Genomic DNA, 69,087 nt, shown 5'->3' with positions numbered 1-69,087 from the left:
ATGCCATTAGGGAAGGACCCCGCGAAACGAATGAGCCATTAGGGACCCCGCGAAACGAAAGGGCCATTAGGGACCCCGCGATATGTGAGCCAAGTTGTGTGATGTTTGTCGAGGGCCGCCATACAACGATTTCGTACGATTTACGAAACAATTATTTTATAGGACCAGTAATTATCCAGCCGAATTTTGTATTTTGAGCGAGCAGCGAACCAGATGAAAGTCGAAAATTTTGACTTTTTACGATTTGTGGATACAAGTCTGCTCCTATCAAAATATCTACTGGACGAGATTCGAGGAAGTCAGGATCTGCCAAAACTATATTTGACAAATCCGATTTAAGGTCCGAAGTAACCGAAGATGTTGGAAGATTTCCCGATATGGAATCTACAACCAGTGCTGACGTTTCCAAACTGTGTGACCTATTAGAACGACTGCCAAGTTTCAACGAGCACATTTTTCGACATGTAGTAGCGACAGTACAATTTACTCCGCGAATTGTCGAAATTGTGGATTTGACCGGTAGGTTCAATTTCTTCTGAAGTCGTTCGGAAATTAAAGACGACTCAGAAGCCGGATCTATTAGCGCTCGAGCAGGATAACAAGCACCATGTTTAACAATATTGACCATGGCTGTCCCCAATAGAACTGCTTTGTTCTGCGTGGTGTGAAAGGTCTGTCGGATAGCAGTGCCGACCGATGCGGGTGGATTAATCACAGTGGAACAAGGCGAACGATTATTATTAAGATTTAAATTGCGTGATCGAAAAGGTGGTGCCGAAGACGATAAATTAGAATTTATAGGAGTCACCATCTGACTCGGAGTGCTCACTATAGAGCTATCTCTGTGCAATAGAGTATGATGTCTCTGATTGCACTTTCGACAAGTACGACTATTACAATTTTTGACTTCGTGTCCCCTCCGAAGACAATTTACACACAAACGATGCTTTTTGACCAATTTACAATTTAAAAATCGATAGCAATAATGTAGTGTGTGTTGCTCTGAACAAAGAACACAACAATAATCAGGCGACGAACGAGATGTAGATGATGCACATTTAGACGAAACGGAATTGATTTTATTATTCGATTTTGACACAGTGTTAACATTTCTCATTTCATGCAAACACAGAAGAGTACGAATTCTCTCTGTCAAGAATGCATCTAACTCTTTCCAAGATGAAAGAGACGATTTGGATTTAACACTTTGCTCCCATAAAGCGTGTGTCAATTTGGGCAATTTTTGCAAACAAATAAATACCACAATCGGATCCCAATTATCCGTAGGTATATCATAAATTGCCATTGCGGAAAGACAACTATTAATTCCGCGTTGAAGTGACTTAAGTCCTGAACTACTTTCCTGATCCAGCACAGGAAGACCAAACAAAGTTTTCAAATGGCTATGGACAATAAGCCGTGGATTATCATACGTGGAATTCAATGCATTCCACGCTGGTTCAAAACTCCGATGAGTCAAAGGAAATTTCGAGACGATTTCTCGAGCCTCACCACTAGTTTTACTCACCAGATGACATAAACGCTCAATATCTGTCAATCGGGAGTTATTAATATATACCGCACTAAACAAATCTCTGAAAGTGGGCCAATGAAGTATATTTCCACTGAAAATATCAATATTGCAAGGAGGAATCGCAAGATTGTGAAAGTTATCTACATTAGGAGAATCAACAACAAAGCTTTGACCTATTCTAGTATTCCCAATATTCAATATTTCGGAACTAGATGTCTGTGTTCCAGCATCACAAGAAGTGTGGGACGACGAGCTCACGTTTTTAACGGTGGCATCAACTGAGAGAGTTCCCGGAAGAATATTGTCGGGATGCTCCGTTACCGACACTACTGAATTGTTTGTAGAAGAATTCAGAGATGATCTATTAGAACTTCTAATGTTGGATAACAATCTTTTTATAGTGATGAACAAACCATATATTCTTTAGACGAAACCTCATACTTGCTATACCATGAATCGAGATCTTCAGGATTTTCTACGTGGGAGAGATAATTATTAAAAGTTTCCTCGACCGATTTCCACAATTTTTTAATTTCCTCACTCCTAACTTCAAGATCATAAATATCTAATTCGTCTTCCTTCAATGCACCGAAGTGTGCAGCGAATCTCACCATAGAGTTGGAAGCACGAATAAATAAATTCATAGGAGTGAAAGCCATTTTACCAAAATAACCAAAAATATTAAATAATTCTATAATTTAAAAAGACAGTGAAAACGCAAAGGAAATACAAGAAATCAAATTAAATTTGAACGAAAATATATAAAAACAGTCATAAAAAATTATTATAAAAGGAACGAAAATTTCCAAAAAAAATTAAGATTTTAAGAACCATAAGATTTTAAGAGCCAAATAGCCGAGTAGATTGCCAAATTTAAATCTAAATTTATCAAAAATCTAAATATAATCGATTAAAAAATCAATAAAAATCTAATTAGATATTGATTTCAATAAAATTTAGAAAATTCGAAATAAAAAAGATTAAAATAAAAAGGCAAGTACCAATTGCGACAGATTTAAATAAACATTACCGATTGTACAAAAGGGTTAAATCGAACAAACCAGCTACCGATTGTATTAAAATGTTCAACAAATATTAAATATTAAAAAATCAATAAATGTTTTAATATGCAACTATATGCAAAATACAATTTACAAGTATATAAAATTTAAAAATAGCCATCACACAAAATAAATTGATTAATTTGCAACAATAATCACAGTAAAACGCAAATAAATATTTTAAATCCAATAAATTATTTATATGCAACGATATGCTTAATATGTACCCTACACTACACAAAAGTCCAATTGACCGATTGTAGGGTGCACTGGATTTTAAAATGTCCAAAATTATGTAAATATTATTCCCTGACACAAATATTATATTTACCATAAAATATAATATTATGTGTCACTGTCCTAATATACCAGCCGGGGACTGTGTAATAATACACTGGCCGGAGACCGTGCAATAAAACGGACACAACAGAAAAGGGAATTAGCGAAAATGCAGTATGTATGCTTACATGCGTGTGTGTATTTATTCGCATGCAAGCGACTGGCTGACCAACTAGCCAGAACAACAAAGCGACGATGCTGGAGTATGTAACAATACGTACGTATGTAAATTAAGAAATAGGTAGCCACGAATAGGCTGTAAACGTACGTATGTCACACGCGTATATATGAATATATTATTGTGTATTTTTGTAAACGAAAATATTCAAAGCAATATGATCGAGATGTAACAATAGAAAATAAGTTCTTCCACTAATTTTACAACAACAAATTATGGAATGTGAACGATAATTTCTCTACGAATTTAGAGAAAAACAAAAAGTAACCAAATATAAAGAAGAAGAATTATTACTTTTTGTTTTGTTTTTAATATTCCCGTATGGTTGTCCGCGAATGGACTTTGACCGATCGTCAACAAAAGGAGGGAATCCGTGACGCGTTGTAATGACGGCCACACAAACAAACGAAACACTTTATTTTTATTGTTTTTGCTCACTTGCACTATACGTACCAATATTAATATAATTTAGCTGTGGACTGTAATTGCAGCAATTCCAATGGCTTATCCAAAAGAAGCCAATCCGTATCGCGGCTCGAAGTGACCAAATGTTAAGTCCGCACTATAGGGACTTGGGTGGTTGGCAGGTACAGTGCAATAGATTCTCCCAATAGAGTCAGTACGCCCAATGCGTACTCGTGAGCAAAAAAGAAATAGAAATAAAACACAATATGTTTATTAAAAGGTTGTCGACCAATGCCGATATTTATTTGTTGGTAAACGATATTACCTTATTAGCACAACTATATGTGCGTAGCTTACAATTTAAGCGCTAGTGATCACAACAATATGTGTGGCCAGTAGGTTACAACGAAAGTTCAAGTTAATAATAATGTTGTTTGTTGACACATAGATGCCTAAAGGTGGCGCAATAGCAAAATGTAAACAAAAGTCCGTTGAAATCTGTCAGCCTCATACTATTACAAGGATGTAATAATGAGGAGTAGACAGATTTCAACGGCTACGACCTTTCAAATTAAAGGCAAACTATTTAACTATTTTACACATCGATTCTTGCTTAAACAGAGTTCTTAAAGGATACCGAAGCCCAGCGGGACTTCTTATAGAAGACCAGAGGGTATTATTATAGAAGACCAACGACTTATAGAAGACCAACGACTTATAGAAGACCAACAATACTTCTTACAGTAGTGGTTTTCTTATAGAAGTCGAAGATGCCTTTATTTAGAATAACATGAGGTTCTTGTTTTAGAAGAATAATGTATCTTTTTATAAAAAAATCGATATGTATTTTTACCTAAAAAATGTATTCGTATGGAAGTTAGAAGGGCATCTAATATCAAAAGTTGTACCCATTGTATACCAAAACCATTTCTTATAGAAGATCCTGTAGAATACCGATTGTTATTCACATTGAAGGCGAAAAGTTCCTTCAATCAACCCTCAAATTAAACACCATCTAATACTGTTAAAATTCATTAAATTCAGCATTGGAACACTTAAGCATTGAATCTACCATTATCTGATTAGAAATGCATTGTTTATCCACTTCAGAGTTGTGACTCACTTCGATGGTTAAATAACTAATAACAATTGTGTTTATAAAAATGCACGTGATATGATCGATTAATGTATAAATGAAACTGTGTCGGTATGTTTGTAATATTGTACTTACAGAAATCAGCCTCTAATACTAGTTTGTAAATTTAAAATTTGTGCGGAATATATTTACAGCAGAATGCAGTTTTATTTTCTTGCTGTTTGGTGGACTTTTTGTTTTGTTTATTGCCGTTCATCAGCTGTGTTTTTTATTTGTAGTCAGCTGTTTTATTTGCTTGATTATTTAAACGTAACCGTGAAGTATTTGCACGGTAATTTGTAATTGGCAAAATTATTAAAATCGATCGAATAATTTTTGCATCGTGAGACCATAGTAGCATCAGTTGGCCAACACTATCCTTCTCCGAATTTCAAAACTGATGTCAATAGTTTTATTTATGGCAGTACCAAGGTATATAAAATCTTTGACTACCTCGAAGCTGTAGTTCTCAAATTCCACAGTTTGTCCGAGTCTACTGGACGTCTTGCGCGTTGATACCATCAGCTTGGTCTTCTCGCCGTTTACTTCAGCTTTGCAGCTTTATTATTCTTCAACCGATTGATTGGTATTCTGACGTCATTTTGGCTATGTGGTTTACACTCTATACCACAATCTCTTATTGGTTCTGGGGTATCTTCTTCAACGCTACTCTGTATCTGTCACCAGGTTTCTTTCTTCATCTTTACAGGAGGATGTGCTTGCACCAAATCCTTGGGTCTGGTGTTTTGACTCGTTGGTAAAAGTTCCGGACGATTGGCTCAAGCTCATGTTTTTCTCGTTCTTTCTTCTTCTTTCTGAAAATACGTTTCTCCTCTCTTCTCCTTTTCTCTCGATAATTCTCCATCACATTACGTGTTGCTACTGTCTGCAGGGTTGTCCTATACGCTGTATTTTTCACATCAGTAGCATTACGACACTCCCGATCTTCTCGCCGTTTACTTCAGCTTTGCAGCTTTATTATTCTTCAACCGATTGATTGGTATTCTGACGTCATTTTGGCTATGTCGTTTACACTCTATACCACAATCTCTTATTGGTTCTGGGGTATCTTCTTCAACGCTACTCTGTATCTGTCACCAGGTTTCTTTCTTCATCTTTACAGGAGGATGTGCTTGCACCAAATCCTTGGGTCTGGTGTTTTGACTCGTTGGTAAAAGTTCCGGACGATTGGCTCAAGCTCATGTTTTTCTCGTTCTTTCTTCTTCTTTCTGAAAATACGTTTCTCCTCTCTTCTCCTTTTCTCTCGATAATTCTCCATCACATTACGTGTTGCTACTGTCTGCAGGGTTGTCCTATACGCTGTATTTTTCACATCAGTAGCATTACGACACTCCCGATTATACCACGGGTTTCTTGATTGGTAACCAAGTGCTAGTGCTGCTAACTACCAGGCTTTTTGCTGCCGCTAAGTCAATCATCCTCATACCGATGTCGGATGTTTCTTCATGGAGGCTGAATTTTCCGACGGTGGGACCAAAAATATATCTCCTAGCAGAATTTTAATGTCATGACCAGGGCAGCGGTCATATGCAGTTTATAGACGCTCATAAAAAATGTATTTGGTTTGTCTTCCGTCGTAAATAAGACTGATGTAAAGAACTTCGCTTTTATACGGATTATAAGAACTCGCTCATCTACTGGAGTGAATATGGAGACGAGGTCTTTTATTCTCCTATTAACCATAAATCCGCAGCCAAATTCACGTCTCGTTTCATAGCAGCGTAATCATCTGATTTACGTACGCCAGTCCCTTTCCATTGCATTTCCTGTAAGGCAATAATATCGGCTTTGTACTTCTTCAGTACATCCGCCAGGGCGAAAACTGCGCCTGTTCTGTACAACGTGCGCACATTCCAAGTAAAATATGTCCAAAATACTTAATATTTTGGACAATGGTATTAGGGGTATACTAAAATGTGAATCGATATATTCAAAGCTGTATTTTAAATATTGAGACTATGATTCCTTCGATACCGAATTTGTGGGACCTGTGGTGATTATATCGATGTGTTGTACACTGAATGACAAATTTAATATACACTTCTCCTTATGGTGGATAGAGAATAATGGAATTTTTAAATCTGCGACGATTCTCGTCGACTTCGGTCAATTTCCATTACAATTCGATTACAAATGTCCCGAGTGCTTTGATTCAAAAATACGGATCGTGATTAAAAAATATGGCCCTATGTTATGATGTGCAAAGTTTTGACCAAATAAATTATTCCATTCACCAATCTGACTGCCATGTAGACGGCCAATGTGTAATTCTACATAAAATTCGTATTTTGTTCAAAAATGGTGTCGTACCGATGTAGAAAATAAAAAATATTGCATTTATTTTTATTAAGAACATTTTATAAATATATTTATTTAATTATAACATTATGTTTATTTTGTGTTACAAATATTTCCCTAAATTGGTCAGTGTTTAAATGCAAGCTGCATATGGTACATACAAATATACTTAACATACATACATGCTGATTGATGGTGGTGTATATATCTTATAGAAAGAATAATATTTTTTATATTCGGCAATAATATCAATATAAAGGCTTTATAAATAACTTATAATTAATTATTATGATAATCGATATAATAGAGATAATATATTGTATAGAGTAAGATTTTTTTGGGGCACAGTTCCAAAATAAAATCGAACCCAACAAGTGATTGCTTATAAATTTACTCTGCAATTAGATTTTAATGAGATTCGAATAAATCATCATACCTTAGTTAAATTTTTTCATTAGAAGAAATTTGAAGAAATGTATTTTCTTATTTCAATTATTAATTCGCGCTTAATTATCGGACAAAGCTATTGACATTTGTATTCTCATCGAATACAACTATGTATATAAGGCTTTGTATTTATTAGGTATATGGATTGAAATGTTTGAATAAAGGTTTAAAAATTCTCAAAACTTCTCTTCTCGAGTCATATTAGAAATGTACAATTGGTCTCATTTAGGTATAAGAGGGGCCATTTCAATCTCATTTTGGAACCTTCCCTTTAAATCTTTCTATTAAGTAATTTTTGTTGCAGATATTTTTACGAGATTATTTGTAAAGTTTCTTAAATTATATAAAATAAAATATATTAAATTAAATGTACATATATCATTATAGAGTGGTATAATAATAAACATATAAAATATTACAACAACATGTTTGTTTTTTAATTATCTTTATAATTATATTAAGTGGGGTTTTTTTGTATTCATTCATTATCTTTAAGATAAATAAACATTTATAATGAATATTATATATGTAAGTAGGCAGGGGTCAATGCACACTAATATTAAAGTAAATATTGGAGTTTTTTTGGGGAGAGGTCTTACTTAAAATATTTTGGAATACAAACGAAAAAATGGGGAGAAGGGCGAAAAAAAAACATACATGGGGCCAAAATTGAGTTTTATATAGAAATATATATTAATGGGAATTGGAATATGGACTGGATTCAAGAATGTAGAGTTACAATGTAAACTCAAAAAACGAATTTTTATTATAAGGTCCATTTTTGCATGATTCAAAAACAATTTTATTATTTGGATAATTGTTGTAGCTCAATTTTCATGAATTCCATTCCATGTTTATATTCCAATAGAAATGGATGTTTTGTAAAATGAATACTAATATTGATTCATAGTATTTGATAGAAAATTAACATAGTTTTACTTCCTAATATCTAAAATGGTTTTCTATTTTTCACAAGCACAGATATCATCATTATAATCCTTATTTGAAGGATTAACAATAAATACATACATATATTTAAAATAAGTATTTTTCTTCTTTTTAGTTTACTGCATTCCAATTTTGAATTCCAACTACTCCCAAAAAATTATTTTGTAACACTTTCACTACCCTCGATAATGGTAGTATTGAATATAGCACGACACAATCGTACAATGCCATGTGAAAAACGTCCATAGCATTTGGGTTTATCCTTCCAGGCAATACACACATAATAGAATGGTACACCGGCAAGGGTTATGGCCAAACCCATCAGGAGATTCATTGGCTGTGTAAAACTGGGCATCAACACCAAAACAATACAGCATATGATGAAAATAATCGGCAGAGCTGTATGTACTCGAATCGGACGTGGTATATCGGGTCTGAAAAAAAGGTAAGCAAAAAATTAATATGAGAAAATAAGGAACGAAAAATAAGGAAAAAATTTTGCACTGGCCTAATTAGATAGGGACCATTAGGTCTCCTTATAGATGATTATAAAGTTTTATCATAAAAAACCGACCTGTTAGTTTTTATACAAGACCAAGAAGTATTCTCATAGAATACTAGGAAGACTTCTCTTTGAAGATCAACAGAACATCAGGACTTCTGATAGAAGACCATTAGATATTTTGTTAGAAGAAAAATAGGTCTTTTGATAGCAGTAAATTGTGCCTTCCTCTACAAGAAGACAACTAGGTCCTTTCCTAGAATACAACTAGCTCTTCTTCTAGAAGGCAATTAGCCCATCTTCTAGAAGGCAACTAGTTTCTCTCCTAGAAGACTACTAGGTATTCTCCTAAAACACCATTAGGCCTTTTTATGTCTTTTGTCTTTTGATGGTGCCTTGAAAAAGTCTTTAAAAAATCCACGCCTTTTGATGGTGCCTTGAAAAAGTCTTTAAAAAATCCACGCCTTTTGATGGTGCCTTGAAAAAGTCTTTAAAAAATCCACGCCTTTTGATGGTGCCTTGAAAAAGTCTTTAAAAAATCCACGCCTTTTGATGGTGCCTTGAAAAATTCTCTAAAAAATCCACGCCTTTTGATGGTGCCTTGAAAAAGTCTTTAAAAAATCCACGCCTTTTGATGGTGCCTTGAAAAAGTCTTTAAAAAATCCACGCCTTTTTCATTGTTGGTCCTTTGAAAAAGTCTTTAAAAAATCCACGCCTTTTTCATTGTTGGTCCTTTGAAAAAGTCTTTAAAAAATCCACGCCTTTTTCATTGTTGGTCCTTTGAAAAAGTCTTTAAAAAATCCACGCCTTTTTCATAGTTGGTCCTTTGAAAAAGTCTTTAAAAAATCCACGCCTTTTTCATTGTTGGTCCTTTGAAAAAGTCTTTAAAAAATCCACGCCTTTTTCATTGTTGGTCCTTTGAAAAAGTCTTTAAAAAATCCACGCCTTTGGCTTTGAAAGTCCTTTGAAAAATGTCTTTAAAAAATCTACGCCTTTGGCTTTGAAAGTCCTTTGAAAAATATCTTTACAAATTTAACGCCTTTGGCTTTGAAAGTCCTTTGAAAAATGTCTTAAAAAATCTACCCCTTTGGCTTTGAAAGTCCTTTGAAAAATGTCTTTAAAAAATCCACGCCTTTTGTTTTGTTGTTCCTTTGAAAAATGACTTTAAAAAATCCACGCCTAACGCATTGATAGTCCTCGTAAAAATTTATTTAAAAAATCCACGCCTAAGGCATTTATTGTAATCGTAAAAAATTATTTAAAAAGTCCACGCCTCAGGCATTGATAGTCGCTGTAAAAATTTGTTTAAAAAAGCACGCCTATTGTTTCGATAGTTCTGATAGCTGACCTCTTACTATTAAAAATGACACCTTAACCATTCCACATAAAATTCTAATGAACCGCAAATTGATCTTAAAATTTAAAACTAATTTATTAAAATTTATCGCCATCTCAAAGTATTTAATCAAAAAATAAAAATTCATTTCCTGATCTATTCGACTTACCTCGTCTTCCTTAGCCACAACATGCCAGCTATACTGGCGACCACAGATAACCACAATACCGAACTAAAGTAATTGATTAAGGCATAGACATCGGCTGTCAGCAGCATCAGCAATGACATCAGACACTATAAATTACAATTAGAAATTTTTAATACTGGAGTGAAAAAAAAAAATAAAATTTCAATATTATTTACTTACAGAAAATATCAAAGAAGGGATGGGCGTCTGTTGCTTGATATGGAATAGTTGAAAGAATTTTGGTAAATGACCCTCCTGAGCTCCGGTAGCAAAGAGTCGGGCCGATGTAAACAGGACACCATTGACACCTCCGAAGGTACTCAAGGCAACAAAAATGGGTACCATAAATGCCAACGAGCCAAACATTCGATTACCAAATGTTACCGCCACGGCTAGGGAGCTGAGCATCTCTGTTTTTGAGACCACAGCGAAATAGGCTAGATTTACCAGAACATAAATGCCGGTGACCAGAGGCATAGCAATCCAAATGGCACGGGGTAGATTTCTGAAAAGGAAGACAAAGAAGAAAAATGGATTAATAAGAAAAATATTAAAAAATCTGAAATCTTTTTGAAAGGATATTCAATCCAATAGGCGTGGATGTTTTAAAGAGAATTTCAAAGAACCAACAAGGAAAAAGGCGTGGATTTTTTAAAGAAATTTTTCAAAGGACCAACAATGAAAAGGGCGTGGATTTTTTAAAGAAATTTTTTAAAGGACCAACAATGAAATAGTCGTGAATTTTTTAAAGAAATTTTTAAGGGACCAACATTAAAAAATGCGTGGATTTTTTAAAGAAATTTTTCAAAGGACCAACAATGAAAAGGGCGTGGATTTTTTAAAGAAATTTTTTAAAGGACCAACAATGAAAAAGGCGTGAATTTTTTAAAGAAATTTTTTAAGGGACCAACATTAAAAAATGCGTGGATTTTTTAAACAAATTTTTCAAAGGACCAACAATGAAAAGGGTGTGGATTTTTTAAAGGACCAACAATGAAAAAGGCGTGAATTTTTTAAAGAAATTTTTTAAGGGACCAACATTAAAAAATGCGTGGATTTTTTAAAGAAATTTTTCAAAGGACCAACAAGGAAAAAGGCGTGGATTTTTTAAAGAAATTTTTCAAAGGACCAACAATGAAGAAGGCGTGGATTTTTTAAAGAAATTTTTCAAATGACCAACAAAGCCAAAGCGAGGACTTTTTAAAGAAATTTTTCAAATGACCAACAAAGCCAAAGCGAGGATTTTTTAAAGAAATTTTTCAACGGACCAACAAAGCAAAAGGCGTGGATTTTTTAAAGAAATTTTTAAAAGGACCAACAAAGCAAAAGGCGTGGATTTTTTAAAGAAAATTTTCAAAGGACCAACAATGAAAAAGGCGTGGATTTTTTAAAGAAAATTTTCAAAGGACCAACAATGAAAAAGGCGTGGATTTTTTAAAGAAATTTTTCAAAGGACCAACAATGAAAAAGGCGTGGATTTTTTAAAGAAATTTTTCAAAGGACCAACAATGAAGAAGGCGTGGATTTTTTAAAGAAATTTTTCAAATGACCAACAAAGCCAAAGCGAGGACTTTTTAAAGAAATTTTTCAAATGACCAACAAAGCCAAAGCGAGGATTTTTTAAAGAAATTTTTCATTTTGCATTTTTTAAATAAATTTTTCAAAGGACCAACAAAGCCAAAGCGTGCATTTTTTAAATAAATTTTTCAAAGGACCAACAAAGAAAATTTTCAAGATTTTTTTAAGGACCAACAAAGAAAATTTTCAAGATTTTTTTTAAGGACGAACAAAGCAAAAGGCGTGGATTTTTTAAAGAAAAATTTTAAGAAATTTTTTTAAGGACCAACAAAGCAAAAGGCGTGGATTTTTTAAAGAAAGTTTTCAAGAAATTTTTTTAAGGACCAACAAAGCAAAATGCGTGGATTTTTTAACGAAAATTTTCAAGAATTTTTTAAGGACCAACAAAGCAAAATGCGTGGATTTTTTAAAGAAAATTTTCAAGAAGTTTTTAAGGACCAACAAAGCAAAATGCGTGGATTTTTTAAAGAAAAATTTTCAAGAAATTTTTTAAAGGACCCACAAAGCAAAAGGCGTGGATTTTTTAAAGAACATTTCAAAGGACCTTGAGATTATTTTAATATCATCAGTGTGCACCATTCCCCTTGGAGTAAACGCATGTGCGTCAGAGCGTCCTTACACACACATAAACATTCAATTCAAACTACATCAACCCTAAACTGCAATTACAACAACAAAGAAGAAACCCCAGTTAACGAAGTTCATTCATTTACAAGGATATTCGATAGCGCCTTCATTAAAGCAACAACTTGTTGAATGTAACACGTTTCAACATCGTTATCTTCTTCTTCTTTTTTGCTTTATCATCAGCTTTTAGATATACAACTGGGAATCCTTTGTAGTACTAATGTCCTCGTCCTGCTAAATGTAGATGACTTGTAAGTTTTGTTGCTTCGGAGTTTGATTTTTAGCTTAAGGAAACCACTTAAGCGAAACGGCATCACACACAATGAGATGATGCAGAAGAAGAAGAAGAGAAACAAATAACTTAAATGGGTCACATTAAGGATTGCAGGGTGAGGAGGAAGGGTAGAAAGCAACAAGTCCTTTTGCAAACTATTCAAGAATCACTAAAAGTATCCTTTCCCCCTATCTGCTGTGGGGAATGTTGGAAGCTTTTAAAGATATTGGTTTAAATGTCAGAGATTAAATGCCAGAGATAGAGAGGGAGGAGGCAGTGGGAGAGGGTAGGAAGATAGTGTGGGAGTTATGCTAATAACTTACTTGTATGGATCCTGTAATTCTTCGGTAACAAAATTCAAATAATTCCAACCACCAAAGGCAAATAATCCCGAATAGAAGGCAAAGCCAATATTCTCAACGCCATAATTGCCCTCCCACATATTTTCGAAATTCTCCATTTGTCCAGTGGCCATTTGATAAACACCAGCCAGAATGATTAATGCCAATGCTAAGAGCTTGCCAGCAGTAAAAATATCTTGAACTTTCATGGCCCATTTCACGGAGAGACAATTGATGGCTGTGAGGAGACCTGGAAAGAGAAAAAATAAATTAATAACAAACTTTTGAGAGTATTTAGGCTCCAATAGATGTGTTGATTTTTAATAATATTTTTATTGTGTGTCTGTCTAATAGAGGTATGGATTTTTAATAATATTTTTATTGTGGATCTCTGGGGGTGGGGATTTTAAAAAGATGTTTTTATTAAGGGTCTGTTGGAGGTGGGGATTTTAAAAAATATTTTTTTTTGAGGGTCTATAGAAATGGGGATAATATTAATAATATTTTAATAATATTTTTATTGAGCCATTTTACTTACACAAACACACAGCACCCAATAGTTTTACGGCATTTTCCGGCGGTTCACAATCCTCAAAAAATGGTTTGGCTGCATATTGGGCAAAAGTCAATGCCACAATTGTCTGAAAGACACCAAGAAAAACAAGAAATTGATTTCAAAATGAAATGTTTACAATCTGTTTAATTAAATTTTATTAGAAAATAATTTAATTCATATTTGTCTTCATAGTGCCCAGCATAGCATCGTAGTTGATTGAATGGAACTATGACAACAAAATCATGAAGGAGAGGCGATTGACATATCCCAGCAAACGCTGTGATATGTTTTACAAAATAAGAAGGAAGAAAAACAGAAGATCACATAAAGCAGGTCTTCTACAGCTAGAAGACCTACTAAGGGTCTACAACATACAGAAGATCTTCTAAATAAAAAATCTTCTCCTAAAATTGTATCTTGAAATGAAAATGTTTTCTGGTATATTCCAAGTCAGATTTTTTACTTTTGCTTTCATTCACTCTCTTTTTTTAATAAAAAACGAAGGTTGTCATCCATTCGCTTTTGTTTTTTCCACTTTGTAAATTAATAAAAAAAATAAAAACAAATGTGAACAACAAACATTACAACCTTCCTCAAGAACAACAACAACAACTTCGAATTAATTTATTCCATGACTGGGTGACAACGCATGCAACAGATGTCGCAATTTTTATGTTGTCACATAAATCTCGAAGTGATCGATTGATTTATGGAGGTCTGAGGGTTATTTTTTATGGAGGTCTCAGGGTCTTGTAAGAGGCGTGAATTTTTAAAAATATTTTTTATGGAGGTCTGAGGGTCTTGTAAGAGGCGTGGATTTTTAAAAATATTTTTTATGGAGGTCTGAGGGTCTTGTAAGAGGCGTGGATTTACAAAAATATTTTTATGGAGGTCTGAAGGGTATTTTAAGAGGCGTGGATTTTTAAAAATATTTTTTTATGGAGGTCTGAGGGTCTTGTAAGAGGCGTGGATTTTTAAAAATATTTTTTATGGAGGTCTGAGGGTCTTGTAAGAGGCGTGGATTTTTAAAAATATTTTTTATGGAGGTCTGAGGGTCTTGTAAGAGGCGTGGATTTTTAAAAATATTTTTTATGGAGGTCTGAGGGTCTTGTAAGAGGCGTGGATTTTTAAAAATATTTTTTATGGAGGTCTGAGGGTCTTGTAAGAGGCGTGGATTTTTAAAAATATTTTTTATGGAGGTCTGAGGGTCTTGTAAGAGGCGTGGATTTTTTAAAAATATTTTTTATGGAGGTCTGAGGGTCTTGTAAGAGGCGTGGATTTTTAAAAATATTTTTTATGGAGGTCTGAGGGTCTTGTAAGAGGCGTGGATTTTTAAAAATATTTTTTATGGAGGTCTGAATGGTCTTGTAAGAGGCGTGGATTTTTAAAAATATTTTTTATGGAGGTCTGAGGGTCTTGTAAGAGGCGTGGATTTTTAAAAATATTTTTTATGGAGGTCTGAGGGTCTTGTAAGAGGCGTGGATTTTTAAAAATATTTTTTATGGAGGTCCTTAGGCCTGAATTTTTTTAAAAATATTTTTTATGGAGTTTTTAAAAATAAGAGGCCTGGATTTATAAAAATATTTTTTATGGAGGTCTGAGGGTCTTGTAAGAGGCGTGGATTTTTAAAAATATTTTTATCAACCCCTAAGAGGCGCGGATTTTTAAAAATATTTTTTATGGAGGCGTGGATTTTTTAAAAATATTTTTTATGGAATATCCTTAGGCCTGAATTTTTTTAAAAATATTTTTTATGGAGGTCTGAGGGTCTTGTAAGAGGCGTGGATTTTTAAAAATATTTTTTATGGAGGTCTGAGGGTCTTGTAAGAGGCGTTTAAAAATATTTTTTTGTAAGGCGTGGATTTTTAAAAATATTTTTTATCCACCACTAAGAGGCGTGGATTTTTAAAAATATTTTTTATGGAGGTCTGAGGGTCTTGTAATAGGCGTGGATATTGAAAAATATTTTTTATGGTGGTCTGAGGGTCTTGTAAGAGGCGTGGATTTTTAAACATATTTTTTATGGTGGTCTGTGGGTCTTGTAAGAGGCGTGGATTTTTAAAAATATTTTTTATGGAGGTCTGAGGGTCTTGTAAGAGGCGTGAATTTTTAAAAATATTTTTTTATGGAGGTCTCAGGGTCTTGGCGTGGATTTTTAAAAATATTTTTTATGGAGGCTCCAATAGAGGCGTGGATTTTTAAAAATATTTTTTAAGTTTAAAATATTTTTATTGAGGTTCCAATAGAGCCGTGGATTTTAAAAATATTTTTATTGAGGCTCCAATAGAGGCGTGGATTTTTAAAAATATTTTTTTATGGAGGCTCCAATTGGGGCGTGGATTTTTAAAAATATTTTTTTTATGGAGGCTCCAATAGGGGCGTGGATTTTTAAAAATATTTTTTTTATGGAGGCTCCAATAGGGGCGTGGATTTTTAAAAATATTTTTTTTATGGAAACTCCAATAGGGGCGTGGATTTTTAAAAATATTTTTTTTATGGAAACTCCAATAGGGGCGTGGATTTTTAAAAATATTTTTTTTATGGAAACTCCAATAGGGGCGTGGATTTTTAAAAATATTTTTCATGGAGGCTCCAATAGAGGCGTGAGGGTCTATTAAAGGCGTGTATTTTAAATTTTGTTTTTGTAATTTCTAGAATATTTATACTCAACTTTTGTTGTTGTTGTTCAATACAATCGGAAGTAGCAGTTGTTATTGTTTTAGGCGAAAATTGACTAATTGATCAATTAAATTAATTTCAATTAATAATTGAATGAAAGAGATATGAACTACTTCTAAATTTTTCTTTGAGTTTGAGGAAATTTGTGAGTAATATTTCATCATATCTAATGGGGTTTTTTATTTAATTTTTGTGTTGGTCACACTATTGACAATTTTAAAAGCGTTCAAGCACAGGGGGATTTTCCGTTTTCAAATTTAATATATTGTAATTAACCGGTTATCTATTGATTTCTGAAAAAAAAATTCTTGTATAACATAAATATCTGCAAAATTTTCACAAGTGGTTAATTTCAAGTTATATTGGAATTTTGGTAAACTACCCAACGCATAATTGTCTGTCTATCTGTCATTTCAAAAATAATATTTGTATTTCCCCTTACATATTTAATCCATGTTCAAATTTTCATATCGTTTTTTTTTTAAGTTTAATGTCAATGCCCCAGCATTTTGTCTCGCTTGTGGTGTTTACGCATAAAGTGTAAGCATTTTTTTCTGGGTCACGAAATAAATCGAAATACGAAAATTATAAAAAAAATATTTTTCAATTTGTACATTTTGGGGTATTTAGCCATCCCGAAATTTACTTTGACTTTTTTCGAATATTATTTTCCACCAAGATTTTCTCTTTATTGCTAGGCCATAATAAATGCATCAGAATGCATCAGTCAATATCGCCCTCCGCTTCAGTAATCATTTAACCTTTAAATTATTTGTTTATTCATTATTGAAAGGCATTAAAATGTTTTGCTATTTTCTCCGACACACGCCAAGATAAACACGACTTGACGTCGAGAATTTTTATGAACTTAGCCAATAAATTTTCTCATCAAATTTGGTTATTATGTTTTGGTGACGAAGCAAGATTTTCGATTAAGGTGTAATGTAATTTTTTTCGTATCAAAAAATGCAACAACATGATGAAAGGAAATAATAGACCCTCAATAAAAATATTTTTAAAAATCCACGCCTTGAATTATAGACCCTCAATAAAAATATTTTTAAAAATCCACGCCTTGAATTATAGACCCTCAATAAAAATATTTTTAAAAATCCACGCCTTGAATTATAGACCCTCAATAAAAATATTTTTAAAAATCCACGCCTTGAATTATAGACCCTCAATAAAAATATTTTTAAAAATCCACGCCTTGAATAAGCCCTCAATAAAAAATAATTTTAAAAATCCACGCCTTGAATAATAGACCCTCAATAAAAATATTTGTGAAAATTCACGCCTTGAATAATTGACTCTCAAAAAAATATTTTTAAAAAAATCCACGCCTTGAATAACCCCTCAATAAAAATATTTTTAAAAAATCCACGACTTGAATAACCCCTCAATAAAAATATTTTTAAAAAATCCACGCCTTGAATAACCCCTCCTTAAAGAAATTTAAAAAAAATGCACGCCATGAATAACCCCTCAATAAAAATATTTTTAAAAAACCCACGCCTTGAATAACCCCTCAATAAAAATATTTTTATTGAGGTCAAACTCGTGGTCAACATTTTTTTTTTTTTTTGATTTAATTAGAATCTACACTAATTCAAGAATGTCTCTACAAAATTTCAAGTGAAAATCTCAAGAACTCTTGAAGATATAGCCGATTTATTGTGTTAGCATCAAGTCACGGCTAAAGGGCTTCTCAAACTTTAAACGCGTTTTTCTCTTTTGCGAATGGCGGGCACGATAACTCAAAAACTAATAACCCAATCGATTCCAAATTTTTACACGTTTCTCTGTGAATGTATAGCTATCGTATGAACTAGGATAAAGACAATCGGTGAAGATCTTCCTTATTTTTTAACTTGGTTTTTGGTAAAAAATCGGCGATTTTCCAAAAATATTTTTTCAAAGGTCCGCCATTTTGTTAATTTTAGAGCGAAGTCAATAATCCTAGTTCATACGAGAGCCAGACATGTACTATTTCTAACACCTTTAGAATTTTCGGATTCCGATGTTCCAGTGAGGAGTTGCCAGTCGTCAAAAATAAGGACGAAAATATACATGGGAGATATATCTAAATCTGAATCGATTTTTCCCAATTTCAATAGGGTTCGTCCTTGGTCCAAATAAATGAGCTAGGCCAAATTTTATTCAATTCGAATCAAAAATGCGACCTGTACTTTGTTTACAGGCAGACGGACGGACATACATGCATAAATCGATTTAAAAAGTTATTCTATGCATATTCTCAAAAGGAGTCATGTGTCTATCTCGTTTCCTTTTGCCTGTTACAAACATATGCACAAAGACATAATACCCTGTACCACAGTTTGGTGAAGGATATAAATACTTACTCCGTATATTTGAAGACACCCGTTGGTGCTATAAAAATACCCGAACCGATAATGGTACCAACAATTATAGCTACACCATTTATCAGGGTCAGTTTGCGTTTAAGTACAATTTTATCACCCTCTCCTCCTCCGCCATTAGTCTGTGACAAAGGTTGGTCTTCACCGATACCGCTGCCATTTTTTTCCTGTGATTTTTGACGAATTGGTAACTCTACGAGATCGGTGGTTACACCGTTGCCATAACGTTCCGTCATTGTTAGTTTGGGGTTTCTTGTATTTTTTTTATTTATTTTTAATTCTTTATTTTTTAATTTTAATTATTTTAAACACCAATTAGTTAAACAGCAAAAAACACTTTAGAATTATTTGTCTTTTTTATTTGAACATAGTTTTTAATTTATTTTTTTTTTCGTTCTGTAAATAAATTGTATTTTGTTAAAATTATTTACACAAGTCGAGACCAATATCTTCCGAACGTTCCGTTCTCCACATCCACTGGCGAATAGCTTCAAAATACAACTGAAATTTTGTTTGGGACCAACATTTTTAACATTAACAACAGAGCAGCAATTCTCAATTTTTTTACAAAAATTACAAAAAAAAAATCATTCACCAGTGTTGGCACTGTAAATATTTGGGTGAGCACGAATCAGGGATGGAAATGTGTGAATTTTAATTTTTACAACACTTTCTGGCACTGAAGTTGGAAAACTGGGCTATAACTGGAAGTTGCTGCTATAATATGCAAAATATCGAAAAAGGGGAGCGAAATATTTATAGGGGATATATGTCAACACATGGACCCTCCAAAAAACCCGGTATGCAATAACCCCTCAAAATGGCAAAGATGGGGCGGAACCAATGTATGGAAACTATGCCAACACATGGACCTATATTGAAGTATTTCTTTAACTACTTGTTTTTATCCTTCAAGAGCCCTGAATACCTTCAAGAGCCCTGAATACTTCAGTGTGAATATTTGACAAAAATCTTCTAAATACTAAAAATCGGACTATGTTAACAAATTGCCTGCACATATTTTTTTACCCTCAAACAATACGGAATGTCAATTTGCAGCCACTTGGGATGAAAAAGTTGGCCAAAACCTTCAAAACGCCGAACAAAAATATTCTGCTCAAGAAGATATTCTTTATGGGGTCTCCCATAAATGATACGAGGTGTTTCAAAAGATACACATCCGATATACTTTATGTAAAATTCCAATCTACCCTGATACTGCATATTTTATGTGTTTTTTGAAAATGTACCAATTGCCGTAATTTGCCATCACTGACACACACCCCTATTTCCTTTTTGTTAATAATTAACAGTGATGTGAAATTGTTTAGGTACAGAATCGTAAAATACGATTGGACCTCCATTATTCTACTATCGGATAACAAGAGTAATTCGAATAACAGAAAATCGGTTATTTGTGATACCCTACACAATTAACATTAAACTTCTACGGAGCTAATTCCCGTGTCAGGACAAAATTTCGCAACTATTATATTCGAATACAGTGCTAGAATCTACTATTAATTGAAATTAGTTTCGATTTTCCCCTTAAAAAGTTAGACACCACTTTTTGTGTACGGAAAAATGCCAATATATTTGTCTCTCTAAACCTAGGTCCATTCGACGCACTAATAATTGACCTACAATTTAAAAAAGAGCCAAGCTTATTCATTACGCATTTCTCCTTCAGCGTGTAGAATTTCGGGGCGTCGGATCGTAATTGGAGTCTCAATAGTAATACGGTGTTTACATCAGAAATTTTTACCGGGATAACCTAATTTATGAGGATTTATTTGGCATATATTCAAAGGAATTGACAATAAACCCACTGGGTTTACCAAATCCGGTACAATATAATCGTACTTCAAAGTTGGGTCGTTCCGAAACGAATTATACCGCAAAAGTAACGATGGGAATTAGATGCGGTTCATTCGCCCTTCTAATTCCCGTGTCAGAACAAAATTTCGCAACATTTTCGATCTATAAATTAATCTCATATTAATCGAAATTAGTTTCGATTTTGATTCGTTGCGCATATCTCCAGCGTGTCGAATTTCGGGGCATTCGGATCGTAATTGGGATCTCAATAGGGACTAGAACATTAAAGTTGGGTCGTTCCAGAATGAATTAATCCGCAAAATGAACGATCGGAATTAGATGCGGTTTATTCGCCCTTCTACATCCGTTTTCTTTTGGTTCATTTTCATACCCCCACAATAGTCTGGAGGGTATATTAATTTTGTTTATCCGTTTGTACCTCATCGAAATAATCATTTCTGACCCCATTAAGTTGATCTTGATCTACAACTTCCATATATGGACAGCCCCAATTTTCGGTATTTTGGGGTTCTTGAGCGCGTTTTTCAACCGAATTCTCTGAAGTTTCTCCGTAAAAAATTATAAATATAGGCCCTCTTTTTCTGGTAGTCCCCATACAAAGTTTAGGAATGGTCGAACACATGTATCGGGATATTTTCAGCTAAACCCACACAGCCACATAATTGCGGTCTATATTTTAATTACAGGTTCCAGACAGGGTGGAGATTTATAGCTGAATCGGTTATAAATGAATTATTTTCTTCAAATTGTGAATTACTTAGCTCCACTTCCACGTTAAGGTTTATTACAGTCGGTACTCGATAATGTTAGAATGAATATAAAATACATGAGAAGCTGCAGAATGGACGGACACATATATCTGGACCGGTTCAGCTTAAGATTTATTATTATATTTCCAATTATGAATTTACTTAGCTCCACCTCCAGGTCAAGGCTTATTACTGTTTTACACGATAATGTCCAAAATAATATAAAGTACATGGGTCTATGTCTTTAAAGGAAACAATTACGTGTTAAAAGTTTTTGATCTGTCTGAACAGTTTAAAGTCTGCCTACAAGGGCACAATTATGAATGGCGAGTTGAAAAATGTAACAACTGGTGAGGATAACCATGCTCAATTCCACATACAAAATTCTTGTACAAATAATACCGAAAATAATTCGAAGGCAAATAGAAAATATTATGAGACATGAATAAGTTGGCTTCAGTCCAAATGGATGTTGTGTGGACGCAGGACAACACCCTACGGGTCATACGAGAACAGTGGTGGGCATAACCAAATTGACAGTAAGTGTAGGTGAGCGTAACTGAGAATTTATCATTAAAATGACTGACGAAAGGGAAAGCGTGGTTAACTATAGAAGCTCAGTTACGGTAACGCATATAGCTGAACATGACTATACTAGAACTTTCTATAGAATTATATATCTCTCTACATATTTATCTACTTCAAAAATGTTTTCACCAATGGAAAATAACCCACCGTTTCGCACAAACGCAGGAGTTAAGCAACGGTACCCTCTGTCAACCCTTACTGTCCACCGTTATTAATGTTGGAGCTATTCCGATAAAGGAACAATAGGAACTATGTACAGTTCTTTAAAGGTCGTTTACATTGAACCGGATTTGGTTAACCGAGTGGGTTTAAATTTTCAATTCCTTTGAATATATTCCAAATAAATCCTCATAAAGTAGGTTAACCCGCTAAAAAGTTCTAATGTAAATGCCGTATTAGTTCTCATTCCTTTATTCCCATATTCTTCCCTCGTTCTCGTTCTTTTTTCATGACCTAGCCAACGTAGTCGCTGCAGCTCGTCTGACTATGTATGAGAATATATGGTACAACTCATGGTTTATTCGACGGCGATATTCCCCGGCGACGCAGATCGGCCCATAGATCTTTCGGAGAATTTTTCTCTCAAAACACTCCAAGAGCTGTCTCATCTACCTGCGCAAGTATCCATGCGTTAGATCCATATAGCAGCACGGGTAGTATCAGCGTCTTGTAGAATATGAGTTTGGTCTGGCGAGAGGTGGCCTTGCTTTTGAGTTGCTTACTCAGGCCATAGTAGCATCTGTTGGCCAACACTATCCTTCTCCGAATTTCAAAACTGATGCCATTAGCTTTATTTATTGTGGTACCAAGGTATATAAAATCTTCGACTGCCTCGAAGCTGTAGTTCTCAAGTTCCACAGTTGGTCGGAGTATACTGGACGTCTTGCGTGTTGATACCATCAGCATGGTCTTCTCTCTATTTACTGTCAGACCCACTTTGCAGACTCCTTCTCAATTTGTTCAAAGGTTACTGTTAGCGCTCGCAATGTTCGACCCATTATATCGATGTCATCAGCGTAGGCGAGTAACATGTGTTTGGTGTCCACCTTTGCCTCTCGTATGACATTTTCGAGCAGGATGTTAGATAGGTCACACGACAAATTTTTAGCTCGTTCGGTATTAAAGGGCTCCGAGAGATACTTTCCGAAGTTAACTGCTATGTTGTGCCAGTTAAATTTATCCTGTATAGCCGTATTATTTTGCAGGAATGCCGAACGCAGACATGCCTTGAAACTCATCTGAACGGATAGGGCTGTCGAATGTGACTTTATAGTCGACGAATAGGTGGAATGTGTAGATGTGTTTTTCGTGGGTCTTTTCCAGGATTTGGCGCAGCGCGAACATCTGGTCAATAGTGGACTTCCCAGGCCTAAAGCCGCAGTGGTATGGCGCAATAATGTTTTTGACCATTGGTAGCCCATCGGCTCCTGCTGCTTTATTATTCTTCAGTCGATTGATTGCTATTCTGACCTCATCATGGCTAGATGGTAACACTCTATTTCGCCATCTCTTAGGGGTATCTTCTTCACCGCCACTATTTGATAGTACTATTTTCTCGATTTAGGTAGAAACTTTTCCTGGCTTAAATTCTGGATTACAATTACCTAAGGTGCATGTTTCACAAAATTTTTGAAATTGTCACAGGTACCATTTATGGTCCCGATAACGACGACGTTTATTATTGAGGAACTTTATATTTCCGGAGATTCAGCGTCTCAAAAATGTTTATAAATTGTTTCACTACCCTGGAAACGTTGAGATAGGGAGCTTAAATGACAATAAGCTAATTTGGGGTTTCTTACTATCCAAGGTCAAGGGACCGGCGAAATTGGCCATTATAAGCGATATGAGTCCTAAGCGAAAACCAGCGGATTAGAATGAAGTTTCGAATTGCGTACCCGAATTTTTTTCAACTGTCCATAGGAGAAGGGTTTAAAACCACTTCCAAAGCATGGCTATTTAGAAATTATTTTTAAAATTCTCAAAGAAAACATTTTCACCAGTCGAAAACGAATGAGGTTATCCCAGTTCATCTTACACAAAGACCATTATTACTTCTTCATCGATTTAATTTCTCTTAAATAAAAGTGGGTCCAACATGTATCATCTTTAAAACTACCCCCACCGTACCTAAATGTGTACTCCTCACTGTACATATCTAAAAAATACGTGCTCATTTTTATTGTTGTTGTCGGTCTTTCGTTCGTTCGTTTGTTTGAATTCAATTAGGAAAACAACGTTTATTTTGGTGTATTTTTTCGACATGTTGCCGATACAAGCAAGAACAATAGAGGGAGAGAGTTCACGGCATTGAATCCACCAACATTCTTTCCGTTCTCTCCTGAGTTTAATGTTGGTATTTTTTTAGTGCATTTGATGAAATTTTTATTCAAAATTACATCATACAAAATGAGAAGCAACCACCGAGAGTAGATGAAGAAGAATTCTGAAGAGCATGCGTGTGAATTATGAGCTTTCAGATTTACCCTCTCTCAATGAAGTCTTTACCGGCTTTGGCTAACAATTGCAGCACATGGTGGGTTATTACCATTAATAGTCATTGTTATTGTTGTTCGGTTAAAAGCACGTGTTGAGCTAGTAAATAATGTAGGGTCAAGTTTGCATCTTCGAAGAAAGTGGGGATTATATTTGGAAAATAAATGCTAAATGGAATTATATATGTTTCGTGGTAGGAAATTGACGAACCTGGATGACGTAGGGAATCAGATGGTTACGCCCTGTATTATAGCCGCCATGAAACGAGATATGAATTGGGGGGATAAAAGACCTCGTCCCAGATTCACTTCAGTAGATAAGCGAATTGCTGTAATCTGTATAAAAGCGAAGTTCTTCTACAACAATCTTATTTACGCCCATACTCCGACCGAAGACATAGATGAGCAGACCAAAGACATATTTTACGAGCGCCTAGAAACACCATATGACTGCTGCCATGGCCATGACATTGAAGCTAGTAGATTTTAATGCAAAATTCGAAAGGGAGAATGGGATCGATCCGAGGAGCGAATATCGATTCGGACCACTACCTTGTAACAGGTCTTAATATAGCAGCAAATGTGTTAACACAACAGATAACTGCTTGACGAAAGCACCCCTTGTCCCGAGAGAACTGCCCACTTCCTACAAACTGCAGCAAGAGCAACACTTGGGTACCAAGGACCACCATGAAGAAATCCGTAGTACGATCAGGAGTGTCATAATGCTACTGATATGAAAAAGACAGCATACGCTGCAGACAGCAACACGTAATGCGATAAAGAATTATCGGGAGAAAAAACGTGAGCGTGAACAAATCGGCATGTACAGGAGTCAGAATGAAGTCCGGAAATTTTACCAACGATGCAGGCCCATCCTCCTGTCGTTATGGAGAAGGAAACCTGGTGACAGACACAGACAGGGTGTTGAGAATCAGGAAGAAGCATTTTGCAAAGCTTCTGGTATCAAATAATGGCGGTGAAGAAGATACTCCGAACCCATAAGAGATGGCGGTTTAGATTGTATATCACCTAGCCAAAATGAAGTCAGAATAGCAATTAATCGGCTGAAGAATAATAAAGCAGCAGGTTCCGAAGGGTTACAAGCCGAACTATTTAAGACTGGTGGTCAGATGCTGGTAAGGAGTATGTACCAGCTAATTAGTACAATTTGGGTAGAGGAATGTATGTCTGTGTCCCGAGAGATACGACGATATATGTCAACTATAGAGGAATTAATCTCCTTCCCATCGCAAAGAGAGTGCTGTGTAAACCACCGAAGCTAATAGACAATGACATTATTGGTCAATGTGGCTTCCGACGTGGCAAATCCACCATAGACCAGATTTTCACACTGCGCCAAATCCTGAAAAAGACACACGAAAAATACATCGACAATCTCCACCTATACGTCGACTACAAACCTGCAATACGCTCAGATGTATTTAAAGCCATGTCTGTGTTCGGCATTCCTACAAAATTAATATGGCTATGCAGGATAAGTTTAACTGGCACTGGGTCAGCAATTAAAGTCAGGAAAGGACCTCTCGGAGCCCTTTAATACCGAACGAAACTTCAGAGAAGTTGACAGTTTGTCGTGTGACCTGTTTAACATCCTGCTGAAAAAGATCTTACGAGATGCAAATGTGAACAGAAATGACACTCTGTACCCCAAACAGAATATGTTATTCATCTACACCGACGTAATAGGTCGAACATTGTGAGCGGCAACTACCATCTTTGAACGAATTGCAAACGAGTCTGCAAAGTGGAACTGGCAGTAAATGTCGAGAAGACCAAGCTGATGGTATGAACGGGCAAGACGTCCAGAAGACTCGGACCAAGATCAATTGAAATATAACATCTCGGAACATGGTATTTGCAATTGGATGAGCTGCGCCCAAGACCGACGCGCCTGTAAATCTTTTTTAAGCTTGGCTTATGGAACAAATGTTCTGTCACAACCAAGCTAAGTAAAATAAGTAACAAAAAAACTGACCAATAATGATAATTTGTTACTAGAAAGATTCCCTAAGGTCGCCAGGTGTTTTTTGGTCGACTTCAACGATAGAGGCTGACCTTCTTAGGATAGTAGTTTGGCCTTCTTATAATAGAAGGCGGTTCTCCTAAGGATTGCACTCTGACCTTTAATGACTGTAGGGTTATTTATCTAAAGATAGACGTCTGGAATTTTTAAAATGCAATACTGGCTTAAGGATAGAAGACTGATTTTCTGAGGTTATAAGACTGGTCATGTAGCGATAAAAGTCTGGTCTTTATAGAATACGAGGCTGACCTTCAGAGGGTGAAAATTAGTTTTTGTTATCTAAGTCTGACCTCTTTAGGGTAAAAAGCTGAACTTATTATGAAAAAATATATATTCCATGATGACGCCTCAGGACGGCATTTTGGTAAAATTGAATGTTCTTCCATTGCATTGGACTTACTTCAGCGGACTACATTGGAGCAGCCTACCGCTGTATCAAGCTTTCTTTTCTGAAGTCACTACCGGCTAGTGACTTCAGAAACTTATTCCTGCTCCGGAAGGAGCTATTAAGAAAAAAACAAATGGAATGGGATCCCCATTGGTTTCAAAATCGAAGTCGGTCCAACAACACCTAGCGACGAACACAAAATTCTATTTAAATCGGTACTCCAAAACAGGAAATGTTCCCATTTTCAAAATGGTAGTACAGTTGGCAAAAAAAGTGAAGACAATTTGAAAATACCTCTACCTTAAGGTTATTGTTCTTAACAAACTACTTATCTTGCTTTTTGTTTTGGCGGGTAACATTTGAATGGCTTGGTCAGTAAACAACTGTCTACCAAAAAAAACAGAGACTTGTTTTGACGGAAATTTTTTTGTTTGCGTGTCGCATTATTTTTGGAAATCTTTCTTTTTCGTCTTCTTCATTATTTACACCGCCATACATCAGAACAGATTTGTACAAGAAAGCTTAATACAAATTTTAAAAACCATCAGGATGGAGGAGGGTATAATAATACATTAAGGTGGCTCACATTACTTAAATTAGAAATAGAGGACCGTTTAAAAAAAATAATCGCTTAAAAATCCACGCCTTGAGGATCATTCAAAAAATATTCCCTTAAAAAATCAACGACTTGAGGATCATTGAAAAAATATTTCCTTTAAAAAATTCACGCCTTGTGGAAAACATTAAAAAAAAACAGTAAAGAAAGTAGTAAAGTCGGACGGGCCGACTATATGATACCCTTCACCACTTTGGGTATATTCAACAGATGAAACCCAACAGACGTCGCATTTTTAAAGGACCAGCAAAATGAAATTGGATCCATAAATTGGATTCATCTGGTCAGATATAGAAGCTATATCTAAATCTGAACCGATTTCAGGAAACCTAACACATCATTCTAGACCTAACTCAGTACCCTATGCCGAATTTCGTGCAAATCGAAAGATATATAAAGACTTTGGTGCATCATTTACCTTACATTGGACGAAAATGTATATGGGAGCTATATCTAAATCTGAACCGATTTTCACGAAACTTAACACACATCCTAGACATAATTCATTACGCTGTTCCAAATTTCGTCCAAATCGAAAGATATATAGGGACTTGGGTGCACCATTTACCTTAAATCGGACGAAAATATATATGGGAGCTATATCTAAATCTGAACCGACTTTCACGAAACTTTGCACACATCATTCTAGGCCTAATTCATTAAGCTGTGCCAAATTTCGTGCAAATCGAAAGATATATAGGGAATTTGGCGCACCATTTACATTAAATCGGACGAAAATATATATGTGAGCTATATCTAAATCTGAACCGATTTTCAGGAAACTTAACACATATCATTCTAGTCCTAATTCATTACGCTGTGCCAAATTTCGTGCAAATCGATAGATATATAGGGACTTTGGTGCACCATTTACCTTAAATCGGACGAAAATATATATGGGAGCTATATCTAAATCTGAACCGATTTTTTCCCAATTTCAATAGTGTTCGTCCATGCGTAAATCGACTCAGAAAGTGATTCTATGCATATTCTCAAACGGAACCAAACAAACATATGCACAAAGACATAATACCCAGTACGACAGTGTGGTGAAGGGTATACATATGTTTTTTAAAAGGATTTTTCCTTCATTACAAATTCACAACTTCCATCCCTGATGTTTTGTCACACATTAGCTCTCTATCTCTCTTTTTCTCTCTGTTATTCTTTGCAATTAACCCTCTCTCAGTTGTATTTCGAAGAACGTGTTTTCTCTGAAGTTTACCACCAAATTTGATATCATCAGGTCAGACAGACCAACAATTTGTAGTTTTTTGTAATGTCAACGTTGTTGTTGTTATTAACCAAAAAAATGTAATTATCAATTGGATCAAATTTTCCACCAACAAAAAATTAACTATTTAATTACACTTTTATTGTCTTTATTTATCACATGTTATGTATTATGTTGTCGGATTGTTGGAGCCTTTGGTTATTGGAGTGGTTGGTGGTTCGCTTGGTGGTGGTTTTCAGTTACAAACAAGACGAAATTTGCACACACGTTGTTTGCCAAATACCGGCAACACGACGACGATGATACACTTTGCGTTACTCCGAATTCACGATATTAACAAAGAGACAGATACCGAGACACTGAGTGTGGCGTGTCGAGAGGCGGCGGCAGTCTGGTAGGCAGGCGAGCAGTTAGCGAGAATTCCAAGCATAATAACAAAAAAGCCCCAAGCACTCGTTTTGGCGTCAGAGAGAAACTACTATCGAATCTGGATAAGTGTAACGTCATGTCACGTAAAGTTCGAGATAAACGTGACATCATTGAAAAATCATTTAAGAATCCACGCCTTAGTCGGACCGGGTCATTGAAAATCATTTAAGAATCCACGCCTTAGTCGGACCGGGTCATTGAAAATCATTTAAGAATCCACGCCTTAGTCGGATCGGGTCATTGAAAATCATTTAAGAATCCACGCCTTAGTCGGATCGGGTCATTGAAAATCATTTAAGAATCCACGCCTTAGTCGGATCGGGTCATTGAAAATCATTTAAGAATCCACGCCTTAGTCGGATCGGGTCATTGAAAATCATTTAAGAATCCACGCCTTAGTCGGATCGGGTCATTGAAAATCATTTAAGAATCCACGCCTTAGTCGGATCGGGTCATTGAAAATCATTTAAGAATCCACGCCTTAGTCGGATCGGGTCATTGAAAATCATTTAAGAATACACGCCTTAGTCGGATCGGGTCATTGAAAATCATTTAAGAATCCACGCCTTAGTCGGACCGGGTCATTGAAAATCATTTAAGAATCCACGCCTTAGTCGGATCGGGTCATTGAAAATCATTTAAGAATCCACGCCTTAGTCGGATCGGGTCATTGAAAATCATTTAAGAATCCACGCCTTAGTCGGATCGGGTCATTGAAAATCATTTAAGAATCCACGCCTTAGTCGGATCGGGTCATTGAAAATAATTTAAGAATCCACGCCTTAGTCGGATCGGGTCATTGAAAATCATTTAAGAATCCACGCCTTAGTCGGATCGAGTCATTGAAAATAATTTAAGAATCCACGCCTTAGTCGGATCGGGTCATTGAAAATCATTTAAGAATCCACGCCTTAGTCGGATCGGGTCATTGAAAATCATTTAAGAATCCACGCCTTAGTCGGATCGGGTCATTGAAAATCATTTAAGAATCCACGCCTTAGTCGGATCGGGTCATTGAAAATCATTTAAGAATTCACGCCTTAGTCGGATCGGGTCATTGAAAATCATTTAAGAATCCACGCCTTAGTCGGATCGGGTCATTGAAAATCATTTAAGAATCCACGCCTTAGTCGGATCGGGTCATTGAAAATCATTTAAGAATCCACGCCTTAGTCGGATCGGGTCATTGAAAATCATTTAAGAATACACGCCTTAGTCGGATCGGGTCATTGAAAATCATTTAAGAATCCACGCCTTAGTCGGATCGGGTCATTGAAAATCATTTAAGAATCCACGCCTTAGTCGGATCGGGTCATTGAAAATCATTTAAGAATCCACGCCTTAGTCGGATCGGGTCATTGAAAATCATTTAAGAATCCACGCCTTAGTCGGATCGGGTCATTGAAAATCATTTAAGAATCCACGCCTTTATAATCGGGTCATTGAAAATCCTTTAAAAATCCACGCCTTAATAATCGGGTCATTGAAAATCCTTTAAAAATCCACGCCTTAAAAATCGGGTCATTGAAAATACTTTAAAAATTCACTCTTTGAGTATCAGGACATTGAATAACACGGCTGGAACATCAGGTTGTTGAAAATCATTTAAAAATCCCCGCCTTGGGGATCGGGTCATTGAAAATCATTTAAGAATTCACGCCTTAGTCGGATCGGGTCATTGAAAATCATTTAAGAATCCACGCCTTAGTCGGATCGGGTCATTGAAAATCATTTAAGAATCCACGCCTTAGTCGGATCGGGTCATTGAAAATCATTTAAGAATCCACGCCTTAGTCGGATCGGGTCATTGAAAATCATTTAAGAATACACGCCTTAGTCGGATCGGGTCATTGAAAATCATTTAAGAATCCACGCCTTAGTCGGATCGGGTCATTGAAAATCATTTAAGAATCCACGCCTTAGTCGGATCGGGTCATTGAAAATCATTTAAGAATCCACGCCTTAGTCGGATCGGGTCATTGAAAATCATTTAAGAATCCACGCCTTAGTCGGATCGGGTCATTGAAAATCATTTAAGAATCCACGCCTTTATAATCGGGTCATTGAAAATCCTTTAAAAATCCACGCCTTAATAATCGGGTCATTGAAAATCCTTTAAAAATCCACGCCTTAATAATCGGGTCATTGAAAATCCTTTAAAAATCCACGCCTTAATAATCGGGTCATTGAAAATACTTTAAAAATTCACTCTTTGAGTATCAGGACATTGAATAACACGGCTGGAACATCAGGTTGTTGAAAATCATTTAAAAATCCCCGCCTTGGGGATCGGGTCATTGAAAATCATTTAAGAATTCACGCCTTAGTCGGATCGGGTCATTGAAAATCATTTAAGAATCCACGCCTTAGTCGGATCGGGTCATTGAAAATCATTTAAGAATCCACGCCTTAGTCGGATCGGGTCATTGAAAATCATTTAAGAATCCACGCCTTAGTCGGATCGGGTCATTGAAAATCATTTAAGAATACACGCCTTAGTCGGATCGGGTCATTGAAAATCATTTAAGAATCCACGCCTTAGTCGGATCGGGTCATTGAAAATCATTTAAGAATCCACGCCTTAGTCGGATCGGGTCATTGAAAATCATTTAAAATTCCACGCCTTAGTCGGATCGGGTCATTGAAAATCATTTAAGAATCCACGCCTTTATAATCGGGTCATTGAAAATCCTTTAAAAATCCACGCCTTAATAATCGGGTCATTGAAAATCCTTTAAAAATCCACGCCTTAAAAATCGGGTCATTGAAAATACTTTAAAAATTCACTCTTTGAGTATCAGGACATTGAAGAACACGGCTGGAACATCAGGTTGTTGAAAATCATTTAAAAATCCCCGCCTTGGGGATCGGGTCATTGAAAATCATTTATATATCCACGCATTGGGGATCGGGTCATTGAAAATCATTTTAAAATCTACGCCTTGGGGATCGGGTCATTGAAAATCATTTAAAAATCCATGCCTTGGGGATCGGGTCATTGGAAATCATTAAAAAATCCACGGCTTAATAAAAAATCCACGTCTTGAGGATCGGATTATTGAACAATATTCCATGCCTTGATCGAATCATTAAGAAATATTAATTTTAAAATACCCTTCTCCTCCACGCCTCCAAATATTCATTTGAAAAATCCACGACTTGAGGATTATTGAAAAATACGGAATGTACCGTTATGAGGACTACGATAAAAAGTGGACCAAAATATCAAATTAGAGCTCATGTTGTTGGAGAACGGGACAAAAAATTCCGAATAATGCCTTCTAACGACGAATTTGTAAAGATTGCACATGTCAGAATTTGAATGATATCTGACAGGCATTCTACGGGTTAAAGGCTGACTTTTCTAGGATAGAAGACCGGCCTACATATGATAGAAGGCTGATCTCCTAAGAATTGAACACTGGCCTTTAAAATACAGAGGGTGGTTATCTAAAGATGGAAGTCTGGCATTTTTAGGATGTAAGGTTGTACAAAGGATGGAATGCTGACCTTCTGAGGATGGCTGGTCTTCTTTTAAGAGTAGTATTGGAGTTTTGGCCTTCTTAGAATAGCCTAACGTTCTAAAGATAAAGCACTGGCCTTCTAAGGATAGATGACTACCATTCTACGGGTTAGAGGCTGACCTTCTTAGGATAGAAGTCCGGCCTAATTATGATAGAAGACGGTTCTTCTAAGGATAGAACTCTGACCTTTTAGGGATGCAATGCTCTCTGACCCTTTAGATATAAAGGACTAACCTTTTACTGATAAATGGCTAGCATTCTACGGGTTAGAGGCTGACTTTCTTAGGATAGAAGTCCGTTCTTCTTATGATAGAAAGCTGTTCTCTGGATGGAGGGCTGGTTATTTAAAGATAGGCGTCTGGCATTTTTAGGCTGCAACTGTGATATGCTAGGTCCCATCGATTTGCACATTCAAAGGTAGCAGCATCTCCCCTGTCCATATGGTAAACATTCCTCGTATGAAAATTCTTTTGCGTTACGGACATACGTCAGAGGATCACTTTGGAACTGCATAGTTTGCCACAGACCGTCCTATGGCTGTATAGGTTTCTTTATCAAATCGAGTACTTTGTTCGTTCTCCTTACGTTATAGCAAATAGTATGGCGTTCGCGAACGACTAATATAGGCTATCAAGTGTTGGGCTCGTCGACCAGCACTTTCAAAGGTAACCGCATTTCCGTTGCCCATGTGGTAAACAATGTGACCGTTGACTTTTTGGCGGATGTTTTCATATTCCTCGAATGGAAAAATATATACGGTGTTGCGGATATACGTCTGGAGCCGCATAGTTTACCGCAGACCGACCTATCGCTGTATTGATCGGCAACAAGGTTTCTTCATTAGCTTCCAAAGTACATCCGACCTTATTGCAAATAGCTATGTCATGCGCGGAAGCCTTCTATAGGCTATCGAATGTAACCAATAGAACCTAGAGGTAATTAGTGGTCGGAATTATGATCCCATTTCATCTGCACATTCCAAGGTAGTCGCATCTCCGCAGTCCAAGTGGCAAAAAGTGTGCCATTGATGTCGTGTCGGATATTTTCATATTCTTCGTTTGGAAAAAATCTGCTGAGTGGCATACTTAGCAGACCACTCTGCAGCCGCATAGTTTACCACATAACGGCCTATCGATGCATAGCTGGTTGTCAATAAGGTTTCTTTATCAGATCGAGAACTTTTCTTCAAAAAAAACTGCTGCGTTCTGGACCATACTGGTTGCGGCCCTAGTTTACTAAAGATCTGCCTATCGTTGTATAGGTTGCCAACAAGATTTCTTTACCAGCTTCCTCAGTACTGCCGGCTAGTAACTTGAGAACCTGCTGCTGACCTTATCGCAAATAGCTTCGAAATTTACAAATGACTTCTATAGGCTATCGAATGTAACTTTTAGAACATTAAGGCAATTAGTGGGCGAAATTATGGACCCAGCGACCTGCTTTTTAAAGAGTTAGCCGCATATCCGCTGTGCATGTGGTAAACTGAGTGGCCGCTGACTTCGTGAGGGATATTTCCGCATTCCTCGCGTGGATAAACGCAGCTATGTGCATGAGATAGGCAAATTATAATTAATTCCATAACTCGAAGTCCGCATACATCGAATTTTCTAGGTGGTTCCAGTAATGGATTACTATCCAGTTTTCTTAAATAATAAAATAATATCCTGACAAACAATATAAAATCGCATAGACCCAAATATCTATACATATGTATGTCCTGACCGGTCGATTTTAGGAATTTAGAATGTCCTCCGAACTTCAACTCAAGCGAACTTAAGTTGTATGACTAAAAATCATTAACTGTGTTTTTATAATTATACGGAGTCCACTGTAAAAATACACACCCCCTCTTTTGATACGGCATGAGTAGTGATGGTTACCATCGCTACTGAATAGGTTAAGGTGAGAATAAAAATATTTAATGGCACATACATTGAGCGAGGAAAAATATACATTTGGATCCGCATGCATTCACATTTTTACTACTTTTATTTTCCTCATAAGGCGGTGATTTTGTTTCAAAATAATGCTGGCAACCCTTTTCATTGAGAGCAAATGGATTCCAGTGCCAAAAAACCGGCTGCCAACCGCCTATGTCAAAGCCATACAGAAAAGCCTGCTAGCCTGGCAAAAACCAAGTTAAAATATCAGTTGAGAAAGTTTTACAGAGATAAATTTAAAAAATAACAACAACATACATAATAATTATTGTAAATAAAATAATAATTATTATAAAAATTGGCTTTGTGGTTTCGGTCCTCAATCATGTTGGTCGGTCGCATCCATTCACATCCAGTGTTGCAAAAAACTCTTGAAAACATTTCGTTTTCACTCACTCACCACCTAGAAGAATCACGAATTTGAATTCTGATTCCATTGTATCAGGTTAGCAAAAATTTTAGATAGGGGGTGGAACTGAAAAAACGGCGGCGGTAATATTATGAGAAAAAAACACCAAAACATATTACCTCGAATAGTGAGTGAGAGGCAGCACTTACTGTTCGCACACATTTTATATTACCATCTCTTTCGTTTGCTTGCACGCTTTCAGAGCCACTATCGCTAGCCATCTCTTTCCACCCAAATGCAATGGCCAAACAATTGGCATAAGAAAATAAAAACAACATGACATGTTGGTCCGGTCGGTCGGTCGGTCGGTTGATTCACAATCGTCCATATACTGTGCGGGATGCTGCTGTTTAGTTTTGCTGTTTGCCTGATTGAAAATTTCGTTGACGTGCCTAAAAGATTTCACTTATTTCGTTCGTGTGTTGCGTGCGGTACCGGTGGTCGTCTCTTCAATGGAAGAATTCGTTCGGTCGCTTGCTTGTTTGAGCACTCGGTGTTCATCCATGTTCGGCGACTGGTGTTGCGGCTGTCTTCTCTAGCACAAGCGAGTGAAGTTCGCCGTTACTGACTTCAAAAGTTTTTTTTTTTTTTTTGGGTTCGGTATTGTCAAACACTACCAACAAGCAACGAACATCATCAGTAAGTATTTCGAAGAAGGTAATCATTAGGGGTACTCACTTCCTCGAATTATAATTTAGAGAAGACAATGAAATTAAAAAGAAATCGACCGGGCCGACTTTTTATACCATCTACCATAGGTATAGTATTCAAAATACGTATATAATTTCTGCTTTTATTTTTAAGGACTGTGTTATCAAAATATCAATTTTTAATTCAGTGTAATTTAAGGGAACCCCACTCATTCTCGATTTTAATTTTTCAAGATTTTCAATGGGCTGGTAAATCAATACCAATGATTGTTAAGGTTTGTAACTTTGCACATATATATTTGACGGTTTAAAAAAGAAGAAAAATAATTTACAAAAAATTGTTGTTATTGCTTTGTTGTTGTTTTTTTTTGTAATTAAAGAAAAGTCCTTATTTTTGATGGCGGGCACTGGATCATCGGAATCCGAAAATTCCAACTGTGTTAGAAAGAGTACATGTCTGGCTCTCGTATGAACTAGGATTATCGACTTCGCTCTAAAATTATCAAAATGGCGGACCTTTGAAAAAATATTTTTGAAAAATCGTCGAATTTTGACCAAAAACCAAGTTAAAAAATAAGGAAGATCTTCACCGATTGGCTTTATCCTAGTTCATACGATAGCTATATACTCACAGAGAAACGTGTACGAATTTGAAATCGATTGGGTTATTAGTCTTTGAGTTATCTTGCCCGCCATTCGCAAAAAAATGTTTGGAGAAAAACGCGTTTAGAGTTTGAGAAGCCCTTTAGCCGTCACTTGAAGCTGACACAATAAATCGGCTATATCTTCAAGAGTTCTTTAGATTTTCATTTGAAATTTTGTAGGGACATTCTTTAATTAGTGTAGATTCGAATTATATCAACAAGATTTTGGACCCCGGGAATGGGGGGGTCCCCTTAAAACAAATTGAAAATAAATTTGGGTAGAAAATCAAGCGAACTTTCAGACAAGAGCTGAAAAGTTATAAATGATCTGCAGATTTTTGTAAAATCTCTACCGAAGTGTTCGTATCCAGTTACAAAAAAGTGACAGAAATGATAAAAAGCGGGACAAAATTCAAACCATTTCATGTTCTCAAGAAAATGCCGTTAATTTCAACTGGCTGAACATTTGGAATGGGAAAGGGAAAAATGCTCTTAGAAAATTATATAATAGCGGCTTTAATAAGTAAAAACGGAATGTTTTTTTTTTCCAAAATATACCAAAAATAAGGACTTTAACTTCCGGAAAATAGTCTAAACCCTACACAACTTGCATTGAGATCTAAGTTCCAGCGCATTTATATTCCGATCCTGGGTAATATTATGCTATATTTGCACTCTCCTTGCCGATTAGATGCTTCTCTGCAGGAATCTTATCCGAATAATGATATCAGGAGTTAAAATTTACTCCATAAGCTTACAATTTTGTTATTTTACGAAAAAAAAGTCTTGGTTCATTTGACCGCTCAATATCAAGACATCCATTCGAATAAGTTGGTTAGATCGCCTGTGATGGAAAGCTGATAACTGGAACCTCAAGCAAAATCTCCCAGCCATCAGTGCTATATTTTCGCCCTCCTGTGTAGTAATGGTTATACTAAAGAATATACGAATATTTAGACCACATTATTTTTTCACATAAAAGTCTATGTCTATTTGACCCGCTAAATATTGTCCGATATTCATCAGAACAGTCAGTTCTTTGTCCAGATTCCCTTCCTGGTGTAAATTTTGGTGATGTTCGGGTCATAATTGTGGCCTCAAGAGTCACCAGAAAACCGACAAAAATAAAGTTTTCGATTAATTTCTCTAAAAATAAACGGATCATTACCCGAAACAAAAGGAGTCGCCTTTGGCCGGAACACATCCCACACGCAAAGATTGGTCCATAACTATGGTTTGTATCGTGACCGCAGGCCACACTGTTTAGCCCACGGTAGGAAACATGAGAAATGAATAAGCTGGCTTTAGGTCAAATAGAAGCTGTGTTTACCAGGCCGACACTACGAGTCATAATAGCATCGTTATGACCCAAAAACCTTGTATATACTGTTCATCAATTTAAAGAAATCTTTCGACAACATCAGACGAACTTTCATAGGGGAAACATTGTGCAAAAATGGAAGAATCCCAGAAAACAATAAGAGCTAGGTACGCAGTTATAGAGCTCTCCAGTTCTTTAAAACGGCAACCTAAACTAGCCGTTTCTGCTCTGCTTTCAGAGAAGAGGCATAAAATTAATAACTTGATGAGTTAGATTAAGCGGATGATATCTGTTTTTTCTCTCTAAGGTATTCAACATACAGGCAAACTAGAAAATCTGGAGAGAATTTCTTTAATTTTTGCTCTCGTCACATTGAACCGTTTCTGAAACGATATTGCCCAACTCTGGTCAATAGCTTTGCTATCTAGGAAGCACTATAACAGCAAATTATATTGGTTGAAAATCGGAGGTATACCCTAAACACCTGTCGACGAAAAATAACCCGAGAAAAACTAAGATGATGATGTTTTGTGGATACAATATGCGTTCAAGAGGAGTTACAGCTAAAAAAAGTAGATTTTGACATACCGAAGGACATGAACTTTAGAGGAATTTCATTGAATACTTCGAGGTGGAAGGTTTCAAATTAAAAATTTTGGTGTCTATTTATTTTAGGCAAAAACCGCGGTCATTCATTGAGCGATGATCCATATTTGTTAGATATTTCCTCCTTTATTTTACTTCGCCTTCCGGGTTTGAGTTAGGACTGATCTAACCAAAATCATTGTGAAAATCTGTGAGTACCCCTAATACATATAATGTTTTGCTTTTTGTTTACTTTTTCTGCTACACACACACATCCAGACACACATACATATTATTTTGGCGGGACACCGCACCATCTGGTTTTCATTTCTTCATTGAACACATCTATCGGCTGGCGATGTTCAGTTCGATTCGTTTGTCTTTCTGAAATTTCTGTTCGCCTGTTTTAAATAGAGCTCGATGACTGTTTGATATCGAGAGAGTCAACCGATACGACCGACCAACCAACAACCATTTTGAATGGTTGGCGTCGTCGGTTGGTCGGTCAGGCAGTCAGTGGTGCCTTGCTGTTGGGTTTGTTTAATTCTAATTGTTTGGTGCTGACTAGTTTGATATGAAAACTGGATGGTGTTGAAGAAGAACAAACTGAACACAAAACCAAGCGGAACGTTATTTTGAAAACATAGTTCGGAACCAATAATTTCTATTTTTAAATGAGTCTACAATAAAATATTTAAATAAAGAGCCTATAAATAGATTTAAAAAAATATGTAAATCTTTGTTTTTTTTTTTTACTTTTGGTTGAAATATTTAAAAAAATAGTAAAAAATCGATAATCAAGTCCAAAAATCGATATAAAATGGGGTGTGGGGAAATACATCTTGTCCAAATGCAATCACAATAGCCCAGTTGAGGATTCCAATCGATTAATAATTATATAAATCGATTGACCCTTGATTGTTTACAATAGCCATTGGAAAAATATTCTTTAAAAAATGTACGCCTCTTTTGGCCTAGAGAAAAATGATCTTAAAAAAAACACACCTCTTTTGGCCTAGGAAAAAGTATTCTTTAAAAACTCCACCCCTACTTTGGACCAGAACAAATTTTCTTTAAAAAACCACGCCTCTTTTGGTCCAAAAAAAATATTCTTTAAAAAATCCACGATTCTTTTGGCCCAGGAAAAAATAGTTTCTAAAAAATCCAAGCCTCTGTTAACCCAGAAAAAATATTCTTTAAAAACTCCACGCCTCTGTTAACCCAGAAAAAATATTCTTTAAAAACTCCACGCCTCTTTTGCCTCAGAAAAAAATATTCTTTAAAAACTCCACGCCTCTTTTGGCCCAGGAAAAATAGTTTCTAAGAAAATCCACGCCTCTGTTGACCCTGAAAATAAATTTCTTTAAAAATCCACGCCTCTGTTGACCATGAAAATAAATTTCTTTAAAAATCCAATCCTCTGTTTATCCTGAAAATAAATTTCTTTAAAAATCCGCTCCTCTGTTGACCCTGAAAATAAATTTCTTTAAAAATCCACGCCTCCGTTGACCCTGAAAATAAATTTCTTTAAAAATCCACTACTCTGTTGACCCTGAAAATAAATTTCTTTAAAAATCAACGCCTCTGTTGACCCTGAAAATAAATTTCTTTAAAAACCCACGCCTCGACCATGAACATAAATTTCTTTAAAAATCCACGCCTCGACCCTGAAAATAAATTTCTTTAAAATCCACGCCTCTGTTGACCCCGAAAATAATTTTCTTTAAAAATCCACATTTATTTTGACCCTAGACATAATTTTCCTCGCCTATATTGACCATGAACATAAATTCTATCTCTCTGCTAATTTTGCCACACATCTTCCGTTGCCATTAATGATGCCACGCAGAGTTCATTATTTAGTACCCAAACCGATTTCAATACTACTTTTTCGTACAACCCTGCATTTATTTTCATTCAAGTTTTTTGTACCGCACGTGTTTGATTGGATCGGTTGGTTTTGTCGCTGTGCATGCTGGAAATATTTGAAATAATTTGACATTTTAATAAACTACTCGATAAATTCCAATTTTCAAATATGTCGGACAAGTAAGTACTTTGTGAACTTTATTCCTTGGCTTAATATCTAACACTCTCCCTGTCTACTTCTCTAGATATGCAGTTCCGAATAAATTGCCTGGCAAAACCGTGTCGGTGTTGGCCCATCGCAAACGTCGTATTCTTCAGGATAAGGCCACATTGGAACAAAAGAAACGCCTAAAAACCGAACGCATTGCCAAAGCCAGGAAGCATCATAAATTCCGCCGCGCCGAATCGTTTGTTATGAATTATCTTAAAGCGGAACGTACAGCGAATCGTATCAAACACACTCTGCGGACCACCAATATTTGTGACACCAACGATTCGACACAGGTCAATCAGAAACTGTTGCTGGTTATGAGACACGCTGGCAAAAAGATTTTCGATGAGACAACAAATAAAATTATGAAAACATTGGGAATGACACATCGCCATCATACCGTTTTCCTGGAGAATAGCAAAGAAAATCAAATACTGTTGAAAGTCATCGAACCTTTTGTGGTGTATGGATATCCCAGTATTGCCACCATTCGTGAATTGGTATTCAAGAAGGGTTTTGCCATTGTCAATGGTAAAAAGACACCGATTCAATCGAATACTATGATTGAGGAACATCTGGGTGATAAGGGTATCATTTGTCTGGAAGATATCATTCATGAAATATTCACGGTGGGACCAAATTTCGATGCTGTTAAGGGATTCCTGTGTTCATTTTTGGTGAGTAAAAGAAAAAGAAACGGCGAAGAAGTATGAGAAAGTGTAAGGAAGAGTGGAGATTAGAACAAATTTTGAGGGTGTTCTTTAAATGAACAGCATGTTCTATAGACAGAAGACCTGTAGAAGATATTTATTTTCTATACCTTCTAAAGGTCTTTCTTAAGCCTTTTATATGTCATTGAAGAACTTCTATAGGTATTTTAAAGACATAATTCTATTTCAAAAAGCTAGAGTCTTTAGAAAATGTTTTTTCATATATAGAAATTATGTATGAGGGCTTCCATCTATTGAAAAATTATGGAAGTTAATCTATTTACAGAATACAAGAGATCTTCTATGCAAATGTACTTTTGTCCTTCTAGATGGAACAGTAGACTTAATATAGGTCTTCTATATAGATGGAATACCTTCTAAAGGTCTTTTATGGACAGAATACCTTCTATAAGTAGGATTCTTTCTATAGGTCCTAGATAGAAGATATGTAGCTCTGTTCAGTCAAAATTTCTTCCATGATGAAAATTGGAAGGCTTTCTATAAGCTGAGGCATACGACGAAAAATGTACGAAAAGTTGAGCGTGTAGCCTATAGTAATATATTTTGTAACAAGTCTTCTAAACAAATTTGGTCATTACTTAAAAGGGATGTTGTGGCGTGTGATTCTAATGAAACTATTGAATGTTCGTAATCAGTCTCGTGATAATGTACCGAATGTTCCACTTGATGTTGAGGAGGGATTTAGTTTTTGATATGTTCGTCGTGACGAGGTTTTAGAGTTTTTTGCACTAATAAAATCGAATCCAGTAGGTCATGATGGTTTCAAACTTAAATTTTTAAATATGATGTTTCCACATGTGTTTGCGATTATATTGTGCATATAGAAGTGTTTCAGGTATTCTATACATATATGGATTTATGTCTTTCTAGTTTGAATATGGATTTTTGGTCCCGAAGTTAGGTCATCTTTAAAGACAGGACAAATGCCAGACTTCTATTGAACTTCTCTAGGTTTTTTACATATGATTGATTTTCCATAAGTTATTTTTTGGATCTTCTATAGAAGAAAGGCCCTCCACGGGAATGGAACTTCTACAAGTTTTCCAACGGTACAAGAGATTTTATAGTTAGATGATCATCGATAGGTCTTACTCCTTTCAAGGAAACGTATATAGCTTTAAGGGGACCCCCCATTCTCGGGGTCAAAGTTTTTGTTGGTATAATTCGAATCTACACTGATTAAAGAATGTCTCTACAAAATTTCAAGTCAAAATCTCAAGAACACTTGAAGATATAGCCGATTTATTGTGTCAGCATCAAGTGACGGCTGAAGGGATTCTCAAACTTTAAACGCGTTTTTCTCTAAACATTTTTTTGCGAATGGCGGGCACGATAACTCAAAAACTAATAATCCAATCGGTTCCAAATTTTGCAACGTTTCTCTGGGAGTGTATAGCTCTCGTATGAACTAGGATAAAGCCAATCGGTGAAGATCTTCCTTATTTTTTAACTTGGTTTTTGGTAAAAAATCGGCGATTTTCCAAAAAAATATTTTGGTGGATGGGGTTCCCTTAAGATAAATCAATTCCATTTTCCGTATGAAATTTTTTGAAGCTTACTTAGAAGGCAGGCATTTAAGGGGTACAACCTCCTCTCTATAAGTTTTCCAAACATATTTTCATATATTCTCATTCTATAGGTAGATGATCTTCGTGAGGTCTGCCTCTTGTATTTTAAAACATATGTGTCTGAATAGGGGTCTCTAAAACAAAATTTCCATTTTTCGTAGAATATCATTTGGCTCTTCTATAGTAGAAAAACACCTCTATTGACCCTGAAAATAAATTTCTTGAAACATCCAGGCCTATATCGGCACTAAAAATAAATTTGTTGAAATATCTACGCCTATATTAACCATAAACAAACATTTCTTTAAAAATCCAAACCTCTGTTGACCCTTAAAATAAATTTGTTGAAACATTCATACCTAAATTGGACATAAAAATACATTTCTTTAAATCCAAGCGTATATGGGCCTATACAATATTTTTTTAAATCCATACTTCTGCTGACACTGAAAATAAATTTATTTAAAATTCAACGCGTATATAACCCTCAAAATACATTTCTTTAAAAATCCACGACTCTGCTGACCCTGAAAATAAATTTCTTGAAACATCGATGCCCGAATCTTTAAAAATTCACGCCTCTGTAAATTTGTTTAAAAATCCGCCTCCTATTATCGTTTTCCAAACGAAGTTTTCGTAATCCCATTTTAGGTCGAATTTTTGATTCAAATTGGATGAAATTTGGCACAGCTTATTTCTTTGGCCCAAGGACAAACCCTATTGAAATTGTAAAAAATCGCTTCAGATTTAGATATAGCTCCCATATATATTTTCGTCCGATTTTATGTAAATGGTGCACCAAAGTCCCTATATATCCTTCGATTTGCACGAAATTTGGTATAGCGTACTTAACATAGTATAGAATGAAATCGGTTCAGATTTCAATATAGCTTTCATATATATTTATATAAATATTTATATAAATGATTTACCAAAGTCCCTAAATATTTTTCGATTTGCACGAAATTTGGCATAGCGCACTGAATTAAGCCTAGAGTGATGCGTACAAAGTTTCGTGAAAATCGGTTCAGATTTTGTTATAGCTCCCATATATAGTTTCGTCCGATTTTATGTAAATGGTGGTCCAAAGTCCCTATATATCCTTGGATTTGCAAAAAAATTGGCATAGCGCACAGAATTAAACCTAGAATGATGTGTGTTAAGTTTCCTAAAAATCGGTTCACATTTATATATAGCTCCCATATATATTTTCGTCCGATTTAATAGAAATGATGTACCAAAGTCCCTATATATCTTTTGATCTGCACAAAATTTGACATAGCGTACTGAATTAAGTCAGAGTGATGTGTACAAAGTTTCGTGAAAATCGGTTCAGATTTCTTTATAGTTCCCATATATAGTTTCGACCGTTTTTATGTAAATGGTGCAACAAAGTGAATTAAGTGCAGAATGATGTGTGCTAAGTTTCGTGAAAATCGGTTCAGATTTAGATATAGCTCCCATATATTTTTTTGTCCGAATTAATAGAAATGGTGCACAAAGTCCGTATATATCTTCGAATTTACACTAAATTTGGCATAGGGTACTGAATTGAGTGTAGAGTGTGGAATGTCATGTTTTCAGAGAATTTATTATCTTCTCGGAAAAATGTTTTTTGCTTTGTCCTCCTAAACAATGTTAGATATTTTTAAGGTTTTACTGACATTTTCCTAACCAATTTGGATGCAAGTGGACATTTCTTTTTTCCGAGAATAACATTTTAGAATTTTTAGGGTAGCGACATAGGCTCCTTATAAGTATTCTCTGATCGAGTTCTGACCCCATTTTCATACCGAAGTTGACCGCATGTTTTATTTATTTTCACATAGCCCTCTTACAAGGTTTCTGATGGAGCTTAGAGGTTGCGGAAAATATAACACATTTTCCACCTTTTGACATAATCCCCAAATAAATTTAAGGGTCGCATACAATTTCAAATATTGAAGGTCTAAGTACTTTCTTAAGTAAATGACTCAGAGAATAGATGGCTTCTTTCTGAAAAATTTCAGAATGACTTGATTTTACAAAACAAACTGCGAATTTAGAAATTTTGAAATTAATTATTTTAATTTATATTAATTATTTTTTCCGTTTTTCTTATTATTTCAGTTATCAAGTCCTCGTGATGGTTGGAAAAATAAAGTATCCGTTTCATATAAACGTGGTGGTGAATATGGCGATCGTGGCACCGGTATCAATGATGTGATACAACGTTGTATATAAAAATATCAAGCTATATTTTTTATCTTATATCTTTGGATTTCATTTTATATAAATACAAAATTGTTAGCGTTTAAGTGTCTCCTCTAAAGAAAATAAATAAATATGTAATTTTAATTAAAAGGTGAAAAAACTAAAAAATTTAAATGAAATAATTTTAAACAAAAAATTGGTTGTCTTATTGGGTCAATGAGAAAATATTCTTTTAAAAATCTACGCCTTATTGGGTCAATGAGAAAATATTCTTTTAAAAATCTACGCCTTATTGGGTCAATGAGAAAATATTCTTTTAAAAATCTACGCCTTATTGGGTCAATGAGAAATTATTCTTTTAAAAATCTACTCCTTATTGGGTCAATGAGAAAATATTCTTTTAAAAATCTACGCCTTATTGGGTCAATGAGAAATTATTCTTTTAAAAATCTACGCCTTATTGGGTCAATGAGAAATTATTCTTTTGAAAATCTATTTGGGTCAATTATTCTTTTAAAAATCTACGCCTTATTGGGTCAATGAAAAAATATTTTTTTAAAAATGCATTTAAAAATATTCCAAGGTATATTAATTATATCTACCTTGAAATATTCCTAGTTGGTTCGTTATAACCTCAAATTTTTCATTCAAAAAATATTTTATATTTTTTAATAATTTCCTTCCGATTTTTGTTGGTTTACCTCCAATGGACCCACTCGATTTCTCTGCCGATCAGGACCGCCCCCTTATCGAATATCAATCGGTATCTTCAGAATGTTCCCACGACATTGTCGAACGACCCGAACGTTTACACGAATGGTTGAAGTCGCATGAAATTGAACAGCTGCATGAACGTTTCGTGACAAAACGAAAACTTAGCTATGCCGAGCTGCGTGAAGAGTTGGAATATCTCAACATAACTTTTAATGACCTCGAATATCAGCGGTTATTTTTGAAAATAAATCAAAATCGTGATTTCAAATGCGATTGGAATGAATTTGTATCGTATTTGATATTTGGTTTCCAGGACGATGATCCATCGGGTCAAAAGGAAGCGTTGACATTGCCCATATCATCCCAGCCCATGGTTAGGAAATCGGAACATAAATCTGCGGTATGTTGTATCAGTTTGATGAAGATTTGTTCGGATTTTTTGCTGAATGAGGCGGAGGAGGAGCGATTCGATGAAGAGGAGGCGCAGTTTGGTGCTGGAGATGATGATGATGAGGATTTCGATGAAGAAGCCGAAGAAATGAAACGTAAATTGGCAAGTTTGTCTGTGAATGATACCCCAGAAAATACCGGTGTTTGGATAACGGGTAGCAAGGAGGGTCAAATAAGATTTTGGTCGCCCAATTTGGAACCTTTGCGCAGTGGCATGTCGGAAAGTAGTAAGTTTGGGAATATTATAACCTCGAAAAATAACCTCTAATGCATTTCTGTGATCCCCAGTCCACTTGAAAATGTCCACCTGGATATTGGCCATCCAGGCTTTGTCGGATGTTAGCATTGTCTGTACCTCTTCCACAGAACGGGAATTGCGATTTCATGAAACAGTGGCCTCCACATTTACCTTGCGGATTGTAGTTCGCAGTATGCCCTATGCTGTTTGCTGTATGTCCTACAGCTTCTTTCCGAATGGCAGAACAAATTCTCGCCTAGTTTTGGGCGACTATGGTGGTAATGTTCGCATTTTGGAATTTAATCCACATTTGAGAGGACCATTCCAGTCGAAGCCTGGAGCGGCGTTGGTAGAAGTTTTCTGGTCGGATATAATTAAGGTAAAGGGAACCTTTGGAGGGTGAGGAGAAGAGGAAATACAATTTGTTCTTTGTTGTAGGGAAAACTTCCACAGTTCATTGTCCACGAATATCCGAATATCCATAGCGAACTTATACAACAGACCTTCTATTCGATGCGTTTGAATTCCCTATTTTCGGCTGCCGAATATCGGAATACGAAAAAATATCGGGGACGATGTCCAGGGCTGATAGTGGCCAATGGGGACGAGAAGACTATTTTTCGGATACCTTTGGTAAGGTGGAGATTTTTTTAAGAATATCTTTTTCAAGGAGTGGGTTTTTAAAAGAATATTTCTGATGGACTCGAGGATTAAAAAATATAATTTTTTTTCCATGATCACCAAGGCGTGGATTTTTTATTGAATATTTTTTCTATGATTCTCAAGGTGTGGGTGTTTTAAAAAATATTTTCCTTCCTAGGGTGTCACCACCTTCTTTGTGGATGAGAAGAACAACATTGTTGTAACCGGTGGCCCGGATACCTTTGTACGAATTTGGGATGTCTATATACCCGGTGAACCTTCGGGAATTTTGACGGGTCATAATGGTGGGATCGTTATGGTATTTGTCCAACCTGATGAAAAGAAGGTTTACAGGTGAGCTATCAGAATTCCAGACCCCATTTTTGGGAACATGATATTTTTATGTGGATTTCTAGTGTGGACTACCAAAAAATCATCAAAGTTTGGGATCTAACGGAACATGTCCTGCTGCAGACCTATGGTGATTTGGTACGCCTAATACCTGGGGAAACAGATTTGGCCTATTACTATCACCCCCATATGCGAGTTCTCCTGGTGGGCGGTCGCAAATTGGTCGCCTTGAAATGCAACCCTCGGGTGCGGGTGGATCTGACAGATGGCAATACTCATGCTGCTCCGGTCTCGGTGGTTTTATATAATCGGCTGTTTCGAAATGTTGTCACCTGCGGTTTGGATAGTTATATCATTGTTTGGGATCCATGGACCGGTCGTAGGAAAATTATTATGAAAAATTGTCATACCAAGCAAATGTACGGAGAGAATATTGATATCGAAATTACAGCAGCCTGCTTTGATCCACTGGAACAATTTTTGCTGACCGGAGCTCGAGATGGTTCGCTGAAAATATGGAATTATAATAATGCGGTGTGTATTCGGAATATGAGTATTCGAGCGGAACATGAAGTCACTGCAGTGATATGGGTTGTGGAGAGGTAAGGGAGAATTTGATAATAAAGAACTTTTACAACTTTTAAAGAAAGAATTATTTTTTAGAATCCTAGCCGTTGGCTGGGATATGCAGGTAACGGAATTCAATGATGCCGAGGGTCGTGAGTATGGTGATGCCAAAAAATGGCCCATGTTCCATACGGATGATATCACCTGTGCCGATGTAAAACTGGGTGAAGGTGTCATAACTGCCACCTATTCGGGTGAATTGATATTTTGGAAATTGGAAACGGGTCAACCATATCGACGTTACAATGTTGCCACACCGGATAAATTTATTGAACTGAAATATCATCGCCCGGAAGACGATGAAGCAGAGGATGAAGATTCGGAAGAGCTGAGACGTGCTAGTGAGCGTAGAAGACAATCATATCATGTCAGTATATCGCGTTATGTACGTAAATCCATATCGGATCGGATCAGAGAATTGGAAAAGAAACAAACGAAAAGGGAACGATTTAAGGGTCGCCGCCTTAAGGAGGCCGATGAAGGTGAGGCTATCAGCTTGGAGGAGCAGCATAGTGAGCGAAGTGAGTCGCTACCCATGTCGGTGCAGGCGGTGTTATTTTTACAAACCCGGCCCATGAATCGGGAACATGGTGAGGAATGAGGAACTATTTCGAAGGGTAATAAATGATGTCTGCTCATTGATTTCTTTTAGGTAGTGTATTTGTCTCTCTGGAAACGGGTGTAATACAAATCTATTCTCATCATCATCATGGCGGCTATTTGGATCAATTTAATGCCATTCATAAGACGGGAGATTGTGTCCTGGCCATGGCTACAGATCGCAAGAATCGTTATTTGTTTAACGGAACTGCATTTGGTTATATCAAGATATGGTATATTGAGAATTTTGGGTGAGTTTGCGGATTCTATTAATGAGTAAAGTCGTGGCATGTATAATTCCTACACCATGGAGATTTAGGATTATGTCCTAGGAGCCTTGCTTCGAAACGGATTTTTTTTGGTATTCTTGCCGCCCTTGGTAGGTGTCCACGTTGACGTAACCGGCGTATACAAAGCAGTTTGGCGAATTTCAAGCGACCTTCTCCGTGGTCTCTTCGCGGCTAGTTGCTACTCATCCGAAGACCGCATCCTCTTCACTGTCACTGGTTATGTTTGAGGTTCCCGTTTCATCGCGAACAATTCCTGCTTCGCGTTCCCCATTTGGGGTGGTATGACGACATGTTTACTACTTTGAAGCTGGGATAGGTTCAAAGGGAGTCATGATCGTCAAAAGAATTTATTTTCGTTGTGGAATTTTTAATAGAGAGAAAAACGATATGTTAGGACTGTTGGCAGAGGGTTTTCTATTATAGGTACTCGGACGATGTTTATTGCACGTTGGTTGGAGTCACATTAATCCCGACGAGGGTGGATAGATCGTAGGTTGGAGTCAGTACGAAGGATAGTGACGGCAACCGGTTGGCAGCTCGTTCGCTCACCACTCTACAGTCATCTCTGGAAAACTCTCGAATGTCCTGATTGATAAGAAGTCCTTGACATAATTTTCCCAGTCGTGCTCGGGCATCTCCAGAGTTGCCTCCTCCGCTGGAGGGTTACTTTACACGTTACGGATACGAATTCTTCTTCTCCAATAGTTTAATGAGAACTTAAATTTAAGATCCCTCTTGATCTGAAGGAATTTCTTGTCGATAATCGTGTTCCTATTCCGCTCGATGAACCGGTTGGCAAAGTTAATTGCTCTCCGGTAATTCTTATGGTCGGAGACTTCCTTAGCAGTGACACCTATAGTGGTTGCCTTTCTTGATGAGCCATTCATTTCTTCAAGGAGGAGGAGGAAAACTCAGCCTCGTAACCATCAATTTCCAACGATCCATGAAGTTAGCGCTTTCATCTTCGCTGAGATTCACTTTTTTCAAAGCACAATTTTTTCAACGAAATATGTCATCGAAGGACCATCCTCCCATAACCATGAAAACTATTTTTAATAACTTAACCCTTTAACCCTTGTTAACCCTTTATGTAGCGTACCCAAGAAACTGAAACGTTATTACCCCGCCGACGACTGAGTTACAAAACAATTTATCTGTATTAGTTGTTGTTGTTATTGTAAGCTTTTGGTGGGTGGAATATCCTGTCACGAAATATGAAGATAAATGATAACACGAACTAATATGAAATTCCGCAAAAAGTAGAACTTATTAAAATTATGTTTGCATGACATTTATGACTGTTTTTGGAGGGGGTGGACAAACTTTGACAAAATTGACAAACAATTCCATAAGAAAAATGAATTACTTGAAGAAATTATACACAGGACAACAGAGAAATGAGATTGGAAACACTTTACAAGATAAATACAAGCTTGTAAGACTCTATAAAACTATTCATTAAATCAACCACGGCTGGAAGACCTCTATAAAATCATTCATAAAGTAATCCACGCCTGGAAGAGCTCTATAGAACAATTCTCCTAATAATAGACACCTGGAAGACCTCTATAAAATTATTCATAAAGTAATCCACGCCTGGAAGAGCTCTATAGAACAATTCTCCTAATAATAGACACCTGGAAGACCTCTATAAAATTATTCATAAAGTAATCCACGCCTGGAAGAGCTCTATAGAACAATTCTCCTAATAATAGACACCTGGAAGACCTCTATAAAATTATTCATTAAGTAATCCACGCCTGGAAGAGCTCTATAGAACAATTCTCCTAATAATAGACACCTGGAAGACCTTTATAAAATTATTCTTTATATAATCCACGCCTGGAAGAGCTCTATAGAATAATTCTTCTAATAATAGACACCTATATAAAATTCTTCTCTAAAAAATCCACACCACGAGCTCTATAAAATTCTACTTTAAATAATCCATGCCTTGAAGACTCCTATAAAATTATTCTTAGAATAATCGACGCCTTGGAGACCCCTATAAAATTATTCTTAGAATAATCTACGCCTTGAGGAGCTCTATAAATTTTTTCCTTAAATAATCCACGCCTTGAGGAGCTCTATAAAATTCTTCTTTAAATAATCCACGCCTTGAAGACCTCTATAAGATTCTTCTTTAAATAATCCACGCCTTGAGGAGCTCTATAAAATTATTCTGTAAATAATTCACCCTTTTAAAAAATCGTCTCTTCGCTGCCTTACACAAAAATTGTTTCCTTGTAGCCTAGTGTAGTTCTGCTTATTGCCTTCAGGAGCAATCAAATTTTGTTCGGGGGTACCAAATCGTTTACATGTCTACCAGCCCGGAACATGACTTGTCATATTTAATGACATCTTTATGAATTGTCATTGTGGGCCGCCACCACCCTGCCTTCACACATACACTATCATACCTGTTGACTTATGATTTCCTCCTCCACACTCCTTCCTCCCTCCAGGATACCCGAAAAGGATAAAGTGAAAGTTAACATGCCATTGTTGCGGTTACAATTTATATTTTTGCGAAATGACAGATTTCTAACGAGATCCAAGCGAGCAGTACGCCATCAGACGGAGCCGTTGCTGGTTAGCTCCTACAAGGGGCATCTAAGGGCCATCAATTCAATTGCCTATATAAATCAAACGAAAATATTAATAACGTAAATATGATTTTTATTTAATTAAACAAATTATTGAAATAATAATTACGAAGTTATTTTATTTTAGGGGCAGTCACGATTGCTCCTGCCGTCTGTGGTCACTGGGTGGCCGTTATTTGGGTACTTTAGGGTCCCCATTGCCTTGGATGAAATTATCGCCCTTCGAATCAGTTGAAGAGAAATATGAAAAGTTTCGCATGCCACCCGATATACAAAAGGTGGCCAGTTCGACAACCATGAAGGTAGGGGGATATCTGAATCAAAAGAAAAAATAAATCAACTTTCTCTCTCTTTAGGTCATTACCGGTCAACAATTGGACAACTTTCCCATGGCATATCCCAAGGAAAAATCAAATCAAGCAGCTTCCTCCAAAGACCCTAATGGTGATGGTGGTGTGGAGGATGATCAAGATAATATATCTCGTTTATATGGCCAATCGTTGCGTGCTCCCATCTTGGGTAAACATTTCCAGCTGCCAGGACGCAGTGCAGTGGAGCAACGTATCGATTTGGATATAACCGCTTCGTATATTCCTGTTTTTACCCATCTCAAAATTCATGAAGCCAATGAATTGGTTAGACCCTCAACACCTCCAGCTATACGACGAGTGGCTACGGAAAATTATATGGATTTTTATGAACCAAAGATGCCGAGGGAAGGGGATTCAACACAGCGAGATAGTTTAAAGGAGTCGGGATTATTGAAGCCCCGTAGGAGGTCGGTGGTCAAGCCTTCTGTGGCCTTTGGGCCAAATGAAGAAAGGGGAGTTGAATGAATTATTTTTTGTTATTGTTTTTGTAAATACATATATTTTGTTGTTGTTATGAAGTGCGGATTTTGTAGCAAAAAAAAAACATTTATTGGGTCCTGGCGTGGATTACTTACAGATAATTTTTATAGCGACCTTCTAGGCATAGGTTATTTAAGGGGACCCCCCCATTCTCGGGGTCAAAATTTTTTTTGACTTAATTCGAATCTACACTAATTCAAGAATGTCCCTACAAAATTTCAAGTGAAAATCTCAAGAACTCTTGAAGATATAGCCGATTTATTCTGTCAGCATCAAGTGACGGCTAAAGGGCTTCTCAAACTTTAAACGCGTTTTTCTCTAAACGAATGGCGGGCACGATAACTCAAAAACTAATAACCCAATCGATTCCAAATTTTTACACGTTTATCTGTGAGCGTATAGCTATCGTATGAACTAGGATAAAGCCAATCGGTGAAGAACTTCCTTATTTTTTATCTTGGTTTTTGATAAAAAATCGGCGATTTTCCTAAAATATGTTTTTAAAGGTCCGGTACATACCTTAACAAGCATTGGTATTGATTTACCAGCCCTTTGAAAATGTTGAAAAATTAAAATAGAGAATGGGTGGGGTTCCCTTAAAGGATAATTTTATAGAGTTTAAGAAAAAAATTATAGAGGTCTTCAAGGCGTGGATTATTTAAAGAAGAATTTTATAGAGCTCTTCTAGGCGTGGATTATTTAAAGAATAATTTTATAGCGACCTTCTAGGCGTGGATTATTTAAAGAATAATTATATAGTGGCCTTCTAGGCGTGGATTATTTAAAGAATAATTTTATATCGGCCTTCTAGGCGTGGATTATTGAAAGAATAATTTTATAGCGGCATCCAGGCGTGGATTATTTAAAGAATAATTTTATAGCGGCCTTCTAGGCGTGGATTATTTAAAGAATAATTTTATAGCGACCTTCTAGGCGTGGATTATTTAAAGAATAATTTTATAGCGACCTTCTAGGCGTGGATTATTTAAAGAATAATTTTATAGTGGCCTTCTAGGCGTGGATTACTTAAAGAATAATTTTATAGCGGCCTTATAGGCGTGGATTATTTAAAGAATATTTTTAATGCGGCCTTCTAGGCGTGGATTATTTAAAGAATATTTTTAATGCGGCCTTCTTGGCGTGGATTATTTAAAGAATAATTTTTTAGCGGCCTTTTAGGCGTGGATTATTTAAAGAATAATTTTATAGCGGCCTTCTAGGCGTGGATTATTGAAAGAATAATTTTATAGCGGCCTTCTAGGCGTGGATTATTTAAAGAATAATTTTATAGCGGCCTTCTAGGCGTGGATTATTTAAAGAATAATTTTATAGCGGCCTTCTAGGCGTGGATTATTTAAAGAATAATTATTAAAAGAAGAATTTTATATCGGATTATTTAAAGAATAATTATTAAAAGAAGAATTTTATAGTGACCTTCTAGGCGTGGATTATTTAAAGAATAATTATTAAAAGAAGAATTTTATAGTGACCTTCTAGGCGTGGATTATTTAAAGAATTATTTTATAGAGGTCTTCTAGGCGTGGATTATTTAAAGAATTATTTTATAGAGGTCTTCCAGGCGTGGATTATTTAAAGAAGTATTTTATAGAGATCTCCCAGGCGTGGATTATTTAAATAATCATTTTATAGAGATCTTCCAGGCGTGGATTATTTAAAGAATCATTTTATAGAGATCTTCAAGGCGTGGTTTATTTAAAGAATCATTTTATAGAGATCTTCAAGTCGTGGATTATTTAAGCATTTTTTTTTTTTCAAATAGTACAAAATATTTATTAAAAAAAATATATATATATATATATATATATTATTTACTTCTTACAATAACAAATGCCATAACTTATTTACAACCTATTGCACAGTTCATATAGTCGAACAATAAAAGTGCGGCGGTATGCGGCAGTAGGCGGGTCCAGTTATTTAAATGAAACATATACGATGGCAATGCCACATTGGTCAGTTCACAGCGATGGGCTTCAATGATTTTCTCTGCCACATATTTGGGATCCAACATGGCCAGCACTGAGGGAAATCTAGAATTGAGACTTTCACAGAGGCCCGTGTCCACGGCATAGGGATAAATGGCGGTGAATTTTATCTGAAAAGGAACCAGAATAAGAACAAATAGAAATTATTTTGGTAGGACTAATAGGGGTTTCTTCTTACCAAATTTTTATATGGTCCCAAATGCATTTCATTATGCAAAGCTTCCATCATACCTCGTACAGCAAATTTCGAGGCACAATATGGCACCAAATTGGGCATACCGACGACACCGCACATCGAGGAGATGGCAATAATGTGACCGCGATTTTGTTGCTTCATCTGGGGTAAAAATGCTTCCAATGTCCAGAAATGGGCAAATACATTGATGTCGAAGGTACGCCGTATCTCTTCAGGGGTTTGTTTTTCCAATGGTTTTGTTGGCATAATACCGGCATTATTTATCAGCACCGATACCGGACCGATATCACGTTTTATTTTGTCGGCTAAATTTAAAACGGCTTCACGATCAGTTACATCACAGCTGGAGGGAGAGGGAAGAGACAAAAATAATATTATATAGGTTGTGGATTATTTAGAGAATAATTTAATAGAGTTCTTCTAAGCGTGATTTATTTAAAGAATAATTGTCTAAAGGGCTTCTAGGCGTGGTTCATTCGAAGAATAATTTTATAGAGGTCTTCTAGGCGTGGATTATTTAATGAAGAATTTTTTAGAGCTTTTCCGGTCGTGGATTATTTAAGGAAGAATTTTCTAAAGGCCTTCTAGGCGTGGATTATTTTTGAAGTAGACATTTCTAAAGGCATGCTAGGCGTGGATTATTTAAAGGAGACATTTCTAAAGGCATGCTAGGCGTGGATTATTTAAAGGAGAATTTTCTAAAGGCATGCGTGGATTATTTAAAGCAGAATTTTATAGAGGTCTTCTAGGCGTGGATTATTTAAAGCAGAATTTTATAGAGGTCTTCTAGGCGTGGATTATTTAAAGCAGAATTTTATAGAGGTCTTCTAGGCGTGGATTATTTAAAGCAGAATTTTATAGAGGTCTTCTAGGCGTGGATTATTTAAAGCAGAATTTTATAGAGGTCTTCTAGGCGTGGATTATTTAAAGCAGAATTTTATAGAGGTCTTCTAGGCGTGGATTATTTAAAGCAGAATTTTATAGAGGTCTTCTAGGCGTGGATTATTTAAAGCAGAATTTTATAGAGGTCTTCTAGGCGTGGATTATTTAAAGCAGAATTTTATAATGCGGCCAACTGCCATGCAATTTGGCAGCAGCGAACATTGAATAACTTTTATTGTCGAGTGCAACAAATAAAAGTGACAATGACTCTGAATTGCTGCAATGGCGGGAATGGAGGTTGGGAAGTAGATTAAAAAAAAATTAAAGAAGAATTTTTAAAGGCTTTGAGGCGGGGATTATTTAAAGAAGATTTTTTTAGGGCCCTCAGGAGCGTATATTTTAAAAAAATAATATTATAGAGCTCTTCCAGGCGTGAATTATTTATAGAAGTATTTTATAGAGCTCTTCCAGGTGTGGATTATTTAATGAATAATTTTATGGAGGCCTCCTAGGGTTGGATTATTTAAAAAATAGTTTTCTAGAGGCCTCCTAGGCCTCTTCTAGGCGTGGATTATTTAAAGAAGAATTTTTTAGAGGTCTTCTAGTCGTGGAGTATTTCAAGAATAATTTTTAGAAGTCTTCTAAGAGCAGATCATTTAAGGAAAATATGTTTATAGGACTTCCAGGCTTGGATTATTTATAGAGTTCTTCTAGGCGTAGATTATTTATAGACGTCTTCTAGGCGTAGATTATTTATAGAGGTCTTCTAGGCGTATATTATTTATAGAGGTCTTCTAGGCGTAGATTATTTATAGAGGTCTTCTAGGCGTAGATTATTTATAGAGGTCTTCTAGGCGTAGATTATTTATAGAGGTCTCCTAGGCGTAGATTATTTATAGACGTCTTCTAGGCGTAGATTATTTATAGAGGTCTTCTAGGCGTAGATTATTTATAGAGGTCTTATAGGTGTAGATTATTTATAGAGGTCTTCTAGGCGTAGATTATTTATAGAGGTGTTCTAGGCGTAGATTATTTATAGAGGTCTTATAAGCGTAGATTATTTATAGAGGTCTTCTAGGCGTAGATTATTTATAGAGGTCTTCTAGGCGTAGATTATTTATAGAGGTCTTCTAGGTGTAGATTATTTAAAGAAAATATTTTTAGAGGTCTTCTAGGCGTAGATTATTTATAGAGGTCTTCTAGGTGTAGATTATTTAAAGAAAATATTTTTAGAGGTCTTCTAGGCGTAGATTATTTATAGAGGTCTTCTAGGTGTAGATTATTTAAAGAAAATATTTTTAGAGGTCTTCTAGGCGTAGATTATTTATAGAGGTCTTCTAGGTGTAGATTATTTAAAGAAAATATTTTTAGAGGTCTTCCAGGCGTGGATTATTTAAAGAATATATTTTTAGAGGCCTTCAAGTCGTGGATTATTTAAAAAATAATTTTCTAAAAGCCTCGAGGCTTGGATAATTTAAAAAATAATTTCCTAAAAGCCTCGAGGCTTAGATGATTTAAAGCATAATTTTCTAAAAACCTTCGGGGCTTCATTTAAAGAATATTTTTTTCGAACTCACATGTAACTGTGGACCACTCCCCTATTGAGGGCTTTGGCCTTCTTCATTGTCTCCTCATTGTTTTTCTCATTGATATCAACACATATGACCGTACTGTGTTGGCTAACATATTGCATTGTCAGTTCACGACCTATACCATGTCCTGAGCCGGTAATCTGAAAGAAAAGATAATTTTCAATCCAATCGACTTGGGAGGTTACATTAGAAAGCTTCGGAACTTACCAATACAATTTCACCACTAATATCCTTCGGCTCTCGACCAACTATTTTCTCCACCCCAGCCTTAAATATTTCCAATGTCATCTGAACGATCAGTACAATAAAATCGAAAACATCTTGAATAATATCAAAGATACGTTTTAATAGCGGATTTGTTCTGAAAAATATAAAAAAATGTGTTTATTAATAACCTGATTTCATTGAAATTACAGTCACTTAGTAGAAATTATTGGGGTCAGCCCCAATAATAGTGTCATTTTTTTCAATATCTAACCTCTAAATCAGTTATTTAAATGCAAGTTGTCGGATTAATTGAAGTGATAATTCAAGGTGTAAATTTTTATGCAAATTAATAATGTTCGACTTACCCTCCTGGCTTAATAACTTGATCGGCCATAATTTAAATAATTGTGTTTTTTTGGTAAAAAAAATTGAACACCACTGGCTAGTTGTTTTTCTTATCAGTTTTTTTGCCTCTGGACTTGTAAAGCTTCCTTTCCTTCCAAACGCGAACAAAACAAACACTTCCGCTCGACGAATACTGGTGAACTGAAATACTGCCACAACCAATAGTGCCACTGCCACACTCTTTCTATCTATCGTCTGCAATAAAAAAATAAAGAAAGAAAAAGAAAATAACCAAAAGGAAAAATAAAAATTAAAACAAAACAAAGCGATTTTTATCTTCAACAAATAGCCAAAGGGGAGGGTAATGATGACGATGAGGAAAAAAGCGAAAACCGCGTTGCACGTTGCAAGCAAAACTAGTTCTACTTGCACTTTCGTTTGCCACACAAATTGCAATTGCTGTTAGATGTGGTTGTTGCTACTGTCTTTTTTTGTTTAGTGGTAATGGCATAATCCGCCAACCATGTTATGCGGTAATGCGGCCAACTGCCATGCAATTTGGCATCAGCGAACATTGAATAACTTTTATTGTCGAGTGCAACAAATAAAAGTGACAATGACTCTGAATGGAGGTTGGGAAGTAGATTAAAAAAAAATAAAGAAGAATTTTAAAGGCTTTGAGGCGGGGATTATTTAAAGAAGATTTTTTAGGACCATCCAGGGGCGAATTATTTAACGATGAATTTTATAGAGGCCTTCTAGGCGTGGATTATTTAAAGAAGAATTTAATATAGGCCTTCTAGGCGTGGATTATTAAAAGGAGACTTTTATAGAGGCCTTCTAGGCGTGGATTATTTGAAGAAGAATTTTATTGAGGTATTCAAGGCAAGGATTGTTTAAAGAAGAATTTTATAGAAGCCTCCTAGGCGGGGATTATTTAAAGACTAATTTTATAGAGGCCTCCTAGGCGTGAATTATAGAGGCCTCCTAGGCGTGGATTATTTAAAGACAAATTTTATAGAGGCCTCAAAGGCGTAAATTATTTAAAGACACATTTTATGGAGGCCTCCTAGGCGTGGATTATTTAAAAAATAATTTTATTGAGGTATTCAAGGCAAGGATTGTTTAAAGAAGAATTTTATAGAAGCCTCCTAGGCGGGGATTATTTAAAGACTAATTTTATAGAGGCCTCCTAGGCGTGAATTATAGAGGCCTCCTAGGCGTGGATTATTTAAAGACTAATTTTATAGAGGCGTGGATATTTAAAGACTAATTTTATAGAGGCCTCCTAGGCGTGAATTATAGAGGCCTCCTAGGCGTGGATTATTTAAAGACAAATTTTATAGAGGCCTCCTAGGCGTGGATTATTTAAAGACAAATTTTATAGAGGCCTCCTAGGCGTGGATTATTTAAAGACTAATTTTATAGAGGCCTCCTAGGCGTGAATTATAGAGGCCTCCTAGGCGTGGATTATTTAAAGACTAATTTTATAGAGGCCTCCTAGGCGTGAATTATAGAGGCCTCCTAGGCGTGGATTATTTAAAGACAAATTTTATAGAGGCCTCCTAGGCGTGGATTATTTAAAGACAAATTTTATAGAGGCCTCCTAGGCGTGGATTATTTAAAGACAAATTTTATAGAGGCCTCCTAGGCGTGGATTATTTAAAGACAAATTTTATAGAGGCCTCCTAGGCGTGGATTATTTAAAGATAAATTTTATAGAGGCCTCCTAGGCGTGGATTATTTAAAGACAAATGTTATAGAGGCCTCCTAGGCGTGGATTATTTAAAGACAAATTTTATAGAGGCCTCCTAGGCGTGGATTATTTAAAGACAAGTTTTATAGAGGCCTCCTAGGCGTGGATTATTTAAAGACAAATTTTATAGAGGCCTCCTAGGCGTGGATTATTTAAAGACAAATTTTATAGAGGCCTCCTAGGCGTAGATTATTTAAAGACAAACTTTATAGAGGCCTCCTAGGCGTGGATTATTTAAAGACAAATTTTATAGAGGCCTCCTAGGCGTGGATTATTTAAAGACAAATTTTATAGAGGCCTCCTAGGCGTGGATTATTTAAAGACAAATTTTATAGAGGCCTCCTAGGCGTGGATTATTTAAAGACAAATTTTATAGAGGCCTCCTAGGCGTGGATTATTTAAAGACAAATTTTATAGAGGCCTCCTAGGCGTGGATTATTTAAAGACAAATTTTATAGAGGCCTCCTAGGCGTGGATTATTTAAAGACAAATTTTATAGAGGCCTCCTAGGCGTGGATTATTTAAAGACAAATTTTATAGAGGCCCCCTAGGCGTGGATTATTTAAAGACAAATTTTATAGAGGCCTCCTAGGCGTGGATTATTTAAAGACAAATTTTATAGAGGCCCCCTAGGCGTGGATTATTTAAAGACAAATTTTATAGAGGCCTCCTAGGCGTGGATTATTTAAAGGCAAATTTTATAGAGGCCTCCTAGGCGTGGATTATTTAAAGACAAATTTTATAGAGGCCTCCTAGGCGTGGATCATTTAAAGACAAATTTTATAGAGGCATTTGAGGCGTGGATCTTTTAAAGAAGATTTTTATAGAGGCCTTCTAGGCGTAGATTATTTCAGGAAGATTTTTATAGAAGAATTTTAGAAGAATTTATTTAAAGAAGAGTTTTATAGAGGCGTCCTAGGCGTGGATTATTTAAAGAAGAATTTTATAGAGGCTTTCTCGGCCTGGATTATTAAAAGGAGACTTTTATAGAGGCCTTCTAGGCTTGGATTATTTAACGACACATTTTATAGAGGCCTTCTAGGCTTGGATTATTTAAAGACACATTTTATAGAGGCCTTCTAGGCGTGGATTATTTAAAGACACATTTTATAGAGGCCATCTAGGCGTGGATTATTTAAAGACAAATTTTATAGAGGCCTCCTAGGCGTGGATTATTTAAAGACAAATTTTATAGAGGCCCCCTAGGCGTGGATTATTTAAAGACAAATTTTATAGAGGCCTCCTAGGCGTGGATTATTTAAAGACAAATTTTATAGAGGCCTCCTAGGCGTGGATCTTTTAAAGAAGATTTTTATAGAGGCCTCCTATGCGTGGATTATTTAAAGACAAATTTTATAGAGGCCTCCTAGGCGTGGATTATTTAAAGACTAATTTTATAGAGGCCTCCTAGGCGTGGATTATTTTAAGAAGACTTTTATAAAGGCCTTTTAAGCGTGGATTATTAAAAGAAGAATTTTTAGGGGCCTTTGAGGCGTGGATTATTTAAAGAAGAATTTTTTAGGGGCCTTTGAGGCGTGGATTATTAAAAGAAGAATTTTTTAGGGGCCTTTGAGGCGTGGATTATTTAAAGAAGAATTTTTTAGGGGCCTTTGAGGCGTGGATTATTAAAAGAAGAATTTTTTAGGGGCCTTTGAGGCGTGGATTATTAAAAGAAGAATTTTTTAGGGGCCTTTGAGGCGTGGATTATTTAAAGAAGAATTTTTTTAGGGGCCTTTGATGCGTGGATTATTTAAAGAAGAATTTTTTAGGGGCCTTTGGGGCGTGGATTATTTAAAGACACATTATATTGAAGTCGCCTTTGGTATTATCGCAATTTTGTTTTTTTTTTTAATCCACGATTTGGTATTCTTGAAAAAATATTTTTTAAATAATTCACAATTTGGTATTTTTGAAAAAATATTTTTTAAATAATCCACGATTTGGTATTCTTAAAAAATATTCAATGGGATTCAGCCTGACTATTTTGCAAAAACAAAATACAAATAGTATCCCAAATAAACCGCCAACACTACAAAAAAAATATTCTTTAAAAAATCCACGCCTTGTTTGGGTGACTTGAAAAAATATTCTTTAAAAAATCCACGCCTTGTTTGGGTGACTTGAAAAAATATTCTTTAAAAAATCCACGCCTTGTTTGGGTGACTTGAAAAAATATTCTTTAAAAAATCCACGCCTTGTTTGGGTGACTTGAAAAAATATTCTTTAAAAAATCCACGCCTTGTTTGGGTGACTTGAAAAAATATTCTTTAAAAAATCCACGCCTTGTTTGGGTGACTTGAAAAAATATTCTTTAAAAAATCCACGCCTTGTTTGGGTGACTTGAAAAAATATTCTTTAAAAAATCCACGCCTTGTTTGGGTGACTTGAAAAAATATTCTTTAAAAAATCCACGCCTTGTTTGGGTGACTTGAAAAAATATTCTTTAAAAAATCCACGCCTTGTTTGGGTGACTTGAAAAAATATTCTTTAAAAAATCCACGCCTTGTTTGGGTGACTTGAAAAAATATTCTTTAAAAAATCCACGCCTTGTTTGGGTGACTTGAAAAAATATTCTTTAAAAAATCCACGCCTTGTTTGGGTGACTTGAAAAAATAAAAAATCCACGCCTTGTTTGGGTGAAAAAAATATCCACGCCTTGTTTGGGTGACTTGAAAAAATATTCTTTAAAAAATCCACGCCTTGTTTGGGTGACTTGAAAAAATATTCTTTAAAAAATAATCCACGCCCTTTAGTTGGCCCTTGAAAAATATTCTTTAATAAATCCACGCCTCAGTTGGCCCTTGAAAAATATTCTTTAATAAATCCACGCCTCAGTTGGCCCTTGAAAAATATTCTTTAATAAATCCACGCCTCAGTTGGCCCTTGAAAAATATTCTTTAATAAATCCACGCCTCAGTTGGCCCTTGAAAAATATTCTTTAATAAATCCACGCCTCAGTTGGCCCTTGAAAAATATTCTTTAATAAATCCACGCCTCAGTTGGCCCTTGAAAAATATTCTTTAATAAATCCACGCCTCAGTTGGCCCTTGAAAAATATTCTTTAATAAATCCACGCCCCAGTTGGCCCTTGAAAAATATTCTTTAATAAATCCACGCCTCAGTTGGCCCTTGAAAAATATTCTTTAATAAATCCACGCCTCAGTTGGCCCTTGAAAAATATTCTTTAATAAATCCACGCCTCAGTTGGCCCTTGAAAAATATTCTTTAATAAATCCACGCCTCAGTTGGCCCTTGAAAAATATTCTTTAATAAATCCACGCCTCAGTTGGCCCTTGAAAAATATTCTTTAATAAATCCACGCCTCAGTTGGCCCTTGAAAAATATTCTTTAATAAATCCACGCCTCAGTTGGCCCTTGAAAAATATTCTTTAATAAATCCACGCCTCAGTTGGCCCTTGAAAAATATTCTTTAATAAATCCACGCCTCAGTTGGCCCTTGAAAAATATTCTTTAATAAATCCACGCCTCAAATCCACGCCTCAGTTGGCCCTTGAAAAATATTCTTAATAAATCCACGCCTCAGTTGGCCCTTGAAAAATATTCTTTAATAAATCCACGCCTCAGTTGGCCCTTGAAAAATATTCTTTAATAAATCCACGCCTCAGTTGGCCCTTGAAAAATATTCTTTAATAAATCCACGCCTCAGTTGGCCCTTGAAAAATATTCTTTAATAAATCCACGCCTCAGTTGGCCCTTGAAAAATATTCTTTAATAAATCCACGCCTCAGTTGGCCCTTGAAAAATATTCTTTAATAAATCCACGCCTCAGTTGGCCCTTGAAAAATATTCTTTAATAAATCCACGCCTCAGTTGGCCCTTGAAAAATATTCTTTAATAAATCCACGCCTCAGTTGGCCCTTGAAAAATATTCTTTAATAAATCCACGCCTCAGTTGGCCCTTGAAAAATATTCTTTAATAAATCCACGCCTCAGTTGGCCCTTGAAAAATATTCTTTAATAAATCCACGCCTCAGTTGGCCCTTGAAAAATATTCTTTAATAAATCAGATAAATCCACGCCTCAGTTGGCCCTTGAAAAATATTCTTTAATAAATCCACGCCTCAGTTGGCCCTTGAAAAATATTCTTTAATAAATCCACGCCTCAGTTGGCCCTTGAAAAATATTCTTTAATAAATCCACGCCTCAGTTGGCCCTTGAAAAATATTCTTTAATAAATCCACGCCTCAGTTGGCCCTTGAAAAATATTCTTTAATAAATCCACGCCTCAGTTGGCCCTTGAAAAATATTCTTTAATAAATCCACGCCTCAGTTGGCCCTTGAAAAATATTCTTTAATAAATCCACGCCTCAGTTGGCCCTTGAAAAATATTCTTTAATAAATCCACGCCTCAGTTGGCCCTTGAAAAATATTCTTTAATAAATCCACGCCTCAGTTGGCCCTTGAAAAATATTCTTTAATAAATCCACGCCTCAGTTGGCCCTTGAAAAATATTCTTTAATAAATCCACGCCTCAGTTGGCCCTTGAAAAATATTCTTTAATAAATCCACGCCTCAGTTGGCCCTTGAAAAATATTCTTTAATAAATCCACGCCTCAGTTGGCCCTTGAAAAATATTCTTTAATAAATCCACGCCTCAGTTGGCCCTTGAAAAATATTCTTTAATAAATCCACGCCTCAGTTGGCCCTTGAAAAATATTCTTTAATAAATCCACGCCTCAGTTGGCCCTTGAAAAATATTCTTTAATAAATCCACGCCTCAGTTGGCCCTTGAAAAATATTCTTTAATAAATCCACGCCTCAGTTGGCCCTTGAAAAATATTCTTTAATAAATCCACGCCTCAGTTGGCCCTTGAAAAATATTCTTTAATAAATCCACGCCTCAGTTGGCCCTTGAAAAATATTCTTTAATAAATCCACGCCTCAGTTGGCCCTTGAAAAATATTCTTTAATAAATCCACGCCTCAGTTGGCCCTTGAAAAATATTCTTTAATAAATCCACGCCTCAGTTGGCCCTTGAAAAATATTCTTTAATAAATCCACGCCTCAGTTGGCCCTTGAAAAATATTCTTTAATAAATCCACGCCTCAGTTGGCCCTTGAAAAATATTCTTTAATAAATCCACGCCTCAGTTGGCCCTTGAAAAATATTCTTTAATAAATCCACGCCTCAGTTGGCCCTTGAAAAATATTCTTTAATAAATCCACGCCTCAGTTGGCCCTTGAAAAATATTCTTTAATAAATCCACGCCTCAGTTGGCCCTTGAAAAATATTCTTTAATAAATCCACGCCTCAGTTGGCCCTTGAAAAATATTCTTTAATAAATCCACGCCTCAGTTGGCCCTTGAAAAATATTCTTTAATAAATCCACGCCTCAGTTGGCCCTTGAAAAATATTCTTTAATAAATCCACGCCTCAGTTGGCCCTTGAAAAATATTCTTTAATAAATCCACGCCTCAGTTGGCCCTTGAAAAATATTCTTTAATAAATCCACGCCTCAGTTGGCCCTTGAAAAATATTCTTTAATAAATCCACGCCTCAGTTGGCCCTTGAAAAATATTCTTTAATAAATCCACGCCTCAGTTGGCCCTTGAAAAATATTCTTTAATAAATCCACGCCTCAGTTGGCCCTTGAAAAATATTCTTTAATAAATCCACGCCTCAGTTGGCCCTTGAAAAATATTCTTTAATAAATCCACGCCTCAGTTGGCCCTTGAAAAATATTCTTTAATAAATCCACGCCTCAGTTGGCCCTTGAAAAATATTCTTTAATAAATCCACGCCTCAGTTGGCCCTTGAAAAATATTCTTTAATAAATCCACGCCTCAGTTGGCCCTTGAAAAATATTCTTTAATAAATCCACGCCTCAGTTGGCCCTTGAAAAATATTCTTTAATAAATCCACGCCTCAGTTGGCCCTTGAAAAATATTCTTTAATAAATCCACGCCTCAGTTGGCCCTTGAAAAATATTCTTTAATAAATCCACGCCTGAGTTGGCCCTTGAAAAATATTCTTTAATAAATCCACGCCTCAGTTGGCCCTTGAAAAATATTCTTTAATAAATCCACGCCTCAGTTGGCCCTTGAAAAATATTCTTTAATAAATCCACGCCTCAGTTGGCCCTTGAAAAATATTCTTTAATAAATCCACGCCTCAGTTGGCCCTTGAAAAATATTCTTTAATAAATCCACGCCTCAGTTGGCCCTTGAAAAATATTCTTTAATAAATCCACGCCTCAGTTGGCCCTTGAAAAATATTCTTTAATAAATCCACGCCTCAGTTGGCCCTTGAAAAATATTCTTTAATAAATCCACGCCTCAGTTGGCCCTTGAAAAATATTCTTTAATAAATCCACGCCTCAGTTGGCCCTTGAAAAATATTCTTTAATAAATCCACGCCTCAGTTGGCCCTTGAAAAATATTCTTTAATAAATCCACGCCTCAGTTGGCCCTTGAAAAATATTCTTTAATAAATCCACGCCTCAGTTGGCCCTTGAAAAATATTCTTTAATAAATCCACGCCTCAGTTGGCCCTTGAAAAATATTTTTTAATAAATCCACGCCTCAGTTGGCCCTTGAAAAATATTCTTTAATAAATCCACGCCTCAGTTGGCCCTTGAAAAATATTTTTTAATAAATCCACGCCTCAGTTGGCCCTTGAAAAATATTCTTTAATAAATCCACGCCTCAGTTGGCCCTTGAAAAATATTTTTTAATAAATCCACGCCTTTAATAAATCCACGCCTCAGTTGGCCCTTGAAAAATATTCTTTAATAAATCCACGCCTCAGTTGGCCCTTGAAAAATATTTTTCAAGGGCCAACTGAGGCGTGGATTTATTAAAGAATATTTTTCAAGGGCCAACTGAGGCGGGGATTTATTAAAGAATATTTTTCAAGGGCCAACTGAGGCGTGGATTTAATAAAGAATATTTTTCAAGGGCCAACTGAGGCGTGGATTTATTTCAGAATATTTTTCAAGGGCCAACTGAGGCGTGGATTTATTAAAGAATATTTTTCAAGGGCCAACTGAGGCGTGGATTTATTAAAGAATATTTTTCAATTGCCAACTGAGGCGTGGATTTATTAAATAATATTTTTCAAGGGCCAACTGAGGCGTGGATTTATTAAAGAATATTTTTCAAGGGCTAACTGAGGCGTGGATTTATTAAAGAATATTTTTCAAGGGCCAACTGAGGCGTGGATTTATTAAAGAATATTTTTCAAGGGCCAACTGAGGCGGGGATTTATTAAAGAATATTTTTCAAGGGCCAACTGAGGCGTGGATTTATTAAAGAATATTTTTCCAGGGCCAACTGATGCGTGGATTTATTAAAGAATATTTTTCAAGGGCCAACTGAGGCGTGGATTTATTAAAGAATATTTTTCAAGGGCCAACTGAGCGGTGGATTTATTAAAGAATATTTTTCTAATTATTGGAAAATTTCGAAAATATTATTTAGGCTATTAGAAAATTAATAGAATATTTTAAAACTATTTTTTAATAACTGTCAAAAAATAATACACTCTAAAAAACAAAGGTATTAAAAGTATTTTCAAGGACCTATCCAAAGCGTAAATTTTTAAAAGTATATTTTTCAGGGCTGTCAAAAGGCGAGGATTTATTAAAAAAATTTTTTTCAAGGACCTACAAAGGCGTGGACTTATTAAAGACTATTTTTCAGGGATGCCAAAAGGCGAGGATTTATTAAAAAAATTTCAAGGACCTACAAAGGCGTGGACTTATTAAAGACTATTTTTCAGGGATGTCAAAAGGCGAGGATTTATTAAAAAAATTTTTCAAGGACCTACAAAGGCGTGGACTTATTAAAGACTATTTTTCAGGGACCTCAACGAGGCGTGAGGCCTTTAAAGGCCTTAAAATGCTTCTTTTAGGCGATAGAATCCTTCAAAGGCCTTTAAATGCCTTTTTGGGCGATAGAAACCTTTAAAGACCTTAAAATGCCTTTTTTAGGCGATAGAAGCCTTTAAAGGCCTTAAAATGGCTTTTTAGGCCACAGAAAATTCAAATGCCTTTTTTAGGCGATAGAAGCCTTTAAAGGACTTAAAATACCTTTTTAGGCGATAGAAGCCTTTAAAGACCTTAAAATGCCTTTAGGGTGGCGTAGGGGTGCCACCTGTGGAGCTATTTTCCATCACCGATGAAATAGTGAGCTAATATGTGCCGCGAGTTCACCCATTAGAACTATAAAAAATAGGTTGAGGCGTCGGGTTAGTTGCCCACTCTCGCAAAATCCAACCTACTATGAAAAAGCAAAGACGACCCCCGCAAACGTATAAAGGACCACGATCTGCGAATCTGCACTTGGAATGTGAGCACGTTGTACAGAACAGACGCAGTGTTCGCTTTGGCGGATGTAATCAAGAAGTACAAAGCCGATATTATTGCCTTACACGAAATGCGATGGAAAGGGACAGGCGTAAGTAAATCAGACGATTTCGCCCTGTATTATAGCTGCCATGAAACGAGACATGAATTCGGCTGCGGATTTATGGTTAACAGGAGAATAAAAGACCTCGTCTCCAGATTCACTCCAGTAGATGAGCGAATTGCTATAATCCGTATAAAAGCGAAGTTCTTCTACATCAGTCTCATTTGCGCCCATGCTCCGACCAAAGATAAAAATGAACAGACCAAAGACATATTTTATGAGCGCCTAGAAAAAGCATGTGACAGTTGTCCTGCCATGATATTAAAATTCTGCTAGGAGATTTTAATGCAAAAATCGGAAGGGAAAATATCTTTGGCCCCATCGTCGGAAAATTCAGCATTCATGAAGAAACATCCGACAACGGCATGAGGTTGATTGACTTCGCGGCAGCAAAAAAACATGGTAGTTAGCAGCACCAGATTCAAGCATCTCGATATACACAAGGCCACTTGTATTTCTCCCGATCGAACAACGAGAAATCCAATCGATCATGTTGTGATAGACGGATGGCATTCATCCAGTGTTTTAGACGTCCGATTGATCCGAGGAGCGAATATCGATTCGGACTATTATCTTGTGGTAGCCAAGGTACGCACCCGTCTTAATGTAGCAGCATTAAGACGGAAACTCAACGAGGCCTACTCCGCTCAAGAAAGCACCCCTTGTTCCGATAATAATATAGAAGCACAATGGCAAAGAATTGCCCACTCCCTACAAACTTCAGCAAAAGCAACAATTGGGTACCAAAACCACCACCAAGAATCCCATGGTACGATCAGGAGTCTCGTAATGCTACTGATGTGAAAAACGCAGCGTATAGGGGAACCCTGCAGACAGTAGCAACACGTAACAATGATGGAGAATTATCGGGAGAAAAGGAGAGAGGAGAAACGTGTTTTCAGAAAAAAGAAGAAAGAACAAGAAAAACGTGAGCGTGAGCAAATCGAAATGTACAGGAGTCAGAATGAAGCCCGAAAATTCTACCAACGGGTAAAACACCAAACCGAAGTCTTTGGTGCAGGCACATCCTGCTATAGAAATGAAGAAGGAAACCTGGTGACAGATACAGACAGCGGTCTGAGGATCTGGAAAGAGCATTTTGAAAAACTTCTGGTATCACATAGTAGCGGTGAAGAGTATACCCCAGAACCAATAATAGATTGCGGTATAGAGTGTATACCTAGACAAGATGAAGTCAGAATAACAATCGATCGGCTGAAGAATAATAAAGCAGCAGGTGCCGATGGATTTCAGGGACCTCAACCAGGCGTGGATTTATAAAAAAATATTTTTCAGGGACCTCAACCAGGCGTGGATTTATAAAAAAATATTTTTCAGGGACCTCAACCAGGCGTGGATTTATAAAAAATATTTTTCAGGGACCTCAACCAGGCGTGGATTTATAAAAAAATATTTTTCAGGGACCTCAACCAGGCGTGGATTTATAA

General features: G+C 36.1%; 4 protein-coding genes across 4 annotated transcripts; 2 read left to right on the top strand and 2 right to left on the bottom strand.

Moving 5' to 3' along the window:
- Positions 1-8,523: 8,523 nt before the first annotated feature.
- On the bottom strand, positions 8,524-19,063 carry LOC133336164 (large neutral amino acids transporter small subunit 2). Its single transcript, XM_061544460.1, has 6 exons — positions 18,872-19,063; positions 13,750-13,852; positions 13,194-13,461; positions 10,572-10,896; positions 10,374-10,498; positions 8,524-8,800 (listed from the first exon to the last, which is right to left on the bottom strand). Exons 1-6 carry the CDS (start codon positions 19,061-19,063, stop codon positions 8,524-8,526), a joined length of 1,290 nt encoding a protein of 429 aa, XP_061400444.1.
- A 21,260-nt stretch (positions 19,064-40,323) lies between these two features.
- On the top strand, positions 40,324-44,896 carry LOC133336163 (uncharacterized). The gene is made up of 3 exons (XM_061544459.1): positions 40,324-40,334; positions 40,382-41,042; positions 44,774-44,896. The coding sequence occupies exons 1-3, from the start codon at positions 40,324-40,326 to the stop codon at positions 44,885-44,887; spliced, it is 786 nt and encodes a 261-aa protein (XP_061400443.1). The 3' UTR covers positions 44,888-44,896.
- A 667-nt stretch (positions 44,897-45,563) lies between these two features.
- Positions 45,564-52,211, top strand: LOC133336162 (WD repeat-containing protein on Y chromosome-like). Its single transcript, XM_061544458.1, has 12 exons — positions 45,564-45,999; positions 46,072-46,248; positions 46,310-46,638; positions 46,698-46,892; positions 47,080-47,255; positions 47,318-47,854; positions 47,916-48,264; positions 48,349-48,469; positions 48,532-48,730; positions 51,235-51,435; positions 51,503-51,677; positions 51,732-52,211. The coding sequence occupies exons 1-12, from the start codon at positions 45,564-45,566 to the stop codon at positions 52,209-52,211; spliced, it is 3,375 nt and encodes a 1,124-aa protein (XP_061400442.1).
- Positions 52,212-54,084: 1,873 nt separating this feature from the next.
- Positions 54,085-57,503, bottom strand: LOC133336161 (epidermal retinol dehydrogenase 2). Its single transcript, XM_061544457.1, has 5 exons — positions 57,475-57,503; positions 57,110-57,263; positions 56,888-57,042; positions 54,411-54,771; positions 54,085-54,342 (listed from the first exon to the last, which is right to left on the bottom strand). The coding sequence occupies exons 1-5, from the start codon at positions 57,501-57,503 to the stop codon at positions 54,085-54,087; spliced, it is 957 nt and encodes a 318-aa protein (XP_061400441.1).
- Between the last annotated feature and the right edge of the window lie 11,584 nt (positions 57,504-69,087).

Source organism: Musca vetustissima, unplaced genomic scaffold (genome assembly GCF_032173495.1).
Source record: "Musca vetustissima isolate MV318-11 ecotype Yass unplaced genomic scaffold, APGP_CSIRO_Mvet_v1 utg22547, whole genome shotgun sequence".
Taxonomy (NCBI): domain Eukaryota; kingdom Metazoa; phylum Arthropoda; class Insecta; order Diptera; family Muscidae; genus Musca; species Musca vetustissima.
The sequence above is the reverse complement of the archived record's forward strand: the minus strand, read 5'-3'. Positions and strand labels throughout refer to the sequence as shown.

Coding starts and splice junctions, on each gene's coding strand:
- LOC133336164 (XM_061544460.1), bottom strand. CDS start 19,063: ATGACGGAACGTTATGGCAACGGTGTAACCACCGATCTCGTAGAGTTA. Junction 13,462..13,749: donor ATTGGGTGCTGTGTGTTTGT/GTAAGTAAAATG, acceptor TTCTCTTTCCAG/GTCTCCTCACAGCCATCAAT. Junction 8,801..10,373: donor TTGTGGCTAAGGAAGACGAG/GTAAGTCGAATA, acceptor CCTTTTTTTCAG/ACCCGATATACCACGTCCGA.
- LOC133336163 (XM_061544459.1), top strand. Junction 41,043..44,773: donor GATTCCTGTGTTCATTTTTG/GTGAGTAAAAGA, acceptor TTATTATTTCAG/TTATCAAGTCCTCGTGATGG.
- LOC133336161 (XM_061544457.1), bottom strand. CDS start 57,503: ATGGCCGATCAAGTTATTAAGCCAGGAGG. Junction 54,772..56,887: donor GGAGTGGTCCACAGTTACAT/GTGAGTTCGAAA, acceptor CTCTCCCTCCAG/CTGTGATGTAACTGATCGTG. Junction 54,343..54,410: donor TGGGACCATATAAAAATTTG/GTAAGAAGAAAC, acceptor GTTCCTTTTCAG/ATAAAATTCACCGCCATTTA.
- LOC133336162 (XM_061544458.1), top strand. CDS start 45,564: ATGGACCCACTCGATTTCTCTGCCGATCAGGACCGCCCCCTTATCGAA. Junction 46,639..46,697: donor TCTGGTCGGATATAATTAAG/GTAAAGGGAACC, acceptor TCTTTGTTGTAG/GGAAAACTTCCACAGTTCAT. Junction 48,265..48,348: donor ATGTCAGTATATCGCGTTAT/GTACGTAAATCC, acceptor CGCCGCCTTAAG/GAGGCCGATGAAGGTGAGGC.